Genomic DNA, 72,089 nt, shown 5'->3' with positions numbered 1-72,089 from the left:
GAGCTGAGCGAATTTGCCGGGAGCTTCCAAATAGTGACGGCTCGTATACACACACTTCCTTGATAAGCTACACATACCAAAAGCATACTGGCCGTTAAAAGCATTCCAAATTTAGAACTGCTGTATTCCTTGGTTACTTCCCTTGCTCTGGGCATAAGAAACCAGGAAGATGCTCTGTTCCTGAGAAATTGAAGGAAGAGGCCATTTCCGGACCAAAGGGCCCTGGAGAGGGAGAGGGAGAGGGGGAGGGAGAGGGAGAGGGAGAGGGAGAGGGGGAGGGAGAGGGAGAGGGAGAGGGAGAGGGAGAGGGAGAGGGAGAGGGAGAGGGAGAGGGAGTAGGACCAACTTCAACCCAAAGTAGTACACTGTTTACTGAGCTACAGTTCAATTTTAGAAAAGCCCTCTCTTAAGGTAAATTTTGCAAAGGCGAAAGAAATATAGTGTCAGTTTGAAGGGCGCCTGGAGAAAAAGGAATCTGATTTTAGAATTTGGGATATGAGCATTCTGGCTTGCTGGATTGTCACTTTATTTATGCTCATACTTAACTCAACTGTAGCTTCTGGGTATTTCTTATGTCATTACATACCAGTAGAGCAGCCAGGAGAATAGAAAGTGAGACGCTGCTTTGTTTACTTTTGTGCCATTCAGCATTTCATCTGGCAGCCCACAGGAGACCTCTGGCTGTATTCACAATGATGGTGACAGAAGTTTAACTAAATGCAGGAGGATCCCACTGGCTTGCAGTGTAGTAAATCTAAACGCATGAATGGGAAGTCTCTAGGAGGGTTCTTTTTCATGGATGTGAAAGGAAGGCATTGATATTTTATTTTAGGATTGTGCTGGGAACAAGGTTAGGGAGAGAAAACTACAGACAAACGAAGATTCTTTCACTAGAACTTCAGCTAAGTTCCTAACCATTTTCCATCCATCCCGTCAGAAGTTGGAAGACACAGAATCTTAAGCACAGCAAAATGCTACGTGTTCTCGGAGAGAATCCGTCAGAAGTTAGAGCTGTAAGGGGACTTGCTGACTGCATCTAACTTGCTTATTTTGTGAATCACCTGACCTAGAGGAGTAAGTATCTTTCTCAAGGTCACACAGCCAGTGGGTGGCATCTGTGGGCCTAACTCCTTGCCCAGGTGACTTTAACACCACGCTCATGCCCTCCCCTCAACCCCCAGAGTTGAATTCTTTCCAGGAGTCCGGCAGGGGGTCGGGGGATACAGTGCGAGGTTGGAGAGCATATGCTGGCTAGATCGTATGCACGCACCCACCAAGAGATACGTACCAATGGATTACGACCTCAGGGATCATCATGTTTCCAGGGGAACCTGATTTGGGCTCACAAATTGGTTTCTGCAGGAATATATATGGCCTCTCCTTTCAGACAAATTGAGGACTGCAGTCAGGACCAGAAGCCACAGGAACCCTTAATGAATACCGAGGCAGGGGTCCCTGGTCTCTAGAATTTAATAACAACAATTAAAGAAGGTGGGTAGATCTGGAGGCTAACTGGACGTTACTGAATTAAAGAAAGCGACACTATGCATCGTCAATCTGAAGCCAGGCTAAGTGGGAGCGTCCAGATCCACAAGCAATGAGATGGAAATCCCATGGCAGAGAAAGGTTAAGTGTTGATTCTCCATGGAGTTGAAAACCTACAAGGATGAATGGGCACCACAGCACCTCTTTATCTAGTTCGTCCAGGCATAGGCACATGCCCAGAGGTATCTCCTCCACACTACCAGCCCGACACAACCATTCCGAGATTCTCTCCGCTTCAGCTCAGAGGGAATCAAATTCCTATTCTCTCCCACTCCCTGCACTCAACCTTATGGGCTTCTCTCTTCATGTTTGTTTTTGCACGTTGGCCAAATGACATGGCAGGAACCAAGGGGTTTCCATCAGTATCCCGTGACTTTACAAGGACCACTGTGAAAGGGACAGTTGATGACTCAGCATTCTCAGCTTTACCAAATGAGTTCACATGAAGCTACATTATTTTTCTCTTCTTTACGATCTGCTGTTCTCCTATAAAAGTAAATTGAAGTCATTTTCAGTGTCCTATTTTTTTATTTTTATAGCCCCATTCAATGGCACAGTTCTCCCCTCTACCTTCCCGAGAAACATGGTGAATTAAAAGTTTTAAATCGTACATATGATTGAAATCATGTCATTTTAAGGTCGTGGATTCCATAAAACAAATATCACTCTAATTTTTTTTGTGAACCTCATCCTTTAATTTCTTCCCTGAGACGCTGTATCTCTAAAAACCTTCTTACAATGCTACCTAATTTTGTTGATTTATTTATTTCTAAATAAAGTGGCTGGGCAATTCTGATTAGATGTCATTTTCAGGCACAATAAGGACAGCTCTGTGTCCTACCTTCTCTTTTGTGTGCTGACTTGTATATTCAGCCACATAACTTTGGGAATGACTGATCTAGTCTCACCTTCCATCTTATGAGTGCTGAGATACAGCCTGAGTGGTGCTCATAAACCCAATATTTTAGGGCTGACTGACAGGAGGGCTCCTTATTCCATGACTACAATCCCTCATAGAGCCATCTTGGGAATGTATAGTGTGGGTTGTAAGAAGCATGATCCCACGAATCCCAAAACCTCATCATTTTGAGGAAAGTGAGTCAACATCCTGGACCCTATTGATCAGTTGTCAAGACCCTCATAATGTTCAAGAAAGACCTGAGCAGGACTCTGGGTAGCTATGACTCAATATTAATTCATTGCTTGATAATTTCCACTTTTTGTCTATGTTCATTTTCTTCATTGCTATATTATACTTGATTTCATCCTTTATTTCCCACATTGTTATTGTTAATGGAGTAATTGACGAAGTATGCTCTACCAAAGTGATGTGCATTTTTTATAGCTGTCTTCTCTAGGCACAGTAAAAACCTTAAACAGCCTTAAAATTAAATGTAATATATTTACATCAGTACAGTTTTTATTTTAGCATCTGGAAACCATTTAGGTAGTTATTTATTTGAAAACTGCTCTTAGCACGGTAAAAGACCATGTACTGAAGCTTGTCTAGAGTGAGCTACCGAATCAAACCCAGCTAGAGACTGTGATTGAATCCAGCCAGGCTGCTGACCCAGGGGAGAAGACCTGTTCCAACACAAATTGGAACCTTCACCAATCTGTGAAAGACAAGAACCATAATCTCCATTGCCTGAGTTTCAGTTCTAGCTCCAAGCAGCGTTAGCATGTAAATCTGCAACCAGCAAATTTCTGGTTGGTTTTCATGATGACATTTGAATCTCAGTATCCTGGGAGGGAGTAGATACTCCTACTTAGGGAAGCAAAAATGTTGACTTTGCTCCCCAAGGCATATGTAATATGTTTTCTACAAAATTAATCTCAAAGGGTTGGAAAGAGTTGGTTGGCATGAGATGATGGTTGAAAATTTTGAGAAACTGTTAGAAACACACAATGCCAGAGTTCTTACAAGACAAGAAATGCACATGGAAAATATGAGACAGCCTTTAAAAAGGCAGTTGCTCACATTTCAAAATAAAGTTATAGGGTCAAATGTCTCTTAGCATCCAGCCTGGCACACAGCGGTGTTCAGTAAGCAGCAGTTACTTCTCCCCTACCTCTTGCCTCTTCTCCCTCACCTCTTTTTTCTCGTTTTGAACTTCTCTTCCTTTCTTTTACTTTGATTTTTGGGGGGTAGGCTTATTTTTGTGGTAAATTGTCATAATTAACAGAAACAATATTTGGTTTACAACTGTTTGCCCTCTGCTCTATTTTCAGAAATGCCCTGGCCGTATGTGCTGAGGTACATTTTGTAAGCTTTAGCAATCTTTTATGACCCATTACACTCGAAAAGACCCTTTCTAGAAGAGTGGATACAATGTCAGTTTCCACAGTTAAAAAGGGATCCAGAGAACCGAGAAAGGCTTCAGTGACAGGTTTACGGAAACTCCTGAAGAGATGAAATCAAAGAACTAGATGGGACGTTAATCCAGGCCCCATTTTCCCATAGCTGCAGAAACTGAAGTAAAGAAGGGACAGTTTTTCCTCCAACTACTGTATTATCCTTCCTGATTCCATGCCTCTAAGGTGCATACAACTTAAGTGCTGAACCTCTGAATAAATGACTAGTACATATTATAATTCCTAGTGAGGTACCCGGTAGATACTTGATAAAATGTTAGTTCCCTGTAGTGGATAGACTTTAAAGTGACCCCCCAATGATCCCCGTTTCCAGGTATTCATGACTCGTGGAATCTTCTTCCTCCTTCAGTGTGGGCTGGACCTGTGATTGCTTCTAACAGACAGGATTCAGTAAAAGTGATGAGATTCATTTCCATTTGTCGATTGTGTAAGATTTTAACTTGTAGCTTTCTAGAAGACATTCTTCCTTGCTGGCTTTGAGGAAGCAAGCTTCCATGTTCTGATTGTTATGGAAAGGCACACATAACAATTCCTTGTTATGACAAGGAATTGAGGGCACCCCCCTTCCATAGTCATCAAGGAGCCGAGACGCTTAATCCAAGAGCCTTCTAGAAACCAAAACCGGACAACCATAGAGTTCAGTAGCAGGTTCTTATAATTTGAAAACTCAGACGAGACTCCAGCCCTGGAAACACTTTAATCAGTCTTGTGAGAGACTCTAAGTCAGAGGATCCTTTTGTCTATATTCTTGACCCCTTGAGACTATGAGATGATAAATGTGTATTATTTTATGCTAGTAAGTTTTGTAGTCATTTGTTACTCAGCAATAGACAATTAATAAGCACTACCATTTCTTCATTCTTGTTCAATCTATGGGACCAGTTGTGCCTCTGGAGCTCTGTGAAGGTTTCTCAAGCCCCTGCTACTGCATTTCCACCCTCTGCCACCATTCTGTCTCTGGAAGAGACATTCTCTGTACCCCACACTCCACGGTTTCATGTTGTTTTGCCTGTGTCTTCTCCATTGAACCCCAGTCACCAAGCTGGGGTCCTGGAGTTTTTTCTCCTGTTACTCGACCACCCTTAAGAAAACATGATTTTCAGGGACTTCTGTTGTCTTTATTTGCTACAATATATGCCCAACTTTGCTTAAATATAAATCCCAGATCTTGGACCCTGTATGAAAAATGTTACTTAGATCTTCCCTGCCCACATTAGTTAACTTTATATTTCAGGTCCCTGTCTGTGACTAGATCCATTGGTGGCCATGTTTCTAATCCAATATCCCCAGACTATACCTAGATTTTTTTCAGGTGCATCCGAACTCCTGATCTGATCCACAGTGTTATATCACTGCATGAAAATATTATCAGCAGGGTCTGTGATATCACTCAATCAAAGCCTTGGAGGCAAAGCTAAAAGCAGACTTCAGATTTTCTTATCCCTTGCTAAATAATCTTTTAACAATCTTTTGCTGCTTCCCTCAAAAGGAAAGAGACCACAGACCATTTGTCCCCGACAATATAAAGATAATCAATGATAATTTCCAAGTATATTTACAGAGGTTGATGCATTTTTATTTCCACTGGGGATGGAAGAAGAGGAAATGTGCTTAAACTGTATGCCACAGACTGAAATTTATTTATTATGGCAGTGTATTCTTGAGAATGGCTATGAACATACATTCTAGAGTAAATTCCCTTCCACCTAGGATATATTCAGTATTGTGCCTGAAGGAGAAAATGGCCCAAGTGACCTCAAGCATCCAGCACGATGCCTCTTACCTTGTAGGAATTTAACAAACAGTTTAAAGCAAAAAAGGTAAATCTAAACTTGAATTCTAAGATAAATGAGCCATTCACAGAAATGGAAACTACATAAATAAAACCCAAGAGACAGCACAATTGGTATTTGGATATATAATAAAATCTATTATCTCTAAAGTTGGAAAATAGCATTTGAAATCCGACCTTAAGCTGTCTTACTTAAATGGTTTGTGTTGATATATCTACCTAACTCAAAACACAGGGGTACTTCCCCAAATAAGTTAAACATTTGAAAATACAATGTTAAAAGTGAAAAAAATCAGGGTAAAGTTATGTCTACTTCTTCTTGGACAATGATTAGTTTTGACAAGTCTGCCTTGGACAAGATCACAAACATTTTACAATAGCCACACGTATGTGTGAAGTTTGATTTCATCAACCATAATATGGTCACTTTAGATGTTGGACAATCCTAATGTCCATTTCTCAAGTGACCAGAGATATTAATAGCTAATAGATGTTGTGCATTTAACAAGCATTAGGTATTATAATAACAGTTGTCCATGAATTAGCTCATTTAATTCTTATAACACAAAATTACGCAGGAATTATGATTATATCCATGTAACAGAGAAGATACACAAAAATCAGAGAGGTTAAGAATCTTGCCCAAAGTCACATAGTAAGTGATGGAGCCAGGTTATAACCTTGGTGGTCTGATTCCAGACAATGTGTTCCTCACCATGGCAACATACAATCGCAGAGCTAATCTCAAGTTAGTTCACAGCAAAGCAATTCAGCTCACTGATTATAAAACCACTGTTAAGCATCTGTTGAGCACTTACGATCGGATCTTTGGAAGGTAGCAAACAAAATACGGATCTTGTTCTCAGGGGGCTTGCAAGTTACCATCATAACTTGCTTATAGTTTTATTAGCAAAATTACCGGGAGGAACAAAAATCCCATGATTAGATCTAGAGAGTTGAGATTCCCTTTCAGAATTAACTGTTGTGTGGTTCTCTTAATGGACATAGTCAGTACCCTGCACATATCTCCTTGCTGCATAATAGTCCAGGACGTGCCAAACTGTCTTACTGCGAGTACCCATGATTTGTCACCTGAGAGCTTTCTCATGGTCCTCACGTGTGTGGAGCATGGGCAGGAAATGGCAGGAAGTCTGTGCTCCCTGGAGATGCCCTCAGCCAGTGACTACAGAACTGGTGGATGAATATTTCAGCCTCCTCACCCTCCAGATGGACAATCTTCAAGTGGAATCGACAGCGTTTCTTAGAGTTCCCCCAGCAAGGCCAACCCTCTTGCCTAAATTTAATACTCTCTTGATAATATCTAGTTTATGGATTTGTGTCCCTTCCCTGCTTCACTCTCCAATCCTCTTCCAGCACTTCCTGGAATCACCTGCCTAGTAAACTACTTGGATTCAAATCTTCGATTCAGACTCGGCTTCCGGGGGAACCAAAATGTAGGATAATTTGTGAAGTAAGATACTTTCAATAATATGGAAATTCAGTGTCTCCTAGTTCTTAGTGCTCTTGTTGAAAAAACAGTGTATTGCTCTAAGACTGGCAAGTTTGAAAACTTCAGGTTTACGTAAAGTTTGTTCAATTGTTTTATGACAAAGAATGTGAAACGCGATGGGGAATTCTTGATAGAAGAGAAGATTGAAGTATCTTTGGTGTATTTCTCAAGCCTAATACGCCTATTCAGAGGCAGCCTACAGTAGCTGTCAGAGCTGAAGTTTCTGTATCTTAACAGATCAGGTAGTGACTTCAACCTACAGAGAAGAAATTCTTCCTCCAATGCCTTCAAAAGGGATACTGTCTAAAAGGAGCCAAGTAAGAAAAGAACATGAGCAGGACAGTAGGTCAAAGAGTAGAGGAACCTGGTGCCGTGAAAAAGGTTCCAAAAATGGAAGTCAAGAAAATCGGATTCTAATCTTTTTTGTCCTTAGAAAGCTTTATCACTGGGTGAAAGCCGGTCCTTTTCTCATGACCTTATTTTCCTGCAAAATGATGTTTTATCAGATTGATTTCTTTTTTAAAACTATTTTTTGTTTTTGAACAGAGCAATACCCTAGTAGGCTAGTGGTTGCCTGGGGAATGTGGGCAGGAAGGAATGGGTTATGAAGGATCACAAGGAACCTTCTTGATTTGCTCGTCTTCATTGCAGCGAATATTTCCTTGGTGTATACATATGACAAAGTAACAAATTTTGCATTTTGTGTTTTTTTAAGTTGCTTTATTTATTTTGAGAGAGAGAGAGGGCACACAAGTGGAGGAGGGGCAGAGAGAAGGAGAGACAGAAACCCAAGCAGGCTCCGCCCCATCAGCGCAGAGCCCGACGCGGGGCTCAAACTCACAAACCTTGAGATCATGACCTGAACCAAGATCAAGAGTCAGACACTTAACCAACGGCGCCATCCAGGTGCCTCTTTAATTTTGAATTTTAAATAGCATAAACTGTGCAAAGAACTGTATATGTTCACCGGAAGTTGTGCGATGGAGTGTGCAAGGATAAATCCCCTTCGTCTTCATACCCTGGTGTCCCCGGACCCACGCCCAAGAGCTTTACTAGTTTTATGTATTTTTAAATTTTTGAGTTGTTCAAGGTTGGGTTCAGGTTTCTCTTCCTCCACTACACTCTGTTTTTTATCAATCACCTCAATCTTGAGTTCTCTGTTTGTAAATGACTCCCAAGTTCATAAACCCAGACTAGAACTAACTTCTACGTTGCAGACTTACAAGTACAATTTCCTGCTGAGTCTTCCATGTGGATGTCTCATAGACCATGCAAATATATCATGCCTCAAATTGCTTTTACTATTTCTTTATTCACATCCTCCTACCAGACTTCTCCACCTCTCTGTACATGGCCCTGTCAAACACGTTCTCCATTAAAAACCTTTCTGTCATCTCTTAGAAATGCAGATCAAATCACATCTTTCCCTAACTAAAATCTCATGAAGAGCTGCTCATTGTAACCGAAATAAAATCTAACTCCTTATAGTTTGTAAGACGCTATTTAGCAGTTCTCAAACAACGATCTCAAATAATGATCTGTGGGTCCCCTTGGCCCATAGGAGTTACTTCGAAATAAACTATTTTCTTAATGCTACTGAAATGTTATTGGCCCTTTTCGCTCTAACACTTGCGTCGGTGGCGCAGAAGCAACGTTGAGCAAAACTGTTGGCACCTTGTAGGTATCAATGCTGTGGCACCAACTTACACAATAAGTTGCGTTTTTCCCTGTAATATTTAGCAGTTAAAGAAAAATAAAGGGAAAAGCCCGTTTCACATAATTATTATTATTTTTTAATTCACAGCTATTGACCATGTCTTCTTTTTTTTTAAGTTTTTTATTTAATTCCAGTTTACTTACAGTGTTATATCAGTTTCAGGTGTAATATACAGTGTATACAGTGTAATATTGTTTCAGGTGTACAATATGGTGATTCAAAACTTCCATACGTCACCTAGGTCTCATCACAAGTGCACTCCTTAATCCCCATCACCAATTTAACCCATCTGCCCACCCCCCTCCCTTCTGGTAACCATCAGTTTGTTCTCTATAGCTAAGAGTCTGTTTCTTGGTTTGCTTCTCTCTCTCTCTTTTTTTCCCCTCTGCCCATTTTTTTTCTTTCTTAAATTCCACATATGAGTGAAATCATATGGCGTTTGTCTTTCTCGGACTGACTTATTTCACTTAGCATAATACTCTCTAGCCCTATCCATGTCATTGCAAATGACAAGATTTCATGCTTTTTTATAGCTGAGTAATATTCCATTACATATATATGCCAAATTTTCTTTATCCATTCACCAAGTATGCCTTCTTAATGTCTGTGTAATATCTATATAATGAGATGGGAGGTACACATAAAACATTTGGGCAATTGTTCGAGCCGCGAACTGAACTAGTCACATTTTTCATGGAACACAATTTTTATTTGAAAAAAACAGCGACAGATTATGCTTATTTCAATTTGGATGAGTCTGTTACTTCAAGGGAAACAAGTGACCACACTTGTTGCCAATGTTAAACTCAAACTTTCCAACAAACATCAAAATTTTGGAAAACTCTTACCCACCGCTGTGAGCTTGACAGCTTCTCAATACTTAAAAACTCTTCTGATGGCGTCAGGAATGGTTTTAATGAATGTAGTTTTCTTTGATAACCTATCATGAAATGTGTCAACATTTGAAAAATGTGCATTACTCAGTGAACCAGTATTTTCCCAATGACCAACACATGATGTAAAAAAAAATAAGTCATGCTGGGTAAATGCAAAGGGCAAGGCAGGCCAATATATTTAATGTAAATGAGCATGAAAAATGCATCGATATGGTGTTGGTTATTCCACTTGGCAACTACCCTCAAGAAGGTATCGCTTGTCAAGTTTTGGTGTAGTATCCAACAGGAGTATCCACAATTCATTGAAAATCTATTACAATAGTTCTTCATTTTCCAACTACAAATCTGTATGAAGCTGGATTTTCCTCACATACTTCAACCAAAACAATTTGAGTGCCGTAACCCATGTAAGAATATAACTGTTTTCTATTAGCTAGACATCAAAGAGATTTTCAAAAATATAGAACAACATCATTCTTCCCTTTCATTTATTTTTATTTCAGAAATTAGTTATTTTTCGTAAAACGATTGTCTTTACGTTGCCGTGTGTATTATTTGTGTGTATAGACTCACCAAGACAACCCGTAAATCTTTGGAAACACAAATGAACTACAGAACCAAAACGTGAATGAAGAGAAAGGAGATCTTGGTAACCCTAGAGGGGAGCCCTAGAGGAACAGAAACTAGAATAGAGCTCATATGCTGTCCAGCTGGAGATAGTTGGACACCACAAGACTGAGAAAAAGGCTGTCAGATGTCAGAAAACCAGACTAAAGGAAGATTGAAGGTAATCATCCAGGAGAAAGGTTTGGGCCTTAGAGATATATAGTTGTGTTCTGGTGTCTGCTCAGCTACTGACCATCTCCAGGCTCTAAAAGAGCCAATAATCCTTCCTAGGCTTCACTACTACCACTAGTCTGCCAATTTCCAAAGCCTTTTCTAATCCAGAACTAAGTTATATTATTGTATGACCCCATGTCGAGGTTTTGCCTAGAGCTGATCATGGGCCCAGGCTTTTTTCAATAAAGGGGAAACAATTAATTAAACAATAAAAATATAACTACTTTTATTAGTTTCTTATTATGGCTATAGCAAATTACCACACACTCAGTGCCTTAAAAAAATAAAGAGAAAAAAAAAAGTATTCTTATTTAAAGCTCTAGAAATCAGAAGTCTGAAATAGGTCTCATTGGGCTAAAATAAAGGGTTGCATTTCTTACTGACTTCAGAGAAGAATTTGTTTTCTTTACCAGCTTCCAGAAACCACCTACCTACCTTGGCTTATGGTCCCCTTCTTCCACCTTCAAAGCCAGCAATGTAGCATATGCTTCTCTATGATTCTCTCTGATTCTGACCCTCGTGCCTTCCGTTTTACTTACCAGGACCCTTGTGATTACCTTGGGGCTCCACTTGGATAAACCAGTGTAATCTCCCCATCTTAAGAATTCTCGACTTAATCACAAAATCCATTTTACCATTTAAGATAACATGTTCACAGGTTGCAGAGATTAGGATATGGGTGTCTTTGGGGAGCCATGGTTCTGCACAGAACTAAAGTAAAGAACGTACTTTCCCCTGGTATCAAGGTGGAAGCTGGAATGTATGCTGTTTCCTCTTGAGAGCTTTCCCATTTATCAGTTGCTATGTAACAAATGATCCCCAAATCACAACCATTATTTACTTGTTTACATATTTGCAAATCGGGCAAGACTTGGCAGAGACCCTTGATCTCTGTTCCATGCAGCACTGAGTGCAGCAGCTCAAGTAGGGGCTGAAGAATCTATTTCCAGCAAGGCTCACTCACGTGGTAGGCACATGGGTTCTGGCTCTCCACTGGAGTTTGGCCAGAAGGCCCCCATTTCTCTTCATGTGGGCCTTTCCATGGACTGCTTGGTTCGCTTCATTCAACGGTGGGTGGGTCTCAAGAGACCTGAGAAAACCAATGCCATCTTACATAATCTAGACTTAGGAATCACCAAGTTCTGTTTCTGCCGTAATTACAAGGTCACCTTTATGGAAGGAGAGGGAACATGGCTCCCACATCTCTTTAAGAGGAGTGATAGAGTCACAATGAGAGAAAAACATATGGCATGGTGATAATGCTGCAGCCAATCTTTTGAAAATAAATTTATCATTAGGGTAGTCTAGAATCTTAATTCAAACTGTTTGTTTTTTTGGAAATACACATATAACCCAAAACTACAGAACTACACAACTACAAAACAAGCAATTCAAAGAGGTTTGCCTTGACTACTCTAAGTACCCCAAATCTTTTCTTTTGTTATTAAATTTGCCCAGTGGAAACTTGACAAATTCTCATGCCAGTAATCAGAAGTGACATCAAATATCCTCTACTCAAAGAAAATCGTGTTTATATTTCCTTCTGTTTAACTATGTTGGCATTTTATCCTTCCTGGTAAATGTCTTCCTATATAAATTATAGGATAAGTAAGTGCAGAAGCTTTTATGTGCAACTCCAGACTCATAACATCACTGGTTGTGTCAAAACACGTAAGTGGCCAATAAAAAATTCAATCTGTCATCTAGATATTATGTCTATCAGCATGCCAAACATCTGGATTTGGGGGACGTACTTGGTGAGGAAAGGGATTTTTATTTCACCTGAATGTTTAACTTTGCTTATGCACCGTAATTGAGTGGATTATGAAACTGAACAATTTCCAGGTCTCAGCAAATCCATCTTATTTTTAAACCTGTTTTACCTGCTTACTTTTAGTTAGCAGGTATCTATTCCGAATCAATCAAAATTAGGTTTCTCGTCTTTCAGTTTCCTCCTACATCTGTGGAAGGAAAACCGAATGATTCTCTGCTCTCCTTCCCATCCCACGGATGGTTATATTGGATGGAATAGCCATGCTTTTTCTTTATGGTATCTCAAGATATCCATTCTTCCTGTCTTCCTTCTTGATTTTCCTACTTCTATCCTCCTTCTCTCCATCAAATATGTTACTGAGCACTTACCACGTGGAGGTTTGTTTTCCCACATCTAATAGCATGCTGGAAATGGCCTGTCCTCAAGTTGTTTATGTTATAGTAGAGAAATCGTGGAATAGAGATAGGAGAAGGACAAGGTTCCAGAGTAATGCAGGTGGCAGAGTGGTTTTATCTCCTTACAATAGGAGAGAAGGTCAGAGAAGGCTTTGCAGAGCAAGTGATGTCTCTAATGAGCCTTGAAGGGACCAGTAGGGTTGAGTTGGAAAAAGGATAGTGGATGACGTTTATTCCAGGCAGTGACCCAGGGTACAACGGAACTCAGAGCAGGAGGGTGTGAGAAAGACCCCCATCAGCTTAACAGAACAGTGGGGTGGGGGATATCAGGCTTTGGGGATGAGTCCAATAAAGGCTAAAAAGATACATTGAAAAAAGATACTCTGTGCTTTATTCTCTTGGCAAGTAGCGCTAGCATTTTGCAGAAGAGTGACAAAGTCAGCTTGGCGTTTTATGAAGTTGTCTTTGGGGGCCATGTAAAGGCCACCTGACGAAAAAGAGGAGATGAGAAGCAGGAGGAAGGGCACTTGGGTGTCAGTAAGATTCACGCGAAAACATGACTGCTGTAGCATTTTAATTTAATTTCAAGCCAGTTACCCAATGTCTTCATTTGTATAAACCATATTAAATGTGTGTCCATAAGTCCACAACAGAACACTTAATTTGCCCCAGAAATTTATACATTTTGCAGTTAAACACCACCCTGCCATTCTTTGAGATGCAGCTTTATAAAGGCAGGCCTTTCCCCGGGGTTATTTTAACTCACATTATTTTTGTGACATGTATGCATTTACGAAAAGAAAAAGACTATTTAAATTTGCCCAGAGACAGTTTCACTACACAGGAGAAGGAGTCTGTTAATTCTAATTGGAGAGTATTTGTAGGTTTGCCTGGTGAGGCCTATTTAAACCAGATAGACTTCTGACCGTGGGCAATGACAAGTCTGCATTTTAAATTCATTTTTTAAACAGTAACATTCTGCAAATGTTTACTGAGTTCCAACTATGTGCCAGGCACCAAGACTGCAGAAGAGCAGCTTATGCAGGGTCCTGTGGTAGGAAAGCAGATGCTGCAATCCATTCAGGCTGCTGTAACAGAATACCGTAGATGGGGTGGCTTAAAGAATTGTAGTTTATTTCTCGCAGTTCTGGAGGCTGGAAGACCATGATCAAGGGACTGGTAGATTTCATTTCCTGGTAAGAGCCTGCTCCCTGGCTCACAGACAGCTGTCTTCTCGCGGGGGAGGGGCAGAGAGGGAGACACAGAATCCAAAGCAGGCTCCCGGCTCTGGGATCTCAGCCCACAACCCCACGCAGGGCTCGAACCCACGGGCCACGAGATCATGACCTGCGCTGAAGTCGGACGCTCAACCCACGGAGCCACCCAGGCGCCCCAAAGACCTCTGTGATTTAGAATGAACTATATATGAGACTGTCTCTACCGGATGAAACTCCATGCATGTAGTCTCCTTTCGTTCCCTCCATCCCTAAGGAAATTGTAAACATTTCAAGTTCAAAACAAAGCAACACAGCTCAGTGGAAGGCCCGCCAGACCTGGGATTGGGGAGACATGGCTAGGGTAACGTCAATTTCCTCATTGGTGAAATGGGGAGCAATCTCCCCTAGCCTGTGGGCTTGTTGTAAAGATAAAATAAAGCACCTGGCACCTAGCAGGGCCAGGGGTTGACTGTTAGATCACCGGCCCTGGTGTCCTTTTGAATCATCTGAATGATCTGTCAGGGTGGGCGGCATCCTGCAGTAGAGCCCGGGGGCCCGGCTCCCCCATGCTCTCCAGCGGGGCTTGTGGGGCTTACTCCCACCCATGGCCGCCCGCCTTTCCTGCCCTGGAGCTGTTTACAGGTGTCACTTCTCAATTTTTCTCTCCCTTCACCTGTTGGCATTTGCACATTCCTGCACCGCAGTATACAGAAGATACAGTAATAGTTGCCATCTAAGTAAGAAAAAAAAAGATGAAATCGAACCCAAATCCAGCTCTGACAACACTAGATACGGCCCTTATTTCAACGTGTGGCCCTTTGTAGGCTGGTGGGCTATGTTCAGCTTTTGGAGGCTCTGATTTCTGCTCTTGGATGAACTCATGCATCATTTTTTCATCTACCTGTCGAGGTAATGGTTCTCTCCCCGGCGATGCTAAACTTTGACCTCAGGCTTTCTAGGCTTCTAAGCACCCTTGCTGATGTCTGAGTGGCACCAGGCCCTGTGGCTTGGATGTTGAAATGCTCATTTTGGACTTGCTGACCAACCGCTACAATAACATTCTGGCCTCACACCTAGTATTCATCGTGACATTTCTTCATTCTGTTCTGAAATGTAGGTCCAGAAAGTCTTTCTGTCTTTTTCTTTCTCTTCAGTCTCCAGCGTTACCTTTAATCTCTGCGTGCTCCAGGGGACAGCTGGCCTTTACACCAGGTTTATGGGTAAGAAAGAATTACTTCCAGATCGGGTGTTATTTGAAAGGCAGGTACGCACGCACACACACACACACATACACAAAAACCAAAGTTTATTTTCCTTAACTTTTTATTTATTGTTTTCCTTATTTATGACTTTGTGTACTTAGGTGCTTACTGAGCAATTTCTTGCCTCCTCTATCAGACTCATTTCTCTTCTCCCAAGTGTGGTGCAATATACCTTACATTTACTTGACAGCAGAAGTTTTTTATTTGGTACTTTTAAATATTCTAGAATCTCCACAGTCCATTATTTACGGATTATGCTTTCAAGAAGGGGGTTGAAAACAGACGTTGGTGCTGTAATATCTGTCTATTTTCTGAGAAAGTCAATGGAAGGGTAGTACTTTTTTTTTTAACATTTATTTATCTTTGAGAGAGAGACAGACAGACAGAGTGTGATCAGGGGAGGGGCAGAGAGAGAGGGAGACACAGAATCTGAAGCAGGCTCGTCTCTGAGCTGTCACACAGAGCCCGATGCGGGGCTCGAACTCACAAACCTTGAGATCAAGACCTGATGCCTAACCGACTGAGCCACCCAGGCGCCCCAGAAGAGTAGTATTCTTGAAAGATAATCTAGGTAATTCTTGCCAGATCTGATGGATGTAAACAGTACAATGGTGGAACTTGCATGCCATGATTATTCAAAAAATCCTGCTTGGCATTTTCAGTGAAAAGAGTTCCTTTCCTATCATACTTTTACAAAATCAGAGTGATATCTGTCTGGCATCTACCACATTAATGGAAATGTTTGCCAAGTAAATTATCTTCTCTTTAACTCTCTACAACCTTGTTTTTTTTTTCCAAAAAGAGCTCTTTTTGTACCACTTTTAAATAAACCTACAATCCAATGGGTAGAGCTAACATATATATAAGCAAAATGTAGTATTTAACATTGGAGTCACTAATTTTATGGAAATACACATTGTGTTTAGAACATCAACTTTTTTGGGCCTTCCTTAACACTAATTTAACATTTTCAAATATTTGAAATATTATAACTAATATATTTTAAAAAGGAAAAAATACATTTGGAAAGAAGGGAGGAAAAGAGCATAGGAAAAAGGGGAGAAGAGCAAGCAAGAAAGAAGAAAAGAAAATTTACTCAGTGCAGGATAGGAGAGTTACAAATATAGAAAGGTGGATTAGGATATACCTTGTGATATATAGTTATATATTTATGTATATTACGCAAATATATGCTTAAATATTTATATATTAAGCTTATATAAATATATGCTTATATGTTTATATATATTATACTTATAAATATGTGCTTATATTTATAAGTATAAATATATGCTTATGTTTATATATATTATACTTATATAAATATATGCTTATATTTATATATATATATATACATATTATATATATATATATATATATATATAAATGCAGATATATATGAAAATAAAGACGCAAATTTGTGCATTTTTCCAACTCTGTCTGCTGAGAATGCCTGGAAGAAATGTCATACCAGAACACGATCCACAAAAAGATACCAGGACTCTTTTGAGAAAAGCGCATTTAGGAACTGCGGGAAATGGGCCTGGAACTTACTTTTGACCCAGAAGGAAGAAAGTCTTCAAAGAATGAAGAAGATAAATAAATATACACGTGTGCGCGTGCACACGCACACACACACACACACACGCACACACACGAGACAGCTTGAGGGCACATCCAGATCTTGGATAATTTGCACATAAAAATAAATGATGATATGAAGTGTATTATAAACCATTGATTAAAATAGGAATCCATGAGTCCATAATAACATAATTAAATAAATGAACAAATGAACCTATAAATGGAAGAGATGGAACCCTTTTCCTACAGCAGAATATTCCAGTTCACCATTAGGGAAGGGGATGATGAAGCCAGAACTAATCTCCATTAGAATGGTAAAACCAATGGACAAAAGTTTAAGAAGACACCTGGGTACCTTAATCAAAGGTTCAGAGTTAATATCAGCAACAAACCGGCATTACGAGGATACAACATTGTTTCTATGGTGTTCCTGCCTTTTTGATGCATGATTTGAATTTAACCATGAAGAACAACAGACAAATCCAAATTGAGGGATATTTTGTAAACTAATTGGTTTTCACTATTTAAAAATATCACGGCCAAGGAGGACAAAAAGGGCTGATGGATTATTTGTTCTCTGGAAATAACCACTGAAATATTTAACGATGAAGGGGAAGGGAAATGATATCTTCAACTTATTTTCAAATGGTCTACATGCATACACACACACACACACACACACACACACACACACAGAGAAGGAAAGAAGATAAAGTGAAAGAGAACATGGCAAGATGAGGGGGTTAAGTTTATTGTAAATAATGGGTAAATATGGGTATATGGGTCTATAGAAATTCCTTTTACTATTCCTGTAACTTGTCTGTGAGTCTGAAATTATATAAAAATAAAGAGATATTTTTAAAAGTTCTAGATGAAAAAGAAAAAAAAAATCACCCAACACGAAGACATTCCTTCTCTTAAAAAATATCAGCAGCCCGGTTAGAACTAAGAAGTGATATTCCAGATGTGTTAAGCAGTAAGTTCAATGTCTGGCTGCAAAAATATTTAACTTCTAGTGTGTAATAGCCCCCAACTGAGGTTGAGACAAGTTGCTTTTACCAAACACGCTGACATTTCTAAACTCAAGAATTTGTATGTTTGAGACAAACCAGCCTCATATATAATTTCTTTTATTTATGAGACCTGTTCAAGTCTAGGTAGTCTATAATATCAAGACTACTCTACTGGTAAATGCTTGGCATTGTTTAGATTTAATCAAGGTCTTTCTGTCTCAGATCCTTCACACAATATTCCCTTTGGAAAAGTAATACTGTGCAGAGCAAAACTGCTATGCTCTGATGCCTAACAGAAGGAGATCAGGGGCATTTGTTTTTTTGGAGAATGTCCTCATCATTGTCACAAGTTGAGACAAGTCATGTGATGTGCCTACTACATTCCTTAAGGTCCACAAATATCAGATTGAAGATATAGCAGTCCAAATTAGAATGTGGCACTTTCAGACGTAAGTGACAAAAATGAGAGGCATATATCAGGCCAAAGCAAGAAGAAAATGTACAGCCATCCATTTGAGCAGTGGAGACAAAAGCTGTGGAATGTGTAACACATTGGCAGTTTTTCCTAGTTTGGAGGAATAAAAAGCAACTTGTGTTGTTAGGAGAGCCTTGATACTTACTACTAAGTTTAGCTCAAGAGATACAGTTTTGCATTCATCTTTCTTCATTTTTTTATACCAGTGCATGGATTTTCACTGCAGTCACATAAAACATATTGGGAGTTCAGTTTCTATGGAATAAAATTCCTAAAACTTAGAAATATTCTACATATTCTTAGGGTATTATCAACATTGATAATTCTGGAAGTGTGTAGTGCTTTGCTGTTTGCAACACTTTTGCAAACTTCATGTGTTACTTTGTATCTAGTTTGTGTGTGTGTGTGTGTGTGTGTGTGTGTGCTAGACATTGTGAGATTAGTCCTGTTGTATATGGTTGTGGTTTGTTTTCCTTTTGAATGAATGTGATACAATTTATGTACCTATTCTGCTGCATTTCGGATGTTTCTACTTTGAGGCTTTTCTGCCTGCCCTTGGGTGAACATATGAAGGTATTTCTTAAGTAGCTGGTGTTGACGCAAACAAATCTTTTAGAATGTCTAAAAAACAAAAACAAAAACAAAAAAAAAAAGAAAGAGGAAGGAAGAGAGTTTTACTGTAGTTCAAGTTAGGACAGCTGCTCTGGGTGTATAATTTTCATAAGGAAGAGAACACTCTAGTAAGGAAACACTTGACGTAGTGTTACATTTTTTACATGAAAAGTTACAAATTATTAGACAACATTTCAGAAAGTTGCAGCCCTTAAGTTTCTAGTATATGCAGAGCTGTTTGACTTTAATATTATGGGAACCAGGGAAGTTTCTTCCTTTTTCCTAGTGTGTGTGTGTGTGTGTGTGTGTGTGTGTGTTCCAAATGCTCTTCTTTTGGTTATTTTCATTAATGAAGCCGATGTACAACGTGTGCTTGGGGCAGAAATTGAGCCCATGTTTTGACATTCTGCCGGGTCATTTTGACCTTGGTAAATGTTGAAGTATAGCTTCCCTCCGAGCCCGGGAACGGGACCCACACACATTAAAACTTGAAACTGTTCTTGGGGTGCCTGGGTGGCTCCGTTGGTTGAGCAACTGACTTCGGCTCAGGTCATGATCTTGCTGAGTTCACGGGTTGGAGCCCCGTGTCTGGTTCTGTGCTGACAGCTCAGAGCCTGGAGCCTGTTTTGGATTCTGTGTGTGTGTGTGTGTTTCTCTCTGCCCTTCCCCGCTTGTGTGCTCGCTCTCTCTCTCTCTCAAATAAATAAACATTGAAAAAGAATTATTTGTTTAAAAGTATCAGAGAGCCACTGAAACAACAGAAACCAGAAAGGCTAAGATTCCAGAGGGGGGAGAAGGCAGAAAATGCGAGTGTATCATGCGTGGCTGCTTTTGTTCCCAGAGGAACTGAAGGTTCTTGGTGTGGACAAGAGGTTGAGGATCCAGGATCTGTCCTGGGAAGAGAACTGGGAAATGACAAACAAGGAAGACCTTCTGTGGTTCTCTAAAGATGGAAAGACAAAAGTGGGGACTGGAAGGGCGGCCAACACACGGTCACGTTCTCCCTCAACGCATTTGCTAAATTCTGGAGTCGTGTGAGATGGGTCCCAGTCACCTGATCCGGAGGGCTCTGTGCCAAACACGCAGGCAGCCAGAGGTTGGCTGAGCCTTAACTTTGCAAAAATGGCCTCAAATGGCTTCTTGACTGAAGAGAAATAATAAGCCTGCACCTTTGCTGACTAGTAGAGGGGAAGGGTGGCTGATTCCAAAGATAGTAATCTCATATGAAATAGCAAATACTTTCATAAGCAATTGTTCTGTTCGAATTCTTACTTTTATCTATTTTGTCCATCTTTTTTGTAATTTCCTTGAAAATATGAATAGTTATTTAATGTCCTGTCTGCTACCTCGAACATCTGCACCACCCGAGCCTGTTTTATTGTCCTTGTTCCCCTTAGTTTCAGTCACATTATCCTATCTCTTGATTGGCCTGGACATTTTTTTTTTTTTTTATTGAATATTGAACACAGATCTCTGACCTCCTGAAATTTGCATTTCGCCATCTATTTTATTGAAGTGGTTAATTTAAATCAATTTCAGGTCTAGGTCTGAGCACCCGGCATCCAGTTCATTTGTGACTCCGTTGCCTTTTGGTTTGGGGGTGCTATTTATTGTTATTTATTGTGATTTCCATTGAATGGCAAGTATTGTTTATGGCGAGTATGATAGAGTCTGCATGATGCTTTCCCTGCGGTGAGGAGTGACCCCATCCTGCAGCTAGGTAAGGGGAGTTTCCCTCAATCCGACCAGAAAATGTGGGACCCAACCGAGGTTTGGAGTCTAGTCAAGTCTTGGTCTACTTTTCACCTCCAGTTCCTGGAGGAGAGCTTGCCAACAGTCCCGACTGAAAGACTGGAGTGCTTTCTAGAACCTCTTTTCCTTGGCAGTCCTAAATTCCAGTTTTTGTTTACCCAAATGCTGTGAGATTGCCAAAAACTCCCTTCTCCTCTTCAGCTGCTTTTTACTTAGCTTCTTAACCTCTGACACCGCTCAATAAGGAATTGGCAAGTGCTGAATGGGGTGTACGAAGAATGTCAGGCTCATTTCTCTATGCTTCTTTATCTTCCGTGATCTTGTTTCCTCAAACACTTGACACCTCATTGGCCTGAACTCCAGTTTTTGTCTTCCGGCCCTGTGATATTTTCAAAAGCTCCACTGCCCTCTCTGCCTCCTGGCAGCCATCTTCTGCCTGGCTTCAAAATCACTTCCATCGAAGATGAACAAATGCCCCAAAAGGAAAAAGAAGGATGTGTACATTCAGCTCGTCTTAATGGCTATCATTTCTTCCTGCGATCTTAGCGCCCAAATCCTAGGCACGTTTCCAATGTCTCCACACAGATTTGATTTACCTATCCTACCTGACTTTTCCAGTTATCCTTGGTGCTATATGGGTTTGTTATAAGCTTGCCAGTCATGGCCAGAAACACAAGTCCCTTCACATTTGTGTTTTATTAATCCTAAGTTAAATATCTTACCTGCGTTTTACAAATGAGGTAAGATTTTATTTATGTGTTTCTTTCTTTATTTCAAAGTTTATGTATTTATTTATTGAGAGAGTGAGAGACAGCATGAGCAGGAGAGAGGCAGAGAGAGAGAGGGGAGAGAGAGGATCCTAAGCAGGCTCAGCACTGTCAGAGCAGAGCCTGACATGGGTCTTGAACTCACAAAGCGTGAGGTCAAGACCTGAGCCGAAACCAAGAGTCAGACCCTTAACCAACTCAGCCACGCAGGTGCCCTAAATGAGGTAGAAATTTTAATGAATACATGTGGTTTACCCCTAGTTAGCAAATGGTAGATCTTGAATCCTGAGTTCCGATTCCAAGTTCAGGGCTCTATGCTCCATCATAGTGGCCCTTATTCTCTTAACTAAACTAACATCCGATCAGTTGATGAGTATATTGTCTAAGATGGTCATAACACCTAGTTTTTTGTATGCTAATGAAATACACACATATGTATGTTATTTTTCTTTTTTTCAACTGGACCATAACTCTTCTGGTCTGACACTCAACTGAAGTAAGTGATCATATTACTAATTCATTCTCCATATATTTCATAGATTGAAACTTCATGTCAATTAAAACTTCTTCAAAACCAACGCAAACACATTCGTAACAACCTGACTTTTAGAAGTATATGCATTTTGTAGATTCTAATAAGTCTTAACATGTAATTTTAGGTTATTTTTCAGTAATATAATAAAAAATAATGATTGATCACCTGAATGAACTATCATTGCTTCCCCCATACTTATATACAACATGTTCTATAGAAGACATATATCATCCTCATTTTATAAAGGAGAGAGCCAAAGCTTAGACATCTGTTAAAAATGTGCTTAAGAGTAGGGGCGCCTGGTTGGCTCAGGCGGTTGAGTGTCTGACTTGGGCTCAGGTCATGATCTCGCAGTTTGTGAGTTTGAGCCCCGCGTCGGGCTCTGTGCTGATGGCTCAGAGCCGGGAGCCTGCTTCAGATTCTGTGTCTCCCTCTCTCTCTGCCCCTCCCCTGCTCATACTCTGTCTCTCTCTGTCTCTCAAAAATGAATAAACATTAAAATTTTTTTTTTTTAATTTGCTTAAGAGCAGATATTTGTGAATACGATCAGGTTTAGGTCTGAACCACACAGCCTAATCTGGAGCGCACATCACTAAATACATGTAACTCTATCTCCACACCCAGGGTAGAATACTCTTACTTCTTTCTTTGAAATTTTAATGTCTATTGATTGCCTACTTTTATCGATGGTGAAAGAAAGTGTTTATACAGCTGAGCGAATTGAGTGTGTATGTATTATAGTTGCCCTGGTAGATATACAAAAGTGACAGAAACTTCCAGTTTAGTTGGTAAGTGAGAACGCCAGCCTAAGAAATGCCCGCTGCAAAGTGTCACTAAGAGCTGACTGACACAGATAAGAGACTTACGAATTTGGACAGTGGGAGGGCTGTGAGCCTATTCTTGGCAATAACTGCCCGGAGGAGGACAGCTCTGGGAGCTCATCTTGAAGGTCAGGGTCTAGAGCAGGGAAGACAAGAGCAAAGCAACTCGGGCAAAGGAACTTCAGAGGCCCAAATGTCCATGGCGTCTAGTCATTAATGCATGGGCATCAAAAGTCTTTTTACTGGGGGTACCTGGGTGGCTCAGTCGGTTGAACATCTGACTCTTGACTTTGGCTCAGGTCATGATCTCAGAGGCCTGGGATCAAATCCCACATCGGGCTCCATGCTGAGTGTGGACCCTGCTTAAGATTCTCTCTCTCTGGGGCGCCTGGGTGGCTCAGTTGGTTAAGCGGCCGACTTTGGCTCAGGTCATGATCTCGCGGTCTGTGAGTTCGAGCCCCGCGTCGGGCTCTGTGCTGACAGCTCAGAGCCTGGAGCCTGTTTCAATTCTGTGTCTCCCTCTCTCTGACCCTCCCCGGTTCATGCTCTGTCTCTCTCTGTGTCAAAAATAAATAAACGTTAAAAAAAAAAAAAAGATTCTCTCTCTCTCTCTCTCTCTCTCTCTCTCTCTCTCCCCCTCTGCCCCTTTCCCCCACTCGTGCTCTCTTTTTCTTGCTCTCTCTAAAATCCAGATGGAAGAGTCTTCTTGTTGTTCTCCTTTATGAACTTAATATCTTTGAAAAAATTTAACATTTTATTATATGTACCTTTTAAAGAGAAAAACTAGGCAGAGCTGTTCCTGCAGTATAATTGGAATAGGATAACCGATGCAATATTCTGCCCACTGACATTGTCCCCTTGCTGGTGTTTGTATCCATCGACTTGTTCGAGTTCTCAGTAGCTCTAACAAATGCAGTTATCTTTGAAATGGGTGTGGTTCAAGATATTGTCATATGTTAACGGTTTACTTATTTATTTATTTTATTTTTTCAGAACTTACTTAAATGACTTGCTCCGTTTTTTCCCCTTTTTTTAAAATGTTTATTCTTGAGAGAGAGCATGCACACCAGTGGCGGAGGGGCAGAGAGAGGGGGACAGAGGATCCAGAGCAGGCTCCATGCTGACAGCAGAGAGCCTGATGCGGGGTTCGAACTCATGGGCTGTGAGATCATGACCTGAGCCAACACAGGACGCATAACTGACTGAGCCACCCAGACGCCCCGATTAACAGTTTATTTTGAGCTAAGTAATGTAGTCACTCCTTACTTTGTCTGAAAGTGGAAGTTGTGTACTGGGTTAGTGATTGGTTCAGCACAATAGGACTTGGTCAGTGACTGCCAACTCCTACATTTTTTTGCCCCCCCTTCTAATTCAGGGCCAGCCAGGGAAAGCCAAATATACTTCCCAAACCGATCATTAAAAGCCCTGCTTTTAGAGAGGCTGCCTCCAGATTCCTCCTGCTAACAACCTTCAATAAGAGCATACTAGCATCTTCCTTTTTTTTTTACCCTAAAACTTACCATATTCCCCTTACCGCATCACCCCACAAGTAATGGTGGCTGACTCCTCAGCTGTAGCACAGTCTGAATAAATAGAATCTATCTGTTCTAATTTGGAGACGGGAGGTGGTCTCAGTTTATTTCCATACATGCTACTGGAGGGCAAATAAAATTTTGTTTAATTAAAAAAAAATTTAATGTTGATTTATTTTGAGAGACATTCAGACAGACAGAGTGCGAGTGGGGGAGGGGCAGAGAGAGAGAGAGACAGAGAGAGACAGAGAATCTGAAGCAGGCTCCAGGCTCTGAGCCATCAGCACAGGGGCTTGAACTCATGAGCTGTGAGATCATGACTTGAGCCCAAGTTGGACGCTCAACCTACTGAGCCACCCAGGAGCCCCATTTTTTTTAATGTTTTATTTATTTTTGAGAGACAGAGAGAGAGAGAGAGAGAGAGATTGAGTGGGGGAAGTGCAGAGAGAGAGAGGGATCCCACAGAATCCTAAGCAGGCTCCAGGCTCTGAGCTGTCAGCACAGAGTCCGACATGGGGCCGGAACCCACAAACCGTAAGATCGTGACCTGAGCCAAAGTCAGCCGCTCAACAGACTGAGCAACCTAGGCGCCCTGCAAACAAAATGTTTATTGAGACTTTCAGGTCTCAAGTACTCGGTCCTCTGCGAGGGTGTTGAAAGACTAGAAATAGTCCCTGGCCTTGTGAATGGGACTGACAGTCTAGTAGGAGAGACAGAATAACACCTCCTCCCCACAAAAGTTAAAATAAAATAGATGCATAAAATGATAAAATGACATAAGATAGTCACAAACTGTGCTCATGAAACAAAGGGGCTGTTTTGAAGGAGAGGGGAGTAACTTCTCAAGTTGATATGGACAAATCTCCCTAAAGATGCAGAATGAGGGAGACTGGCCTAGAATAGAATTTGTGAGGCAGAGGTAGGGATGAGCTAGGACAGACTGTGTGGAGTGCTCTGGGCGTGAGGGAACATTCTGAAGCAAGTATTCTTCCATTTTACAGGTGGGAAAAGTGAGGCTCAGAGTGAAAGAATGGTCCAGAGTTTCACAGCCTGGGACTGGCAGTGAGAGAGAGTGTCTATCTCAGTTTCTCCTACATCCCTGCCCTCCAGGGCTTCTAGGACAGCTGGCCTAGGTGTAGGTTATTTGAATGAAGGAGTAAGGAGAGGGGGGAAAGCATTAATGGAAGGCAGAGTCTGAATTTGCAGCATAGAAAGGATTTTTGAGTTGGACACGTCGGGAAAGAAGATAAACTTAAAAAAAAAAAGTGAGGGGCGCCTGGGTGGCTCAGTTGGTTAAGTGTTGAACTTTGGCTCAGGTCATGATCTCCCAATTTATGGGTTCGAGCCCCATGTGGGCTCTGTGCTGTCAGCACAGACCCTGGAGCCTGTTTCGGATTCTGTGTCTCCCTCTCTCACTCTGCCCCTCTGCCACTCCTCTCTCTCTCTCTCTCTCTCTCTCTCTCTCTCTCTCTGTCTCTCTCTCTCAAAAATAAATAATAAACATTAAAAAAAAGTGTTGGCAGGATCCATTAAGGGAGCAAACAAAAACTTTTGAGAGGATTGGTAGATTCCGTGGCAGATGTAGCCTCCAGGGTCCCTCACTGCAGACAGTCCTTCCACTCTATTTAGGGAGCTGGCTGTTTTTGGTTTTCCTTAGTTTGTTTCTGGAATTTGAGCCTGTATCATTTATTTAACCTTCCTCTTCTCCCCTCTCTACCGCCTAAACAAGAAGAAAAAGAAAAAGACACATGATACAAGTTCCCTCTCTCTTGTTTTACCTTGGTGTCATGTCTGGGACAAATCCACGCTCGGAGAATGGCTTGGTTGTCCGTTAAGGGCCTGGTGCTGCCTGCTGGTCCCCCAGGTAGCCCTTTCCATCAGTCCGATGCTTCCACGTCACCTGTGACTCAGAAACCCAGGTCCCCAAACACCTCCTTGGCTGAGAGTCCACACTAGGAATATAGCGCTCAGTCCACGCTGAAAGTGACCGTGGTGCTCATCAAAACGTGCTGTGTCTGCCAGGATCTTCCGGTGCCGCTCTGATTGTTGTGTTGCTGTCATTTTATGATTTCTTAGGGATTCGGTGACTCACTGATCTCAAGGTTTTTGTGACCGTCGTGTCTCCTGAAAATTATAGATACTTAGTGGGACCTGTTTAAGCATCGCCGCGAAGCTTCAGGAGGAAGCATGCCGCCCTTTGTCTGTTTGGAAGGGCTGAGCATCAACCGTCACCAGAGCTCCCAGAAGTGGCCCCTGATGCAACCGAGGAGTTTGGGAGACAAGCTGGAGGGTCCCATCACTCCACACGTAAAGAATACACACAAGAGCAACGTTTCTCCGATGTGTTGTCACATGGGTGAGACTCTGGAGATGTCAGACTCAGGCTCTGGAGATGTGAGTGTGGGTGGAGAGAGAAGGTGGGACTTGAGGCTGAAAAGAACACAGCTTTCCTCTGGGTGGAACACCACAGCTTTCATGTGGTCATCCTACCTTGTGTTACGTGAAGGGAAGCAGAAATGAAATTATGGTGGGACTGATGATTATATTTCCTGTGTACAGTTCCGTTTATGAGCTGTTCATCTCTAGCCAAGTCCCATCGCATTAGGTAATGATACTATTGCCTCCCTCCAGAAGGTAGAGTTTAAGAAAATAATCTCCAAGTACTTTGAAATATTAATTCTGCAAAGAATTTGCTCCGATGGGTGTGCAACAATGCAAATGCTTCTTGGCATTCCTCACTGGGAATCAGAAGAGGTGAGAAAAGCTTGGTCCATTTAGATTTCAGAGTTAATGCAACTCCTGGGAGTATTAAAACCCGAGGCATAGCTTCAGACCTGGAATTGCCGGCCTCCATAATTTCTTTGTCTTGGATGAAAGCCTGCAAAATCAGAGGATTCCTCCCATTTTATAAGCTGGGAAATCCAAGTCCTAAGGGTTAAACATTTTGACCAAGTTCAAAAAATTAAATGGCATCTTTTTATATATGCAACAAAATTGGACAAAATCTATAGCTTGATTATGGTGCCTTGTAAACTTTTTAGTTTTTCCTCTAAGAACTGTGGAACCAGTAGTTCTATCGGCTTCCTGCCTTACCTTGGAAATCACAATGACAGTCACATTTCCAAGGAAAACAGGTTTCAGTGGCACATCCCTTACTCCAGACTTTAAATCTCAAGTGCTTTCTACATTTAACTACCGAGTCCTATTGTGTAAAGCTGGAGGAGACATATATTTTTACCTGCACAGACTCTCCTCTTTCTTTTGTGGTAACAAAAGGCCTCCCTTTTCCTTTTACAAGTCCCCCCCTCCATTTCCCAGTGGGACTCACCGTTCTCACAGATGATTAATAACTGTTCCAGGCCCCGTGACAGAGTTAGTGGGTCAAGGTAGGCATGTGATACGACCAAGATAAGGCCAATCAAAGTATTTTGGAAGAATCATTTTGGATGCTCAAATAAGGGAGATGTTCTCTCCTCTGACATGAGAGCTCAGGGGTATTTGAGTCTATTTCTTTTTTTTTCACCACATGGAGGGATCCTACTTGACAATAAAGCCAACTCACAGGAAGTGGGATAATGGAAAGAAAGAGACAGAGAGGATGGAGAGAAGGAGGAAGGTGATGAAGAGGAGAAGAGGGAGACGTCCTCATGACACTGTGTATTTTACAATCCAGCCAGTTGAAACCACTTTATATATCTATGTATCTATCAATCATATATTTATTTAATTTTTAGGATAATTTGAGTTGGGCTTGTTAATGTAAATAAATGTGTCCTGAGTCACATAACAGACAAATATATGGGTCAATTCTCAGAATATCATATCTTAAATAGCATGTGTTGAATGTATATGATTCATATAACGTGATGTTATATATGTTCTGTAATAGTAAACACTATGACACCTATCATTTATATAGTAGACACTCAATAAAGATGTGTTGAATGAATGAATAGAGCCTAGAGGGTGCAGATGATTGTTATAAATTTCTTCAAAGTCCAGGAACGGAGCTAAGAAAGGTCCCCCTGTGAAATAGAAACTACTAAAAACCAGCTCACAATGTGTACAATACAATGCAATGTCGAATCGCTAATATCACACACCCGAAACTAATATTACACTGTATGTTAACTAATGAATTTGAATAAAAACTCAAGAAAAATAAATCACATAGGTAAGAAATAAAAAAATACAAGGCTCACCAAGATATGTTTTGAAAGTATAGTTGATCTATTTTTAATTTTTTAAGGAACCTCCACACTGTTTTCCAGAGCGGCTGCACCAGTTTGCATTCCCACCAACAGTGCAAGAGGGTTCCCGTTTCTCCACATCCTCGCCAGCATCTATAGTCTCCTGATTTGTTCATTTTAGCCACTCTAACCGGCATGCGGTGATATCTCAGTGTGGTTTTGATTTGTATTTCCCGGATGAGGAGTGATGCTGAGCATCTTTTCATGTGCCTGTTGGCCATCTGGATGTCTTCTTTAGAGAAGTGTCTATTCATGCCTTCTGCCCATTTCTTCACTGGATTATATGTTTTTCGGGTGTGGAGTTTGGTGAGTTCTTTATAGATTTTGGATACTAGCCCTTTGTCTGATATGTCATTTGCAAATATCTTTTCCCATTCCGCCGGTTGCCTTTTAGTTTTGTTGATTGTTTCCTTTGCAGTGCAGAAGCTTTTTATCTTCATGAGGTCCCAATGGTTCATTTTTGCTTTCAATTTCCTTGCCTCTGGAGATGTGTTAAGTAAGAAATTGCTGCGGCTGAGGTCAGAGAGGTTTTTTCCTGCTTTCTCCTCTAGGATTTTGATGGTTTCCTGTCTCACATTCAGATCCTTTATCCATTTTGAGTTTATTTTTGTGAATGGTGTAAGAAAGCAGCCTAGTTTCATTCTTCTGCATGGTGCCGTCCAGTTCTCCCAGCACCATTTGTTAAAGACACTGTCTTTTTTCCATTGGATACCCTATGACCCAGCAATAGCACTGCTAGGAATTTACCCAAGGGATACAGGAGTGCTGATGCATAGGGGCACTTGTACCCCAATGTTCATAGCAGCACTGTCAACAATAGCCAAATTATGGAAAGAGCCTAAATGTCCATCAGCTGACAAATGGATAAAGAAATTGTGGTTTATATACACAATGGAATACTACTTGGCAGTGAGAAAGAATGAAATATGGCCTTTTGTAGCAACATGGATGGAACTGGAGAGTGTTATGCTAAGTGAAATAAGTCATACAGAGAAAGACAAGTACCATATGTTTTCACTCTTATGTGGATCCTGAGAAACTTAACAGAAGACCATGGGGGAAGGGAAGGGAAAAAAAGGTTAGAGAAGGAGGGACCCAAACCAGAGGAGAGTCTTGAAAACTGAGAATAAACTGAGGGTTGATGGGGGGTGGGAGGGAGGGGAAGGTGGGTGATGGGCATCGAGGAAGGCCCCCTTTGGGCTGAGCACTGGGTGTTGTATGGAAACCAATATGACAATAAACTTCATATTAAAAATATAATTTTCAAACCCAATAACAGCAATGATTTTACAAATTAAAAAAAAAAAAAACTCAAGTATAGTTGATTCGACGAGGTCATCTACTGAATCCAATTAAACAGATAGGATATTTTGCAAAAACTCTTAGCAGCTCTACTGGACTATAACATGACGAAGAAAGCTCCTGTCTTACAACAAAAGAGCAATGAGCTAAATGAAGTTGAGTCAGCAGTAGGAAGTGCTAATGTGTTTCCATTCTACTTGGCTAAGGTTGGAAAGACCAATCCAGCCAGTGTTCTCAGGAATACAGGTGTGTGTCCAAATCCTTTAACTCTAATTCTGTACTTTCAAGCAATCTTTGGCAGATATATGAGTTTAATTAGGGCCAGCTTCATGGGCATGCGACCCGTGCAGTTATACAAGGTCTTTGCTCTTAGAAGAGCCTGGCGCTTCGTTTAATGCCCTGCCATTGCTGTCTTGAAATTCTTAATCATTCTGAGCAAAGGGGTCCTATATTTTCATTTTGTAATGGGCCCTCCCCGTTATGTAGCCAGTCCTGAGTCTAATTTGTGGTTATGTTTCTCATTCAAAATTAATAAAATGGGATTTTGCATTATCAATCAATCTTCAGTGGATCTGCTTGATTAAAGGCAGTTTTCCACCAAACATGAAAAGTCACAGTAAGGTTTTTAGAGTCAAATTTCTGAATCTTCCGAACTCAGAATCAGAACCCAGAATGAATGTGGCAATATTATGGACAGTTACTACTTAAAAAAGCCCTAAGAAGGTAAATCTTTAGTATCTATTTAGCCTCAAAGTATAAATACATGTGTACCAGTTCATGATGAGTAGAGAGATAAAAATGATCCCTTCAAAAAGGCACAGCTAGAGCAAATAGATATGTTGTCTTCCATAGCTTTACATCAGTTAGTTATTGGGAGATTTGCAAATAGAGCCTATTTCTCACGCTGTTAGATTATATCGAGATTACTTCCAATCACACGCACACAAACTGTCCTAGGGAGATACTTCAGGAAATGTAACGTTTATACAGAATATTGTTGTGATTTTCTTCTACAAAATGAACTCACTGATTGAGAATCTGTATCAGAAAAACACTTTGACTCAACACCGATTAGGTTTTTACTGGCTAGCTTCTCCATAGTTTTATTCCGTACCAAAAGAAAATCAGCACGTTATTAGTTCAAGATGAGAACCTGACAACCAACTATAATCTCAACTGCTGAAATGCATTTTTAAAGATGTTTATGCATTATTCAGTAACCTACCTTGAATCAAACATGTAAAAGCCCAAGAAACAAAAAATATATAATATATAACCAATATTATCACCAGATGGTAGACTTTATTTGTTATCCTAATTCCATTTTACATTTAGAAAATAAATATCAGCATGAATATTTAATACATTTGCTATAACAGAGGCAAAAGGCCAATATTATTATTGTAGGAATGTGAGGCTCAGAACCATTTAACTTTAATGGTACTGTTGTTTTTATATTGCTGCACCATCTATTTTCATTGGAATAAGCTAAAACGTTAGTAGATTGTTGCCAAAAGAGTCTAAGAAGCAGCTCTGTATCTTTTCTAAAAGAGTGTGCTTAAGGTCAACATATTTGTTTAAAAACTAGATCTCCACTTTTTATGCCTTGTTTGATGATCATGCCTTCTGCTCATTCTTTACAAGAGATTAATGAGTTCACGTATGAAAATACTTTACCCTGAGAGTTTTAAAGTAGAATACAAGCTTAAAACGAATATGCAACACAAGATTTACCTCGGATCACCTTCTAAGAGTTCATTTATTTGGCCTTATAATGTCTAAATTATTGGTGAAAATTCATTGAGTCTCAAAGTGTGAAAAGGAAGGGGGTATCAATGTATTTCACAGAGCTCTGGAAATGTGTGTTTTTGTAAAAAGATGCACGGATGCTTCAAGTGTGTTTGTTTGCCGGCGTTCTTATTTGCATTTGAAAGGAGAATTTATGCTGTGAGATGCCCGGCTCTTTTGGGGTGCCCCTAGGAAAAGATGGTTTCTGTGGAGGGTGAAGCAGTTTTAGCCATAGATTTCTAGCTCACTGGCTCCATGGCGAAGACTTTTGTTACCACGGGGTTACATTTGGGGAATCAAAAGAAACCTCAGAAATGGTATAGATTTCCCAGTTTGTTTTACCGGTTTTAATTGTAGGGTTTCAAGGGCATCAATTTCACTTGCTTGTTTTATGTGCTTCTGTTTAACCAAACATAATCATCCATTAATTCATGCAATATACAATCATTGAGTTCTTGTCCCAGAGGATGCCAGGGCTAATGGGAAGACATAACGGCACTGTTGACCAGGGTGGGAAAATCCAAAAACCATTCTGGAGAAATACGGCTTCAACAAGCTGTTGGAAACTCATGCCCACCAGAAGCACGAGTATGACATTATGTTCTACAGCACATCCGAGGACAAAATAGAATAAGTTAGTGTTCTCATTTGTCATGTGAGAACTTAAATACTTATCTCCGAGAGTTATTATAAAGATAATAAAGTCATCTATAAAAAAACAAAGCAGGCACATCAATCTAATAAATAAAGCATAGAATTACTTGTGATTACATGCATAGAATACATATGCATATACAACAATATATATACCATATGTACTATATATAATATCATATATAGTATTATATAACATATACACATTTATACACACCAATCAACAGAAAGTAAAATATTGGGCAATTTCTGAATAGCAGCATACTACAAGCTACATGTGCTTTGGAGACCTCATAATTGAAGCTCATAAAAATTTCATTCCTGCTGGGCCAATACATGCTCTTGAGAACACAATGAATTTCATGAGAGCAGAGCAACGAGTAGGTTTTCAAAACTGAGGGAACCAAGCGTTGTTTGGATTTAACCTTCGGTCCATTCTCACTCGGCCTCGTAAATAGAAGAAAGCATTTTTTGTGTTTGTTTCACTTGCTAATGTCCCGAGCATGGTAAATCTTCTGTAGCACACTCAGAAAGACACTTAAATTCATCACATAATAGGGATACTAACAGAAACTTTATGCAGAAACACAGGCACCCTGAGCCAGGCCATAATATTAGCAACTGTAAATCATTCAAAGAATAGAGGAGCTGGAACGTATTTTTCCCCAGCTTGATTGGGGTTTAATTGACAAATAAAATTGTAAGCTATTTAAAGTGTGCAGTGTGACGATTTGAGATAGATACATACATATATATATATATATATATATATATATATATATATGTATATTTACATATGCAGACTTTTTTTTTTATTTTTTTAATGTTTTTTATTTATTTTTGAGACAGAGAGAGACAGAACATGAGCAGGGGAGGAGCAGAGAGAGGGGGAGACACAGAATCTGAAGGGGGCTCCAGGCTCTGAGCTGTCAGCACAGAGCCCCACGCGGGCTCGAACTCACGGACTGTGAGATCATGACCTGAGCTGAAGTCGGACGCTTAAACGAGTGAGCCACCCAGGCACCCCTACATACACACACATTGTAAAAGGATTCCCACCATCAAGTTAGTTAATATATCTATCACCTCACATATATACCTTTTTTTTTTTTTTTTTGGTAAGAACATTTAAGTTCTAGTTTAGGCAAATTTCAATTATATAATACCATGCTATCAATATAGTCACATTGTTATGCATTAGATCCTCAGACTTTATTCATCTTATTACTAAAAGGTTGTACCTTTTTAACATGCCCTCTCTGTTCCCTCGACCCCTCCCCCCCCATCCTGACAACTAACTTTGTGTGTGTGTGTGTGTGTGTGTTCCACAAATAAGTGATACCATGCCATATTAGTCTTTCACTGTTTGGCTTATTTCGTTTAGAGTTAATACCCTCCACGTTCATCCACATTGTTGCAAATCACAGAATTTCCTTCTCTTTTCAGGCTGATGATACTCCGTTATATACATACGCACACATCACGTTTTCCCCACCCACGCAACCATCCACAGACAACTAGGTTGTTTCCATTTCTTGGCTGCTGTGAATGACCGTGCTATGCCAATGGAACCACAGGCATCTCTTCGAGATAATGTCGTCCCCTTTGCATATATACCCAGAGATGGTAGTGCTGGGTCTTACTGTAGTTTTCTACTTTTCAATTCTTGAGAAAGCTCTGTAGTATTTTCCATAGTGGCTGCACGAGTGTAGCTACCCACCAACGGTTTACAAGGGTTCCATTCCTCTACATCCTCTTTTGTCTTCCTGATAGGAGCAATCCTAACAGGTGTGAAGTAATAGCTCATCGTGGTTTTAATTTGCATTTCCCTGATGATTTGCGATGTTGAGCACCTTTTTACATACGTGTTGTCCATGCGTGTATCTCCTTTGGAAAAATGTCTATTCATCTCCTTTGTCCATTTTTTAATTGAGTGGGTTGGATTTTCTTGCTATCGAAATGTATGTATGTGGTTTTTTTTCTAATTTTTTAAATATTTATTTATTTTTGAGGCGGAGACAGAGGGCGAGTGGGGGAGGGGCAGAGAGAGAGAGAGGGAGACAGAATCGGAAGCAGGCTCCAGGCTCCGAGCTGTCAGCCCAGAGCCTGACCTGGGCTCCAACCCAGGATCCTTGAGATCATGACCTGAGCTGACGTCGGACGATTAACCAACTGAGCCACCCAGGCTCCCCGAATTATATGAGCTTTTTAAAATATATTTCAGATATTAACCTCTTATCGGATATGTGATTTGCAAATATTTTCTCCCATTCCATAGGTTGCCTTTTTTGTTGTTGTTGTCTTGTTCGCTGTGCAGAAGTTCCTCAGTTTGATGTAGTCCGAATTGTTTATTTTTGCTTTTGTTACTTGTGCTTTTGTTGTCATACCCAAAAAGTCATTGCGAAAACCAATGTCAAGAAGCTTATTCCTTATGTTTTCCTCTAAGAGTTTTATGATTTCAGGTCTTCTGTTCAAATCTTTAGTCTGCTTTGAGTTTATTTTTGTCTATGGAGTAAGATAGGGGTCCAGTTTCATTCTTTTGCATGTGGTTGTCCAGTTTTCTCAACACTGTTTATGAAATTGAAGAGATTGTCCTTTCCCCATTATACATTCTTGACTCCTTTGTCACAGATGAATTGACCATATACGTATGGATTTATTTCAGGGTTCTCCATTCTGTTCCACTGTTCCTATGTCTGTTTTTATGTCAGTACCTGTTTTTGATTACTGTTTTGATTACGATAGCTTTCTAATATAGTTTGAAATCAGAAAGTGTGATGTCTCTAATTTTATTCATTTTTCTCAGGATTGCGTTGAATATTTGGGATCTTTTGTGGTTCCATACAAATTCTATTTATGTGAAAAAGGCCATTGGAATTTTAACAGAAATTGCATTGAATCTGCAGATTGTTTTTAGTAGTATGAATATTAATTCTTCCAATTATTGGAATTATTCCAATATTCCCTGAACACAGAATATCTTACTGTTTATTTTTCTCCTCTCCAGTTTCTTCCATCAATGCATTACAACTTTTAGTGTAGAGATCTTTTGCTTCCTTGGTTAAACTTATTCTAAGTATTTTTTTTTTTTTTGGTGCTATAATAAATGGGAACTCTTTCTTAATTTCCTTTTCTTAATTCTCTTTCTTTCTGAATTTCTCTTTGATATTCATTGTTGGTACATAGAAACACAACTGACTTTAGTACACTATATCCTGCAACGTTACTGAAACCGTTTATTAGTTCTAGCAGCTTTTTGGTGGAGCCTATAGGATATTCTATATAATAACATCATATTTCTATATACAACATCATATCTTCTAAAAATGAGACAGTGTTACTTCTTCCTTTTGAATGTGGATGTCTTTTATTTCTTTTTTCTTGCTTTAGCTGGGACTTCCAGTACTATGCCGGATAAAAGTGGTGAGCGAGCTTCCTTATCCTGTTCTTGAACTTAGAGGAAAAGCTTTCAGCATTTAACCACTGAGTATGATGTTAGCCATGGGCTTTTTATATATGGCCTTTGTTATGTTTTGGTATGTTTTCTCTATACCCAGTGTGTTGAGAGCTTTTATTGTGAAAGGATGCTAAATTTTGTCAAATGCTTTATCTGCATCTATTAAAATAATCACATGATTTTTAACTTTCATTTTGTTAATGTGCTCTATCACATGGATTTGCAGATATTGGGATGGACTTACATCCCTGGAAAAAGTTCCATTTGATCATGGCGTCTATCTTTTGAATGTACTGTTGAATTCGGTTTGCTAGTATTTCGTTGAGGACTTTTGCATGTGTGTTCATCAAATAAGCTTGCAAGTGTTCCTGCCTCTTCTATTCTGGGGAAGGATTTTGAGAAGGATTGTTATTAAATCTTTAAATTTCTGTGAGAATTCACTGGTGAAGCTATTTGGTCCTGGACTTTTCTTTGTTGGGAAGTTTTTGATTAATGATTCAATCTTCTTACTAATAATTCCACTCTTCCATTCAGGTTTTTTTTTTTATTATTATTTCTTCACAATTCAGTCTTGATAGGATGTATGTTTCTAGGAAATCATTTCTAGGTGGTCAAACTTGTTAGTGAAAAATTGGTCATAGTTACTAGTCTATCATGATCCTCTGTATTTCTGTGGTATCAGTTGTTAATGTCTCTTCTTTCATTTCTAATTTGATTTGTATCCTTTATTTTTCTTAGTAAATCTAGTTAAAGATTTATCAATTATGTGTATCTTTTTAAAAAATAAGTCTTCTGGAATGCTTCAGTGGCTCAGTCAGTTAAGCGATGACTTCTTCTCAGGTCATGATCTCACGGCTCATGAGCTAAAGCCACACATCGGCCTCAGTGCTGACAGCTCAGAGCCTGGAAACTGCTTCAGATTCTGTGTCTCCCTCTCTCTCTCTGCATCCCTCCCCCACTCTCTCTCTTAAAAATAAAATAAACATTAAAAAATTAAAAAAAATGTCTTCCATTTTACTGATCTTTTTAATTGTATTTTTAGTCTACATTTCTTTTATTTCTACTCAGACACTTATTTATTGTTTCCTTCCTTCTGTTTCCTTCTTTGATCTTAGTGTGTTCTTTCCCTAGTACTTTGAGATGTAAAGGTAGGTTTCTTATTTGAGTTTTTTTTTTTTTCTTAATGTAGGCATTTATTGCTATACACGTCCTTTTAGAATGATTTTTCAGCATCCCATAAGCTTTGGTATGCTGTGTTTTCATTTTCATTTATCTCAAGATTTTTTTTTATTTCTTTTTTATTTCTCTTTTCTTCTTTGACCTATTGGTTGTGCAGAAACACGTTGTTTAATTTCTAGGTATTTGTGACTTTCCCAGTTTTCTACTTGTAATTGATTTCTGTTTTTATACTGCTATGATTGGAAAAGACTCTTCATTTGATTTCCATCTTATTATATTTATTAAGTCATGTGTTTTGGCCTAACATATAGTTTATCCTAACAATATTCCACGTACACTTGACAAGAGTGTATATTTTGTTGCTGTTGGTCAGAATTTTCTCTTTGTCTTTTAAGTCCATCTGGTATAATGTGTAGTTTAAGTCCTATGTTTCATTATTGATTTCCTGTCTGGATGATCTATCTGTTGTTGAAAGTGGATTATTGAAGATCCCTACCATTATTGTATTGCTGTCTATTTCTTGCTTTAGATTTGTTAATATTTGCTTTATGTACTTAGGTACTCCTATGTTGAAAGCATAAATAGTTACAATTGTTATATCCTGTTGATGTTTGATCCTTCTATTGTTATATAATGACCCTCTTTGTCTCTTGTCACAGTCCTTGGCTAAAATCTTGTTTGTTTGTTTGTTTGCTCTTTTTGTTTTTTTGTTTTTATGCCTATAGATACCTCTGCTTTCATATGTTTTCCATTTTCATGGAATATCTTTTTCCATCCCTTCTCTTTCAGTCTTTCTATGCCCTTAAAGCTGAGGTGAGTTTCTTATAAGCAACATGTAGTTGGGCCTTGGTTTTTGATCCATTTAGCCACTCTATGTACTTGGGAGAATTTAGTCCATTTACATTTAAGGTAATTATTGACAGGCAACTTACTGTTGCTATTTTGTTAATTGTTCTCTGGTTGTTTTGCAATTCTTTTATTCTTTTATTATTCTCTTCCTCTTTTCCTTTGTGATGTGATGATTTTCTATACTTGTATTCTTTGATTTTATTATCTCACTTTATTTTACCTTTTGTGTATCTACTATAGACTTTTACCCTGCTGTTACAATGAGGCTTACATAAAGTATTTATATTTAATATTTATAACAGTCTATTGTAAGCTAATAAAAACTTCAAATGCATAGCAAAGCTACCTCACCCCCATATTCTATGCTTTTGATGTCACAACTTACATCTTTTACATGTATGTCTGCTAATTACTGTCATTACGGTCACTTTAAATACTTTTGTCTTTTCGGGTGCCCTGAGTGGCTCAGTTGGTTAAGCATTTGACTTAAGCTCAGGTCATGATCTCACGGTTCATGAGTTCCAGCCCCACATTGGGCTCTGTGCTGACAGCTCAGAGTCTGGAGCCTGCTTCAGATTCTGTCTTTTCCTCTCTTTCTGCCCCTCCCTTGCTCTCTCTCTCTCTCTCTCAAAAATAAACATTAAAAAAATTAAAAACACACAAACAAAACGAAACAAAAAAAAACTTCCTGTCTTTTAACTTTCACACTAGGGTTATAAGTGATTCACTGCCAATTAGAACAGTATTCTGAATTTAAATATATATTTATGTTTACCTGTTGGTTTTAAACTTTAATGTGTTTTCATATTACTAATCAGTGTCTTTTTTCTTTCAGCTGGAAGGCATTTTTTAAAACATTTTTGTAAGGCCAGTCTAGTGGTGATGAGCAACTTCAGCTTTTGTCTGTCTAGAAAACTCTTCATCTCCTTCAATTCTTAAGAACACTTTTGCCATATGGAGCATGCTTGCTTGGTAGTTCTTTCTTTCAATACTTTGAATATGTCATGCTAAATATTTTCTGCTGAAAATATGCTGGTAGCCTTATGGGCATTCCTTTGCATACAACAAGTTGTTTTTCTCTTACTACTTTTAAGATTCTCTTCTTGTCTTTAACTTTTGATAATTTAATTGTAGTGTTTCTCAGGGCTTTTGGATCTGGATTCCTGTTCCTTTCCCCAAGGTAGAGAAGTTTTCAGTCATTATTTCTTTGGATAAGCTTTCTTTTTCTTTTCCTTTCTCTTTTCTCCTTCTGGGACCTGTATAATATATCTATATCTATATTTATATCTGTATCTATATCTACATGTATCTATATATACATATCTATTATATATATTCATATTTCATAGGTCCACTTGATGGTATCCCATATATATATATATATACACACATATCCTATACATATATACATATAATATTCATAATCATATTCACATTTTATATTCATATTCATATTTCATAAGTCATTTCATATACATATTACATATGCATATGCATATACACGCATCCCATATATGTTTACATACAATATTCATATTCATATGTCATAGGTCCATTTGATGGTATCCCATAGGTCCTCTAAGCTATCTTCACTGTATTTCATTTTTTCCCATTTTTATTCTTCTGATTGAATGAATTCCATTGCCCTCTCTGAGTCCACTGATCCCTACTTCCATTAATTTAGTCTGCCTTTGAGCCCTGCTAGTGAATTTTTCATTTCAGTTATTGTATTCTTCAACTTCATGATTTCTGTTTGATACTTTTTAATATTTTCAATTTGTTGAAATTCTCGCTTCGCTTATCCATTGCTCTCCTGACCTACATGAGCAGTTTTATGACCGCTATTTTGGACTCTCTATCGGATGAAATATTTATCTCTGTTTGATTAAGATTAATTTCTGGGTATTTATCTTGTTCTTTTGTTTCAAACATATTCCTCTGTTTCTTCATTTTCCTTGACTCTCTGTATTGGTCTCTGTACATTAGAAAAACAGATAACTCTTCCATTCTTGACCGAGTGGACTTCTGTAGAAAAGTAAGCCTATTGATCAGTAAAGCCTGAGATGCTAACTGTCTCTCAAACTTTTGTATTGTCCAAGCCTCCTTCTGTGTCCTCAGTGGCTCCCAGAACTTGAGATTGTGCCGAGATCCATCAGTGTCCCAAAGAGGAAGATTGCAATTAGTATCTAGCAAGCTGATTAAAAACTAGAATCCCAGGCAGCTGCTGGGAAAGTATGTGGTTAAGGCCCTTCCAGGGAGAAAGTGAGAGAGAGACATTTTTGCTTGCTTCCTCTGTGTTGGGTCCAGGTCTCTGGTCACGGTGGTGGAGGGAGGGGTAATTTTGTGCCATCAAAAGCTGTTTCTTTGTTTGCTACAAGTTCTGTGGTACATGTGAATGCAAGCCTGTTGGCTGTTAGAGTTAGATGATGTGAGGACCCATTCCTAGGATGAAAACTAAGATACTTATTTGTATTTAAATGATCAGAATGATACTATTTTCCCAGGGATGGAAAATAAATATTGCAACCTTAGCATGACAAAAATAGATTATTTTCTGTTGAACATAATCTAAAGCTAATGGATTCTTTATATTTCGGAATTATAAGGATTATAAAAAATAAAACACAGTTGATTTTAGTAGTTCATCATTATCATCTAAAGTTTATCATTATATTTGGGGAGGCTGAAATGCTCTTAATCATATAAAAAATTGATCAATAACTTCTTTATACTAAATGAACACGTGACACATCAGGGTAGAATTTGAATGAGAAATTAATTATGCTATAAATGATTGCTTTTATAAGAGAATCTTACGGGACTCTTCAAAAGAGAAAACTAACTCATTCTTCCTAAAGAAACACTCAAGGGGCAAACATATATGTTATCTCCTAGGTGATACTGACTCATTGGATAATTGGGTCTCGTCATAATAAGAGAGAGTAATTCCCCCAGGGCAATGATGCACTTAAACAAAATAGGTCAGAGGTATGAATAACAGAAGAGGCAGTTAGAAAAATTCAGAGTCAGCTCAGAGATTGTTTGAAAACAATTCCTGTCGCCGGAGACAGTTTTGTTTTCATTAGCGGCCAAATATTCCCAAACAAATGAAGGGAGAACGAAGTCAGATAAATGTATGAAGACTTACACGAGGGTACCGGAACTTTGTCCACATGCTACTGAGCGCATCAGCAGAACAGCATAATGCAGTCCGAATGTGTGGGCTAATGGCTAATTTGTATTGTCTTCTAGGTTTAAGAACAGCTAATTTTTCTTCCGTAAACCAAGTTTGCACTCGGCAGCACTCTAGGGCAATCGTATTTGTATTTTGCTAATCACAGTTTCGACATAATGCTATTTGCTCCTTGATGATCCACTAAGGCCACTCTCAGTCTTATCCCGAAACATGTCCTCAATGCTGACACGTATGCACAACTATTGAAGACTGCTAAGAAGTAGTTCTGTGCTGTAGACATTGCCACGGGGAACCAAACATAGAGATGTCATTTCATTTACGTCTTCCTGCTCTTTCCTCTCTTGCGTCTACTTTATTGGATATTGATTCCATTCGGAAAGGCTTCTATCTCCTGTCTCTTGTTTGGAGGTATTAGGAGCTGATAGAGGGTCATATACAGGCTCCGAATTTATACGGATGTTCTAAAACGTCAAGCTTTTTAAAACAAAGATCGTTCATGCTCTTCCTGCCAGTTTGCTTAACTCATTTCGCCCTCTCCCTTGTTCTCTGGCCCTGAGAGTCAAACTGATGCTCCCCTTCTATTCCCTCGTGGGAAGAGTTTGATGTAAATGAGAAAGTTGGTAGAGAAATACAGACTCAGGTAATAGGGGCCTAATTATCGGCCTTTGCCACATTTTAGGAAAGACAAAAGGTCAAAGCTATAGAGGTATCATTCTGAATGCGGAGGTATTGATAAGCATGTTCTAGCTTGCAGGTTAAGTCTTTCGTTGTTTATCATTTCTCTTCCCTTCCCTCTCTCCCAGTTTACAAAATAGAATCATTGTAAAAGTACCTTTGGAACTGTTTATATGACTACCTGCCACATTAAACAAAATTCTGACCCCCCCAATGTGAGACCAGATTTACTGGTTTGGCTTAAATAAAAATGCAATAAAATTGTATCATCTATGGCTAACTAATAGGGACCTCTCATTCTGTGCTCTGGTGAACATTAGGTTAGCAGGTAGTTAATGATTACTACTCATTTCCTAGAACTGTGTTGTCTACCGTTGCATTTTGAGTCAAAGAGCTGTAGAAATACGAATAATGGTGATAAAATTGTGATCGCGTTCGACCAAAACGCTGAGATACAAACAATTAAAAAAATTATTGAAGCTCTGTTAATATTTACTATTTTAGGTCAAAAGTTCAAGGACATCAGTAAGAGTGAACTGATACTCACTTACATGAAAAACATGAACAGAAGGGTTAGTTAAGGATGAATTTAATGTAAGCCAACAGCAATATTGCAATGCATTAATAGTTTTGACGAACTAGGAAAAGCTTTGAATGGGGAGACAGAGTTTGAGCCCAGGCTCTGCCTCTCCTTCATTGGTCATCTGACCCCGGACAAGTCCTCGATGCTTAGATTTTCACATCAACACAATGAGGGATTTGAATTAAATACCCTAAGTTTACACTAAAAACTGATGTAGGTTATAAAGGCAAGATGAGCAAGAAGAAGAAATAAAAAGTTGATTGATTTAATGGAAGGAGAGATTTGTACTGAGAAGTCAATGTGATAACCTTGGATATAAGATTATGTGAAGCCTTGTTGATGTTAGAGTAAATCAGATAGTTATTAAAGAATCAAAAAATCATAAGTAAGGTAATAATCATGGTGTAAGTGTTGGTATAAGGGAATGTGACATATGAATTTAGAGAAAAATTAAATAAGATAACAACAATTAGAAGGATTTTTTTGCAGTAAATTCAATGGTGATATTCTGTACTATTGTAACTGCAACAATAGGAACAAACATGCATTTATTTCTTACTTTCTGGCTAACACTATATTAAGTATTATATAAGCACTGTGTCATTTAACATGCCATATAAGAGACGTCTCCATGGAAAAAATTAAATCAGCAGGTCATGCTGGATAATACAAAAGTAATGTTAAAACTAGCCAATCGTGATAAAAAAAAGGTGTTTTTATTGTTAGTGTTTATTTATGTTTGAGAAAGAAAGACACAGCCCAAGTGGGAGAGGGTCAGAGAGAGAAGGAGACACAGAATCGGAAGCAGGCTCCAGGCTCTGAGCTGTCTTCACAGAGCCCAATGCGGGGCTCGAACTAGACAAACCACGAGATCATGGCCTGAGCCGAAGTTGGATGCTTAATGGACTGAGCTACCCAGGCACCCCGTGATAAAAAATTTTGAGTTTGAATTCTGCCACATGATGATGCCATTGAATTCAGAAAGCCAGTCAGTGTCAGGGGAAAGATTTGGTGATAACTTTTGGCCATGTTGAATTTGAAAGAATTTCCCTAAGGAAATATAAAATATACATTTCTAAGCTATGCTGTGTAGACCTAGGCATTCAGGCCCTAAAAGCAGATGATATTTACAAATGAGGAAATGTACACAGTGGAACAGGATCAAAGGGCTTGGATTTCAGGAGATAATCATAGATTGGTGAAGTGGAACCAAAGAAAGAAAAAAAGGAGAATGGAGGAGAATGGTCACAAATGCTAAGAGAAGGGAGAATTTCAAGAAAATTGAGGGGAATTGGAGGGGAACATCGGCAGTGAAAACTGCCATATAGCTCAAGGTGTGTTTCAGGTCTGGAGCAAACAGGTATATTTGGCTAGAAGGACTAAACTGAAGCTCCTGGGGTGCCTGAGTGGCTCAGTCCATTGGGCATCCAACTCTTGACTTTGGCTCAGGTCATGATCTCACGGTTCCTGAGTTCAAGCCCAGCATCAGGCTCTGCGCTGATAAGGTAGAGCCTGCTTGGGATTCTCTCTTTCTCTCTCTCTAAATATAAACTTTAAATAAATAAATAAATAAATAAATAAATAAATAGAAACCCCTTCAACATCCACCAAGATACTGACAGTGGACGACACTGAACTTCGTTAGTAAGTGAGTTAGGGCTGGGTCTTTATGATATTCAACAAAAACTGATAAAATAGCTCTAGAAGTTGGATCTCAAAACCTATCGGAGAAGAAATGAAACCTACTTCTGTTAAAGATAATTAGAACTATGGAACAGACCCTGGTAACTCCCAGTGCAACTCCTATTCCCCACACTACCCTCCCCTGCCTCTCATTCACCCTGACAGAGCCCTGAAATTATTCAGGTTCCCATTCTCCTCTGCTCAAAATTTGGTTTCATTAGGCAGTTGGCTCCATTGGCAGCCCCAGGGGAACTTGTCTAACATACTCATCATGATCCTGTTTTCTTTGGCTAGTCACTGTTCCAGGCGTGGATATCTGATACCAACTTAGCCAGGGAGAAATAAAGAGAAGTTGGCTAGGGGCCTTCTAGGAAAAGTTTTCCTGACTGATTTTAATACCTGCCCTCTGACCCCCCCCACACATACAAGAAAAGAAACCTGACCTTTCCTTCGTAGATCTGGATGGGATGCCTGGAAGTCCTGCAGCCAGCTTGTAACCAAGAGGGAAGTAACTTTGAGGACAAGAGATGGAACAGAGAAAGGAGGGAACCTGAGTCCTCGAGGATATTATTGAGATGTTTGCCACGCCATGCTGCATTTCTAGGATTTTCCTTTACTTAAACTATTGGAATTTTCTGTTGCTTGTAGCTGAATGTAATCTATAATGAAAATGTGAATATTACTTCTGGCATTTTCCTCCCTCCCTCTTAGTTTTCTCTTGTTATCTTTTATTCAGCTTTTTGTATTTTCTTCCAGTGAAAGTCTTTTACAGAAAATATAACTACTCTAGAAAAGTCCCAATTCTAACTCCTAATTTTGTAATTATTGTCACAATTGAATTCTTTGCTGACTAGATTGGGTGGTATAGTGGTGAGGGGAGGTAAAGAGAGTGCGTGAATACAAGAAGAGTCTATTATTTCCCAATTTTCCTTTCCACAATCACGGCACAGATTTAAAAGGAACTGTGTATAGCATTATTTCAGGGGGATTACAATAAAAACCAAAATCTTTATATAAATTTCTCCAGCCTTTTGTTTTGGGCTCCCATTTTATGACTCTTTTCAGGCATGGCACTTGCATTAACGAGTGCAAGCAAAGCTTCATTGTTCAATATGGCTCTCTAATGAGAAAGAATAAGACTAAGTATTGAGAATGAAAATTGTACATTTTTATGTGGTGGTTTATAGACTATTACTTCTAATTGAAATTTGAAGTTCGCCTTTACAGTTAAGGTGAAAGCAGAAAATCACACATTATGCCCCTCTCTGACATAACAGACTCCAGCCTGGAGTGAGAACTACTCTTTGACAAAGGGTAGCACTTACATATCAAAAGAAACAGAGAGCTGGCATTGTCTTCAAAGGTGAAATTTGAATGAAGTCCAAAGTCTGTAAAGAAGGCATCTGTGGATGGTAAGGACTTATGATTGTTGGAAAGGTTTTGAGATTGCTAAAAATGGAAGTTAAGGGGGAAAAATCTATTAACGTGTCCAGGTGATGGAGATATGCCTGTGTTAGGGACCTAGTTTGCTGGGTTTTTTTTTTTTTTTTTCCCGCCAACCTAAGAATTTGCTGTGTAATCTGGAAGAATGCTGCAGAATAGACTTGGAGAGTTTATTTCAATTGGTTTAACTACATGGGATAAAACTTATGATAATGGAGCTTTCCAAAGCACTAATATACTTGAGTACTCTGAAATCTGCTCTTTCAATAATTACTCCCCATGCATTCCCAATGGGTCCAATATTGCCCTCAAGGGGCTGAAAATCCGTCCTTGAGAGAGGAGTGGAAAAATCTCAGTCCATGAAGAGTTATACAGTATGTCTGTGAAATTAAAATTTCACAGGGGAGAGAATAATTAGGAGAAAATAATCTACAAAAGCGGGAGGGAGTTAATAATGAATTTAAAAATGTTAGTCTACAAAAGGGATTTATTTACTCTGTAAAGAAAAAAGAAAAAAATACACTCTGTCATTAGGAGGTCCATCTGAAGCTTCCAGAATTACTTCAGTGACACAAGATCCACGATATAAAGGCTGCTTCGGCAGAACCTTGAAACAGTGCGTCAAAAATGTAAATCTTGTTACGATTTTTGAAAGTGGATATGAATGGAAACTTTTACCATTGGTTCAGAACTGTAGCTAAAGGTTTAAGGTAAAACAACACTCTTAACTACCTTCATAGGTCTATCCTGGGCCTTTGGTCACGTGGCCAGTCATCCCTACTACGTCCTTCTTCCTTTCCTAGAACCACGTAATTAAATGACTCAGGAGAGAGAGGGAATTCTGAGACTGTTTTATGAACAGAGAATTTCCCCCCTGATTGGGGGAACAGCCCTCAAGAGGCAGCACTCAGGAGGATGAGAAATTACTGACACAATCGAGGGAGGCTGGCATCTCCTTTCCTGGTTGGACTTCAGCTTGGACGTCACACTTGCTGTGGGAAGCAGGTGGGAAAGGCAAGGAGAGAAAGAGAGAGAAGAGACAGACAGAAAATTCCTAGGGGAAAAACGTCCTGAACTACCGTCATCTGACCTATGTGTTGCCTGCATTTTCCATCAATCGTTGAGATACTGTGAAAGACAGGCCAAGAGACCCTCATAACAAGAGGCTTACAGTAGTTCCATAGAGGGGGAGGAAGCTAAGGAAATTCCAAAGGAGATCAAAACAGAATATGTCTCCAGTAGATAATTGTGAAGTAGAGAGATCCCGCCCAAGGTGCCTCTTACATTATTCACTTACGTCCCCCCAAGGCAGGTGGAACGTAAGCTATGGTCACGTAGAAAGGCATTGATAGCCACGACCAACGACATCCACTTAATAAAAATAGTTGTGTTCCTTTTAATCTTCTCTACTCCCTTACTAACCCCGAGGAGCTAAAACATAAATAAATAAATAACTGAGTGAAGGAAAAGCAAGGGAAGGGCAAACACAACCTCTTCCCCCTGCAAATCCAGAAGTTCAAAGTGGGTATGCTTCAAATTGAACGTGTTATTCGAGTTTTAAGCTGCCAAGGACTTGACCAACCTCCTTAATGCCTGGACTTTACTACCAGCTCTCAGTGAGACGGAGGGACAGTTTTGACTCTACAGAAAAACTTATAAATTAAACACACAAACGGCAACAACGACAGAACGCTTCATTAGGATTTGTTCTTTTCCTCCATATCTTTGTAGTTCTTCTTCAACATACTCAAAACCTTAGCTTATTATCAAAATATTTTCCTAATGAATTTTCCCCTCGTATTATCAACATGATTCAACCAAGGACCACAGGGCCTCTGTCTCCATATAGCCAGGAGGAGTTATCTTCACTGTTAAGTACTGCTTCCTTGACTTTCCCGGCTGTAAGAATTACTTAGGCACTTTAGATGTTGTTATTAATATAGTTTCTGAGGGTGTTATGGACTGAATTGTGTTTCCTCAAAGTTAATATGTTGAAGTTCTAACCCACAATGTGATTGTATTTGGAGATGGACCTTTAGGGAGGAAAGTAAGGTTAAATGAAATAACAGTGAGGCTCTAATTTGATAGAACCGGTGTCCTTATAGGAAAAGAAAGAGACACCAAAGATCTCTCTTTCTGTACAGGCACTAGGAAGAGGCCACATGGGATACAGCAAGAAGATAGTCTTCTAGAAGCCAGAACAAAAGCCTTCACTAAAAACAGAATAAGCAGGCACCTTGATTTGGGACTTCCAGCCTCTGGAACTGTGAGAAAATAAGTTTCTGTTGTCCAAACTGTGGTGTCTTGTTATGATAGCCTAAGCAAACTAAGACAGGGGGCCTTCCTCTGGAGTTCCTAAGTTCCTAAATCTGAGATGACTCTTAAGAATGTGTGTGTGTGTGTGTGTGTGTGTGTGTGTGTGTGTTAAACAACTGAAATGATTTTTATGATTTTGTGAATTTGGGAGCTACTAAATTATAGGCATTATACTTATGAATATTTCTGCTTACACCTATTTCTTTCTTTTTTGTGGGGATACACAGGGGTTTTTATTACATTTTTATGTGGTTCAGAAATTACATAAGGAAATTTTTTTGAAACTGTCTAGATAATGAAGGAGGGATATACAGATAAATTTTAGCACATACAGTGGCTTGAAGCTATTTTATGTAATCATTCACTCTACTATCTAGTATAGAGAAGGTGGTCAGTTTAATAACATAAAACAAAACAAAACAGACAATCGCCCTGATGCCCCTCTTGCTCGTCACAGTACTAATTTCACCCCAGCTCTTTGCCTGATCATCCAGGTTTTTACATATACACAGTCTTACGCTTTTTCAATGAGTATTTATTATTAGGTAAGCCATGATTCAGGGTCCCAGGGTGGGGACCACCATGCACCCAGGTCCCCCCTCACCACCTTTGGAGGAGGATGCAGGACAGAGGAGAGGTGGGTGAAGCCAGTTCAGATCTTCCCAGGAAACATACCACCTGTCTACCAGGCTGACACCCAGGATATGGGGCAGAGAGATTTATACGCACGCTGGTACTGTTCACGCATGGAAACGTCCACCCCTTTAGCAATCATTGACTTCTCACAGCGGTGAAAGTCCACTGCTAGAAACTACTAGTTCTGCTAGCAGTTCTTTGTCTGGTACTTGTTGGGGAAGTAGCTGTCAAAAGGGGAAGTCTTGTAGTTCTTGATTTTGATCTTGACATCTTTCACCATCACGTTGACTCCTAAGGACACCCCTGAAGCAGCTCGCAGCTCAATGTGACCCTCAGCAAAGACTTGCTTGTATCTATCTCTTTCGGAATTCTCCTTCCTCCACTCTTCACCAACCTTCTCCATTTCAACAAATGTTTATTGATCCATTACCATTCTAGGTGGTAAGAATATAGAAATGAAGTTTTAAAAAAGAGAGGATAACTCCCTTCCACAAGTTGATATTCTAATGGAGATGGAGATAATATTATTTATTAGTTAATATGCAGTAGTGATAAATACTATAAAGAAAGTTAAAAAAAAAAAAGGTAAAGTATTAGAAAGTGAGGTAAAGTGGAAGGGTGGCTCTTCCTATAAGGAAGTCAAGTAAAGCATCTGTGAGAAAATAACAACCAGGCCAAGATTTAGATGCAGTAAGAAAGCCATGCAGAAATGTTTGAGGAAGCACATTCCAGGCTCTGGGAAAAGCAAGTGCAAAATATTGTGACATCTGTTAGGGACATCTCAAGGGCCAAGATGGCTGACCAGGGACTGAGGAGGAGGGGGCTGGAAGGTAACCTCAGAGAAGTGGGAAAGGGCCAGATCAGGTACTACAAGGCCAAGATAAGGAGGTCGGATGGTGTTGAGCAGGAACCAGTTTTGATCTGATTTATTTCCATGTGGAAAAACCACTGGAGTGAGAGGAAATATTGCAAAGCCAGTTAGAAGGCTATTGATATGCATAGCCTGGGTTAACTCCTAAACACAGAATTTCAATGAATTTTAGTATGATGTAACCAGTAGGTATAACCGGGTCCAAAAAAATCAGGGAACCAGAGGCCATTACCTAGAGAGTCTTATATTTTTTCCAGTCCGATTACAATCCAATGCATAGACTTTTAACATTCCTTTTCCTTTAGTAGAGGACCCTAACTTTGTGGCCTTTCTTCAAACAGGAAGGTAGTTAAGTCTTCCAACACTGCCTCCTGCCTCCGCTATCACGGAAACATGCAAACAACTGATTTGATGTTCACAATGTGTTTTACTAATAATGAGAGCAGGTATATGAAACACATTCCCGTATGATTTACGTAGCGTCCTTCACCATTTTCTAGTTACCTGTTTAGGTGGGGTTAGAAACACCTTCATTTGCATACAATGGAATTTCACCTTTAAAAAATGTACCTATCTACCAGCAGAACTTATCAGTGACCTCAAACCCAGATTTTCCAAATATCTGCTCTTAAAGTGTTCATATCCTTTGCTCAGAACGAAATTATTTGATGAAAGTGTCATTGTGCTTCAGATCGAGGTTTTAAAGTGATTTGATTATAGCCATAGAATTTTGGGTTTTCTGTATCATATTGACAAATCCAAACCGTACTTCTGAATTTAACGTTCTCTAAGGAGGTGTTAAGAGCATACTGGCTGCTCTTTCTTTGGCAAAAGCTTCCAACTAGGTAGCAATGCTTCCAATGTTATTTTTGAACTATTCTGTTTTTGACCCTAATCCTTTTCTTTGCTGTGGTTATGGCCCTGAGTCCCTAAATGATCGGCTCTCCTGCAGCTTCAAAAAGCTAATTCACACCACCATGCACATTAGGAAGGTGGTGTATATAATATTCCACTAAGGGAGACCCGGTGAACATTAAGCCCCCACCAGTAACTGGTCATGAGTCAGGCTACCACTGACGCTACTCATTTTTCTTCACTGACAAGTTTTCATTATGTGGCTTTCCCAGAACAATTTAGAAATTGATCTGCAGCTGATGGAGGCTGGGATGAATCGGGCCCGTAAGTGAACCCAAAACATCAGAGCAAAGTCAAAACCAATGCCAAGACTCCAACACCTGGTACAAGGTGAGGAACACCCCCCTCCCAACTTCCCCCTTCTCCCTTCCCCCACCTCTTCTTCCATAGGCAGCACACACAGATCTCAGACCCTTAAACAGACTTCTCACTCTGGGGACATCTCTATGGCCTGGAGGAGAAGCCGAAGACTTTTCTTTCATCTTCTGTTTACTTATCTTCTGCCTAAATAGGTCAGAGGTTCACATTCTTGAAAAAACAATTCCCTAGTTATGTGTCTACAGATATTAAAGAAAGGGCCTTTTGTTTTCTACAAGTTGTGTAAATCTGTTTGAAAATCTAGGGTGTTGATCTAAACTTGCTCCATGCAATTCTGGCATGCTTGGGGACAGTGGGATTACCTGACAGAGTATGCAAGGGTGAGGTTATGCAACCCCGGGGATACTTTGGGAATGAGATGCTCCTTTTTTTTTTAAGTTTATTTATTTATCTTGAGAAAGAGAGAGACAGAGACAGAGACAGAGACAGAGAGAGCACAGAGGCGGGACAGAGAGACAGAATCTCAAGCAGAGCCTGACGTGGGGCTCAAACTCACAAACCGTGAGATCATGACCTGAGCTGAGATCAAGAGTCAGATGCTTAATGGGCTGAGCCACCCAAGCTCCCCGGAATGTGATGCTCTTAAGACTATCCCAGGAGACTGAAAGAGTCTAGGGACATCCTCTGGTTCCAAGAAGAGTTAAGAGTGATAAATTTGACTTGAGCTGATAGAGTTTAGCCAGTAAGTATTTGTGATGGTGGTGGTGGTGGTGCTGGTAGTGGTGTGTGTGTGTGTGTGTGTGTGTGTGTGTGTATGAGGGAGGAATAAGTGGATGTGTGTTATGGGATGAATGTAGCTGTAATAGGCAAAGGGACCACCTGAGAAAGGACTGAGACTTCAAAAATAAACCTAGATCTATCCTACAAATTGGAATGTAGTTAAGCCAAAAGAAATAGTCCCTTTTCCCCACTCCATCCACGTTTTATGAATTATACCCACCCGATTCCCCTGAAACCAGTGATGACGTCCCAGTCTGTTTCTTCCCCTAAGAACAGTCATGAGAACAGCGATCACTTCAACAGCTATTGTGAGCAAGGCAAAATGCCAGAGGCTTTGTGATGTCATAGATTGACTACAACTGCTAAACTTGGACCCAGAAGTCACATTCTTACATTGTGAGATAAATCCAATTAATTGACAGGGAATTTCACTCTAAACTTTCTTGAGGGAAGGGGGTCATCTTCTCACACACTAAAAGTATCTTGGAAGAGCTTCAGGATAACCTTTTACCAATGAGCAAATCAATAGGACCCATCCTTCAGAACCATCTACTGAGGGTGGCCCCACCTCTCAGGTAGTTGCTCAGCCGTGTCTCTGTTGTGACAAGCCTTGTGCCCACACACATCCAAACTCCACACTCCTCTAGACACATGAGTGCAGGAGGCTGGTAGTGTGTAGGCAATAACCGAGAACCATCTGAGAGAGGAAATATCTTGGTATGAGGTCACCTACTTTATAAATGCCATTTGAGGCTTATGCTTGTATCACCATATCCTTTTCATAAACCCTTTTGTGGTTTAATAATGAACTCTTGGTTTATTACTTTCTGTTACAGAGTCCAAAGGCAAATTTCCATATCTGGCTCCAGCAGAGTGATGGGTACACAACTGGTAATCATTCTGGGACTTACCTTTATAGCAATTATGTTAAGGAACTGAGGGCTGAATGGTTTCCACGATCAGCGGAAAATATAACAGACCAAGAAATTAATAAAAAATAAATAAATTAGCTAAAGGGTGCATCTTCCTTGAGTTATTCTATGAAATATCCAGTTACAATATTTTAATTTAAATAGTAAAATATATTTGAAGCTTAAGACCAATTACATTTTTTCCCTTTCACTTAAAAATCATGTTGGTAGTTGGCTAACTGTGTCATAGGACAAAAATGGCCTAGAGTACCTTCTCAGTGTGAGACTTGTAAGCATCTCCAGAATCCTCTGTTTGGAATGATCAAAAGGGAGGTGGAAGGTGAGTTGGAAAGAGCTTCTGTGACAGTGGTGTGAACCCAAACCCACCAACAAAGTTTCATCTTCAACAACACTTTCTGTGACTAGTTTCAGCCCAAGTCTGCTTCCTTCTCCAGGCTAGAGTTTGGATATGGGCAAATAAGATGTCTCTAGAACAGGGCGGCTCCCTATAGACCTAGTTTTAGCCTGTACGGGTTACTTGAGGAAAGGTGGCTTTAGCAGGAGGGAACGCTACCCAATAAAGATTTCTTGAGAGAATGAGTAAATAAATGAATGAACCCACTGCTGTTTGCCCACAAAGAAGCAATCTTTTATAAATGTAGAAGCTAATTCTTAAAATTTAAATTCCAGTCAGTTAACATGGAGTGTAATATTAGTTTCAGGTGTACAATTTAGTGATTCAACACTTCGGTACAATATCCGGTGATCATCAGAACAAGTGCACTTTCAATCTGAAGGAGAGGATATCCACATAACTCGGTTACATTAAAGAGTTATAACCGCCTACAGTTATTGGGAGTATGTCCCTTGATAGACTTGGAGGCAAAGATAACCTCAACCTGGTCATCTGTTACTCTGGAAGACTGATGTTAGTCACGTGATGCCAAGTCGTCTGTGATAGTCCGTACTAACAACCTCGAGTAAGTTGTCTTTTCAAAGCTTTTTTTAACTTCCATCTAGTTAATCTGCAATGACACTACAAATGACCAAAGATGAAAAACAAACATTTTGATGTCATCAATAAAAATGATAAATCTCATCTCGCTTTTGATCAATTTCTGGTCAATTCAGGGTAATGGAAATGGAAATGATGCCCTGTTAGAATATAAAATTATGAAACTTTTGCTTAGTAGGGAAACTAACTATTATTTCTCCTTATTACTGGCTAAGCTGGTCAGTTTAGGTACCGATGTTTGTCTCTTCATGGAAGAGGGTATGGCTGGTTACATAGTTGAGATAAATAACACAGCATGCTTGCTAAAACCACCTCAACTCCTACCATATATCCATGTGTAACACATACGTGTAGATCAAAACGTTTATAAACGTTTATATCACTGGTTTCAGGGGAAACCTTTGTGAATGACAAAGGTAAAAGCTGTAGAGGAAATTATGGACAACTCCCACCATCTTGCTTGGGACATTATCCTTTAACTGAAAAGGAAAACAAGACAGTTCGGTTGAACACATTGTCCAAATTAGTCATCAAGTAAGATGATGGGCATTAAAGCATTTTGAAAATATGCAAAAGTTTAAAAAAATGTAATATGGTATTATAATTATTAGTTATTTTCTACTGGATGTTGAGCCCTTTGAGACTGGCTTAATTGCATAGTATTTGAGATCAGATGTCTTGCTGGATTGTGTTTCTAAATGATTGTCCATTTTTATACTTAGAGTTAATATAATTATGCGTGCAGTAATGTAAACATCAAACTATGGGTTCTGTGTCTACACAAGAGCACTGATACCACTGAAGTATGAGAAACATTTCTAGTTGTTTGTTGTTCTTAATATTTATTTCTACCTTTGCATAACAAGAAGCAAACTTCTTAAACTGAAAATAAATCTCTGAACGTGTCGCCTATAAGGAAAGTTCAATGTCCGTTTCATTGCCTTTCAGCCAAATTTATGTTGTCGGTAATCATAGTCTAAACTTCCACATTTTCCTCAGTTTATAACACTTCAAAAAATCTTAAAACTATTGGTTCGCTCATTCTCACTACAATATTTCTCAGGTCTTCAACAATTATACATTAACAGGGATTAGACTAGATTAGTTCAATTAAATCAATAAATAAACTCAATTTCAGGACTTTATGTTTGAACAGAACTTCGTCCACTCCTTCCTGTGGTCACTTCTTCCATTGCACTTGTTGCTTAAACTGTGTGAGTGGACCCTCCCTGAACACCTGCAGGGCCTGGGCTAAGACTACAACTAGACACTCACACATTAGACACATTTTATCTTTTTTTTAATTATTATTATGAAATTTATTGTAACACTGGTTTCCATACAACACCCAGTGCTCATCCCAACAGGTGCCCTCCTCAATGCCCATCCCCCGCTTTCCCTTCCCTCCCACCCCCCATCAACCCTCAGTTTGTTCTCAGTTTTTTAAGAGTCTCTTATGTTTTGGCTCCCTCCCTCTCTAACCTTTTTTTTTTCCTTCCCCTCCCCCATGGTCTTCTGTTAAGTTTCTTAGGATCCACATAGAAGTGAAAACATATGCAGTCTGTCCTTCTCTGTATGACTTATGTCACTTAGCATAACACTCTCCAGTTCCATCCATGTTGCTACAAAAGGCCGTATTTCATTCTTTCTCATGGCCACGTAGTATTCCATTGGAGACACATTTTGGCACCTGGATGGCTCAGTTGGTTAAGCGTCCGACTTCAGTCCAGGTCATGATCCCATACTTCGTGGGTTTGAGCCTCTTGTCAGGTTCTGTGCTGACAGCTCGGAGACTGGAGCCTGCTTCAGATTGTGTGTCTCCTTCTCGCTCTGCCCCTCCCCTGCTGGCACTCTGTCTCTCTCTCTCCCCCAAATAAACAAATATTTAAAAGAATAAACTAGAGGCACCTGGGTGGCTCAGTCGGTTAAGCATCCAACTTTGGCTCAGGTCATGATCTCACAGCTCATGAGTTCGAGCCCCGCATCAGGCTCTGTGCTGACAGCTCAGAGCCTGGAGCCTGCTTCAGATTCTGTGTCTCCTCGCTCTGCCCCTCCCCTGCTTGCACTCTGTCTCTCTCTCTCCCCCCCAAATAAATAAATATTTAAAAGAATAAACTAGAGGCACCTGGGTGGCTCAGTCGGTTAAGCATCCAACTTTGGCTCAGGTTGTGATCTCACAGCTTGTGAGTTCGAGCCCCGCATCAGGCTCTGTGCTGACAGTTCGGAGCCTGGAGCCTGCTTCAGATTCTGTGCCTCGCTCTCTCTCTGCCCCTCCTCTGCTCATGCTCTATCTCCTTCTCTCTCTCTCTTAAAAATAAAGAAACATTAAAAAATAAACCAACATTATAATGTAATAGATGATTAAATAAAATGTGTTAGGCACCTATCTTAACCAAGATACTTTCATAATGACAAATTTAAAAATATGTCTGTGCTACTGTTTTTACATATCTAAAAAATAAAATATCATTTCAACTTATTCTCAGTAATAAAAAAGGTTAAGAGTACAAGGTAACTGTAATCAAAATATACCTTAATCAAAATATATTAAAGTACATCATATATTTTATTGAGTATAGTTTCATCAAAAATATAAATTAAGGTAAATATGAATTAACATAAAGGGGTGTCTGGATGGCTCAGTGGGGTAAGTGTCTGACTTTTGGTTTGGGCTCAGGTCATGATCTCACAGTTCGTGGGTTCGAGCCCTGCATCGGGCTCTGTGCTGACAGTGTAGAGCCTGCTTGGGATTCTGTCTTTCTCTCCCCCTCTCTCTGCCCCTCCTTCACTCTCTCTCTCTTAAAATAAATAAACTAAATTAAAAAAAAAAAACTAAAAGTAAGTTCTGAACTTTAAAAAGTAAATAATTTTATTATACATCCCGATTTTTTTCTCTAAAATATTGAAAATATCTATCAAAATTAAGGGATAATAAATGAATTGTAGTTAACTTGGGCACGATTTTTAAATGAGTGGGTTTCAACAAAACTCACTTTTAGTTTTTGAAAGAGTTAAATCTTTCAGTATTTTCCTAAATAGGAAGCCATTCGTTACTCTGTCATTCAATGTCCACCCGGTTGCCAATGTAAAGAATGTATATCATGCTGCATTTATGGTTTGTCCCAACCTGAACATGAACGCATTTAAGAATAATTGAATTGCTGAATATTGCAAAAGATTTCTCGGACACTGGGTTCCACTGTTGTAAATATTGTGCTGAATTCACGTGTTCCTGCAAAGCCAAGGATGGGAGTACGGACGAGCGAGAAAACAGGCACTCAGCACCACCTCCAAAGGACACGGCGTGATGGGAGAAGCTCCTGCATTCCTGCTCTCCGAGGGGATTTAACAAGTTAATGAATTTTTCTCCTCTCTTCTCTTGCCAAAGTACTCCCACTGCTCAGACAGTCCCCGTGCCCCAAAGCCTTGCCCGCTTCCTGTGTCAGCAGCCCCCTGGCGACCCACAGGCCTCACTGCCTTTGGAAGCAACTGCGGATTATTTTGAAGTGAGAGGGACAAGCATTTCCCTGGGGTCTGAGGACACCGAGTCACAAGAGCAGATGTTTAGGTTACAGGTTGCACCGCCCAAGGGCGAAGTTCACAACCGCCAGCGAGAGGGGCGCCTGAGTGGCTCAGTGGGTTGAGCGTCCGACCTGGGCTCAGGTCATGATCTCAGGGTCTGCGGTTCGGGCCCCTCATCGGGCTCTTGTGCCGGCAGCTCAGAGCCCGGAGCCTGCGTGCTTTGTGTTTTGTGTCTCCCTCTCTCTCTGCCCCTCCCCTGCTCATACTCTGTCTCTGTCTCTGTCACTCTCTCCAAAAATAAACAAACATTAAAAAATTAAAGTGATAGGGGCGCCTGGGTGGCTCGGTCGGTTAAGCGTCCGACTTTGGCTCAGGTCATGATCTCGCGGTCCGTGAGTTCGAGCCCCGCGTCGGGGTCTGTGCTGACAGCTCAGAGCCTGGAGCCTGTTTCGGATTCTGTGTCTCCCTCTCTCTCTGCTCCTCCCCTGTTCATGCTCTGTCTCTGTCTGTCTCAAAAAAATAAATAAACGTTAAAAAAAAATTAAAAAATAATTAAAGTGATAAAAGCTCCCTGTGTCTTTGATAAAGTTCGATTTCTCATGTCTGTGATATCTGGGCCCATGAAAACACGCGGGCAAGACCGGAGCCCAAGCCTGCCTGGGTGGAAGGGGTATGGGACGTGAACTCGGAACGATTGACAACCTTGGTGTAAAGCTTGAAGATGAAGCCAGCACAGCAGGAGGGACAGTGAACTGATGGCGAGGAACTGATCCATGGTGAAAACATCTGAATTCTACATTCCGTCACACCTGAGGCCAGGTATACATCCGGAATTTTCATTTGGTGAGACCGTATCTCGTGTTTCTTTTAAGTCAGTTTTAGGTGGGATTCTGTCATTTGCAACAGAAAGAGCCACACCTAATATAGCAGGAAGCCATTCTCTTTCCAGTACACTAATCACCAGGAAGTGTCTTGCCAGCTTTGGCTTCATTTAGTAGAATGTGGATAGGAATTCTGGAGAACCTGCTGGATGTCTGCTTCGGATTCAAACCTTGGATCGTGTCTGGGTGGCCCCCCTTTTCACCAACACCACGCAACCACCCATCCCGACTTTCCCCTTCTGGTTTCAATTGGACTTTCTCTAGATGCCAAAGACCTCTTTGAACAGCTAATAGCGACCCAGACAAGAAGATCATGAAGAGGTTTGAATATGCAAAGAAAGCCTTGAAAGCGCTTTTCATAAGAGCATCATAACTACACCTCTGACGTGTTCATGTATGACATGTGGATCTGGTTAAAAGGGGTAAATACCTAATTTCATAGCCCACTGTTGAAGAGAGGGTTGCATTTCTTCAATCTAAACAACCACCCATTAATGCTTAATTGCCATGATTTGAAAATCTTTTCTAATCTTATTTTTCTTTCCGTCTCCAGCCGAGCGATTTTTTTCTTCCATGTATTTAATCATTAACATAGCATCAGTGTTGTTTGTAAGGTAATACCACCAAGAAAACTGCCTGTGCACTAATGGCTTAGTTGGAGGCTGCACGTTCCCAACGATTATGCATTCATTTAAAGCTTTCATTGCACAGTAGCAAAGTCGACTTGAAGTAAATCATAAACTTCACTGTAGTGAGTGTATCACATATCAAGATTTTTATAAGTACATGTTGACTTTTTGGTAGAGGCCCAAGTCCCTAATCAGTCTTCCAAGAAAGAAAAAAAAAAAAGGAAAGAAAAACTCACAGAAATACAGTGGGTGGAATCATGCCCTACACTAATAATCTATTTCGAAGAATACCTTCTTTCAGACTACACAAAAATATAGTGCTTACATTTTTACAAACCCACAGTTTATGTAGAAATTATTTTATGTTTAGATATCACTCGCTAGTAACTGGTATTGAGCCAGCCTGCAAGCTACATAAACACCAGATTTTACACATTACATAGCTCACACAACATTTTGCTCTAAGCTAGTTAGTTAGTTGTAAATCTACATGCAGTTTATAGTCTAACCCCACCCAGATAGTTCGGCTGCTCTCACGATCTTGGTTTTTTTGTTGTTTGGGGATTTTTTTTTTTTGTATTGTGTCGCACTGTTTTGTTTTGTGTGTATATGTGCGTGTGTCTGCGTGTGTGTGTCTGTGTCTGTGTGTGCCGGTTAAGAAAAGCAGCAGGGGGATTTATATATACACACCAAAAGAAATCAAATCATACATGTGCACTTTTGTAAACTAGAAATTCCTGTTTCTGTTACTGTAAATCACTACCAGATGTCAAATAGCAAAATGTTCATTACTCCCCCAAATAATAGAGTTGATTAATGAGGCACATTTACATTATGGAATCTTGGTCTCTGTCACAACCGGACAGGGTTTAAGAAGTTTCTGCTTTTTTTTTTTTTTTTTTTTAAATCACACAGATGGAGAAATAACTTTAACTATTACGCTTCAAAGACAAAGTAAATATTAGGCATCTTGGGGCAGGGTTTGGTCATCTAAGGGGTAATAACTTCCAAATGAAACGAGGCTTTCTTCTTAAAGAACAGAAATGGTAGCCATGTCACAAGACAGAAAGATAGATATGTTTCTGGTCTATCTGTGGCTTATAACTGTTTTGTATAGGGAATATATTCTAGGGAAATTTCAGTGTGATGCATAAACTTTTTTAAATTTTTTTTTTAAATTCTTTTTTTTAAATTTATTTTTGAGAGAGAGAGAGAGAGAGAAAGCAGGGAAGGGGCAGATAGAGAGAGACACACAGAATCAGAAGCAGGCTCCAGGCTCTGAACCTTCAGCACAGAGCCCGGTGCGGGGCTCAAACGCGTGAACTGCGAGATCATGACCTAAGTCGAAGTCAGACGCTTAACCGACTGAGCCACCCAGGTGCCCCAGTATGATGCTTAAACTTCTAAAGGCAGCCTAATCGCTCTAGTCCAGTTCCCTGAACAATCAAATCTTGGGCTCATAACTCTGCGATGATAGTATTCGTGCAGAAGTACTAAAGAGAACCCCCGTTTCTGCTGAATAGGGAGTCTTCATTTGAAAAGGAGCTTCTACTTTTAGTGAAGTTAGCAGATTGTAAACAAAAGTGGTTACCGATCTGTATGCAACGCTCTCAAAGTGACACTTGTTACATTCTGACCCCCATGTTGCACCATCGTGTGGGTTCTCAGGCATGGCAGACATTTGCAAAAGGTACTATTGACCGTGTTTCTCCCCACTTACTGTATGTGTGTGCTATTGCATGGAGGCAAAGGATGTTAACAAATAACACAAACTTGACACTGGCAGTTAATCAGAACTTTTTTGTCGACCAGGCTGACCTGGAATGACTCCTAAGCATCTGGAAACCGGCCTTTTGTCTGTGATACTTGGTTCAGACAATTTGGAACCAGTGTAGGTCTGTTCGCCTATAGGAACACATGCACCGGCATACATCTATGCAATCCACTTCTCAATCAGGCGTTTATTCACTCTTATGCAGACAAGTGGTGTGTGTGTACGTATATGTGTGTGCGTGCGTGTGTGTGTGTGTGCATGCCATTCCATTTCTTAGGAGGCAACCTCTGGTAAGCATCAAGAACATCAACTTTGGAAGCAGTTACATACAAGTGTGAACCCTAGATCTATGACCCATTAGCAGTGTGCTTTGGTCGAGTAACCTAAATTCTCTGAACCCCAGTTCCTCCTATGTAAAATGGGAATATTAATGAGAACATCAGAGAGTTTTCTGAAGAATTAAATGAGATACGGTGGATGAAATATTTAGCTTTGTGTTCCACACAGTGTAAGTGCCACACCTCCAGCCCTAATTAATAGCAATTAAGAGCTTTTTAACCAAAAGACCTTTCTACATCCTGACAAACACTGCTCAAACTCCCTGGTTCTCCCTTTACTACTCCAGCTGTAGTTACATGGAGCAAACCCAGGACTCAGACGCAATGAGAGATATTAATATTAATATTAATATTAATATAAACATGAAATATAATCAGCGTTCTCTGACATAATTTGAAAATCCAGGACCCAGAATTGAAATAATGCCACACTATCAGTTACGAAGAATCACAGAGCTGGAAGGGAGTCCTGGATTATGGGAAGACAACTTCATTTTTTAAAAAAAATTTTTAATGTTTATTTTTGAGAGAGAGGTGGGGGGGAGGCATGGGCGGGGGAGGGGCAGAAAGCGAGAGGGAGACAGAGAATCCGAATCAGTCTCCAGGCTCTGAGATGTCAGCACAGAGCCAACACGGGTCTTGAGCCCAACACGGGTCTTGAACCCATGAACTGTGAAGTCATGACCTGAGCCGAAGACAGACGCTTAACCAACTGAGCCACCCAGATGTCCCAAGACACCTTCATTTTAATGCTGAGAAAACTAAACCCTGGAGAGAAGATTTCAGTTTCCTTCCACATCTCTCCAGAGGTGGTACTGGGAACAGAATCTGGGTCCAGTGGTAGCCCCAGTCCCTGCTGACCTCTGTCCTTAGCGTATGTTCTGCCGCTTCTCTTGGGGGGAAGACTGGAGCCAAATACCAACTTTTCTGAACATACCAAACTGAGGAAAATGTGACAGACAGAACCCGAGCCAGCTCTTGTCATTGAAAGCCAAGAATCACAGAGCGTTACCTAATCAGCTGGGTTATAAGGCTTTGTGAGAATACAAACGTGATAATGGATGTGCAAGCAACCCTTAAGAGAAAAAATCTTATGTCATAACGAGGATTAATATTATGCATTTCTCGGGGCGCCTGGGTGGCTCAGTCGGTTGAGCGTCCGACTTCAGCTCAGGTCACGATCTCACGTTCCGTGAGTTCGAGCCCCGCGTCAGGCTCTGGGCTGATGGCTCAGAGCCTGGAGCCTGCTTCCAGTTCTGTGTCTCCCTCTCTCTCTGCCCCTCCCCCGTTCATGCTCTGTCCCTCTCTGTCTCAAAATAAATAAACGTTAAAAAAAAAATTAAAAAAAAATATTATGCATTTCTCTTATTATCGATTGCATGCTTGTCAAGTTTAATCAGATAACAATTTGCTGAAAATACCTGGTGTTGCAAGACTTCCATTCTATGGTAGGAGAAAATTCCAGTATGAAGAGGAGAGAGAGAGCTGAGAGAAGCCATGTCTTGAGAACTCTTAACACAACATGAATTACTGCCCCTCATCTTATTAGCAATTTCTGGCGTAAAGTCTCCCAGCATCTGGAGAAGACCAGGTTTAACCTTTGTTATTAGTGAAATAACTAAAGCCCAGGGTGATAGAGTGACCATCTCAGAACACATACTGGGTCTAGGTAAAAGTCACTTAAATCTAATGTTGATGAAGAACTCTTCCCAGTTGGGGGAAAAAAAACATATTAGCAACTGAATATTGGAAACTGAAGGCAATTTAGAAAAAAAGGGAGGTTAGCTTGGCATGACTAGGCACTTTTAGCTGTCTAGAATACACTTAGGACTTTTAACTGAAATTCACCTTTGATTTTAAAAGAGGAGTTTTTAGTTCTATCTCTCCCTCTAGAGAGACATACCCTTTGTGACACTTATGCCTAGTGTTCATTCCGTCTACCCTTCGTCTAACTTCTAAAAGTCTTCTCTAAGGAATATAGTCTTCCATTCAACACCCTGGAGTTCTTAAATAAGAGACGGTGAGTTGTATTTGAAGAACCTGTAGGTTTTCCCAATGGGAGGATAAAAGGTACTCCAGTTTCCAGGCATAGTTCAAGGATGCCAAGGAGATCTTCCCTTTTTGACTAAATAAATAAAAGACAGATGATAGGTAGATGATAGATAGATAGATAGATAGATAGATAATAGATAGATCTAAAATCTCTGAGTAATCTGACAATGGCTTCAGCAGGCTTCCAAATTTTAGAGGCTGGCATCTCACATAGACTCTTAGGAGTCAACTCTGAGTAATTTATTCAGTGTGGACAATGGGACCACAGAAGAAGGGCAGTGGTTATGTATGTATGGAATGTAATTAGACTCAGGAATGTAGCCTGATAGAAGGGCAAGGATGAGGGCAAACTGGCATCTCGTATCGTCCTGTGGCATTTGGGATTTCCTGGACTCCCCCTTGGAGCTCATTTTCTTTTTTTTTAAACTTTTTAAATTAATGTTTATTTATTTTTGAGAGAGAGAGAGAGAGGACTCAACTGGCCCTCCTGGGATGCAGCTTTGAGCATCCAAATGCTTCAGATGTTGGAACATCGGCATTTTGCCAATCTCTCCATCTATCCACCCACCTCTCTCCCCCAAACTGTTCTTTGCACTAATTGAGGCACCCAGTTGCTAGAATGTTTTGTTTTGCTTTGTTTTTAATAGTCATTTGCTACTGTGGCATTCTATAATGGGAGAGTTAGAAGCTAGATGCTGCCAGTTGAATGAATTATTCTGTCCTAATATGGCCAGGTCAACATGTGTGAAATGGAAAGACAAAGGGGCATGCGTGCAGGCCATTTTTGCCATCGTTACAATGAATATTGATCACCACACATCAGTGCAGCTGGAACAATTACTGGTAATCATGGAAATGGCCAAAATAAATTGATTGACTGTTGTTTCATCCAGTTTCCCAGCTGTGTAGCCAGCTGCATTGCCACAGTCTAGGATAAATCCCGTTTATCGGGTCCTAAGGTTTTTTGATCATGAGACCACTTGTGAAAGTTTATTAAATGGGTACTTGAGGATTCCACCGCAGTTAAGAGTACCTTTGAGGATGTCTAACTCATGGAAAAAGCAACTGTTCATCCACCGGGATCCCAGCCAAAGACATTGCCCCTCTATGATATGTATCAAGCCAAAGTATTTTTAAAACAACTGAAAAATAAAGTAAGCATTTGAATTTTGGCATTGTTGATTTCCCAACGTGTGGTCAGGTGGGATTTACAAATAAATAAATTTTAATAATAATAATAATATATTTGAATGTATTTATTCATAGTAAGTTTATACCTGTTAGTTTCTAAATGGACTCAACACAGTCACACACACACACACACACACACACACACACACGTATTAAGAAAAACAGATGCCACAATTTTTCACGTTTAACTGATATTATATATGACATGTGGGTGGCTGAACAGTATTTAAAGTCATGTGAACTGCTAGATGAGACTCTTACCATTGACAAGTTCTGTTATTTATTAAAGAAGTTTTGTTAGTTTAACATTGGTTCCGCATGAACAATAGTTTTGTATTTTCTGAGTCATCTTTTTTGCTTGCATGAAAATAGGACACCCTTAGCCCAATGGCAACCGACTCTGACCTCTCTTATGCTTTCCATCTGCACTACATTCATCAAACAATAGAGTTTGGAATCTGCAGCCTTTTTATGCAATTTGAGTAAGAGAGGGGAGGGAGTGAAGCACTAATAAGCCTCCCCTAGGAGGACCCAAATGACTTCTAGCACCATCCCAGGGATTTGGGTCAGTGAAAGACCAAAGCTATACTGACAACTTAGCTTTGGACAAGGGCAAGCTTTGGTTTGAAAATGGCTCTGCGCCTGCTCTTCTCACCCTGTGGAATTCTGAATCTCTGAGGTTGTTATAGTTTGAAATAGATGCCTCATATTTCCCCCACACAGACTGGAATGTTCAGGTTGTCCCCCAGACAGGCTGGGGGAAAGCATCTGAGTTTTGGAATAAACTCTGCTTGAGTGGTCTTCCAAGATGGGAGAATGGGAATGATGACCTATTATCAGAACTGCTTAAGTAGGTTCTTGGTGAATATTTTCCTCACCAAAAATTGTGAAAATTCATGGAACACGTGGCCTAATAACAGGAAGGGATATTGGCAGTCAGAACCGCCCTAGAAGGCAGGACTTTTCTTGACAATCCAAAACATATGGCCCCAATAGTGATAATCCAAATTGATTTCCAAATGGTGCCATGATGATTGCAAAACACTTGCAATTATGACACCTGAAAAGGTTAGATAAAAAAAAATTATTTGGGGCAGAAATAGTTTATAATACTATGTTTTAAAATTGAAGTTTCAGAATTTATTTATGTATGGCCTTTTTAAAACACTTGGACTTAGATGTGCAAAACATGAATATTTACATTCCTTTTTTGGTGAAATGTAATTGTGGCTTTCTATAATTCCTATTTTTCAATGAGTTAACATTCAAGTGTGCTCTTTGTTATGAAGGATGGAAAGAATTTATTTTGACATATGATGACTTTCCTTCAGCTAATTCCACCATTAGTCCTTCATCATTAGTGCTAATGAGTAGAAATAATGTGAGGATAATCCAAAAATAGTAGATAATCCAAAAGGCATGTGTACTTGACTTAAAAATATTTTGTATTTATTTTTGGATATGGGTATGTCTGACATTATTGCCATTCTCACTATTGCAAATCATATAATTAAGTCATATTACAAAGTAGCTTAGAATGAGTAATATAACATTTCAAAACCTATTTTACTTGGAATTTAATGGATCATCACACATCTAGACAATGCTAGTACTATTCCAAGATATGTCAGTGGACAATTTTGCCACCAACCCATCTCTTACTTAAAGCTCCATTTTCCTTTTCCATTACTGTGGACCTTTGTTGTTTACTGAAACCCTAAATCTCCGATTCTCTAATGGCTCACTCAGCTCTGCTCTGACTTGCTAGTTATACCCAACTAATTAATGAATACCCCATGTCAGACACAATTTTATTTGAAAGAGGAAGGGACATGAAAATAAACAAAACACAGTTTGAAAATCCAAAAGCCTTATACTTGAAAGAGCCACAATTTGGAATTAGAACTCCTGAGTCAAAGTCTTAGTTTGGGTGGCCACTCAATCTGTGATGTTGCTCAGATCAACTTGCTTCTTCGGATCACAGGTTCCTCATCAATACGATGAGTGGGTTGAAACACGTTGGGGCTTTCTCAAGGGTCCACATTCCCACAGGATTGTCTCAGTGTGCAAAATGTCTTTGATAGATGAGGATGAGGATGTTGAGGGTCAATACCAGACTTTTAGTCTTTTCTCCCCAGTTCAGAAAAAGCAATGAAATATTTATGTGTCGATACATCGATTGTATTGATATTCCACATAACATTGGGTCTAGGGGAGAAAAGAAAATTTGAAAACTAGACAACTCTTTTCAGTTCTAACACACTTAAATCACAATCAGGCTAACTGGAACACCCATGAAATCCTTGAGAGTGTTTACAAAGCCGTCTAGAGTAAGTTAAACGCCTCATAGCAATTTTGGTTGGAGACCTAAGGTAGAGTAATATCAAACTTTATGGACAAATTAGGGTTGGGGGAGTTTGGTTAAACTGGACACTTTGAAAATTCCTACAAATAGATAATAAATAGATGGATAAGTAGACATGAGGGATAATTTTTATATTCCAAATTTTAAAAATAACAATAAGATAGTATCAGTGGCATTCTTTACATTTTAAATGGGTATTTAATGTAACACAACTGATTTTCACAGGTCTTTGTCTTGGGTATTATTACCGAGGAAAAGAGGCTCTCAAACTCCCCCTCTTCCAGAACATGGGTTTCCATGCTTTCTGAGACAGCCAAGTTTGATAATAAAATTGTATCACTATTGACTATATTTGAATGCTTCGCTCTCTTTCAAAGGATTTTTTTCTGTCCCTTTGAAAAGCACACGAAATGTAAACTGAACAGATATGTTTTGAATATCCGTTTCCACCTCCTTATATATTTGCCAGAGATCATTTTAGCCCTTTCTAAAGAGATTCATTTCCATCTTTTTACTAGCATATTTCAAAAATAGAGTAAGAAATGGCTCAAGGGTTAAGAGACAGCTTCATTTTTGGTCCCAAATCCTTCTGTCTCTCTTCATCATCCCAGAATGATCACAAGGTCTTCTGATAGAATATGAGAGCAAAAATAAAGCTGTTTGGCAATCACTTGACTCAATGTGTTTGAATCTCCCGGTAACCAAATGTTTTACAGATGCTTGGTGCATATATATATATATATATATATGATATATATATGCTTGGTGCATATATATATATATATATGATGTGTGTGTATCTTGAGAAGAAGAATAAGAGAGAATGAAAAACAAGTCAAAGCTGGAAGAGGAAATTCACTGGGGAATAAGGGCAGAATGCTTCCTTCTCTCTTGCTACCTTCTTTTATTTCTCTGCACTCTTTTATAGAGGACGTGAGCTCTTTCTCTCAGTTCTTTCTAGCAATAGCTCCCTTGGAGTTGTTTCTGGCAAAAAACCGAAGCGTGCTTGCCTTCCCATAGAAATCACTGGTTGAGCAGGAGTGGAAATGTAAAAACCAGGGTTGTGTTCTTCTCATTACGCACACACACACACACACACACACACACACAACCTCACAGAAATATCTTTCTCTATTAGTTACGAATGAGTCTTTCCTTCATTAACAGACCTCCTTGAGGCTTCCAGCCTTGCTAACATATGTCCATTTAGGGATCACCAATCTCTCTTACTTCTTGGCCTGAACAAAAGGGGTCTCCTTTACCTTGATCACCTGCCACGTGTCTCTCCCTAGTCTTGTGTGGTTTCAACAAAGGTATACCTTCCCTAAGGAAGTTTTCTCTTCTGCCTCACAACCTCTTTACTCTGCCCCCAGTTAAAGTCATGATACATACTGTTGTGGTTATATGGTAGGGGATATAATATTTCACAATTCACACACTCAGACAACAAAACTCTAATTTCAAAACAGATCCCTACAACTCACTTGAATTTCTTGCTCAGGTCTCTCTGCCCTCCTAAGTACAGAAAATGACATTTGTTTTTTTTTTTTCACTTCTAGGTAAAGTTAGTCAACATAGTTATTATTTTGTTATTCGGGGTTCTAATCTCAGCCAGTGATCTTACTCAGCTCAGGTCTGTGTCCCTCCCCAGCTCTAGAGATTGTCTCAGTCTGGAGGGGGATTGGTGATAATAGACCAATTAGAAGAGCTAACTCTTCATAGGCCCTATTAAAAGCTTTTACATACTTGTTTAGTCCCCACAGCAGCCCTCTGAGGTAGTACCGTTCTTTGCACAGCTAATAGTGGAGGCTGATCCTGGATTTGAACCTGACTACTCTAGATCCAGAGCTCTTATAGACTGCTGTAAGGTCTCCATGAAATATGAGTTTCAAACCAACTGGACCAGAATTTCTCCTTCCTGAGAAGCATGGGAGGTGATCAATCAATCAATACTGAATGAATAGAAAGAAAGCAAATTTGAGAAAAAGAGGGCAGAAGGAAGAGGAGAAAGTAAACAAAGAGCCAGCAACCTGCTGTGAGAAGGACACTGGACATGCCCTTCCCCTTCCCCAATGTCCATCATCAAGCTGGCCATATGGTGGCTATCCGGTGGCTATCTATTGGGGCAATCTGCAGACTCAGGGAAGGACTGTCAAACATCACCTGCATGTTTTTGCTTGCTGGAAAGATGTGGGGGTATAAATCAATGCATGCTCCACTTCTGCATTTTTTAAAGGAATTACTTTGTCATCAAGTTCATAAATTCTCAGGTCTTGAGAGGTTGGCATAGATAAAAGCAGAAGCAGAGTGGGGTGGGACTGACCCAGAGGACTGCCTGCTGGAGATTTTCTGACTCAAATCTGGGAAAGTGTGAGGGGCCGTTAGAAGAGCAACCAGATAGAGAGTCAGCTGGAGAATTCAGGGTAGCTGCTGACTGCAGCGCACGGTGGAGAATACTGGAAAGCGAAGGCGTTTCTACTTGCTGGCCGCTTTGACATTAACTTGCGTGTGACCTTGAGCAACTTTCTCGGTGTCCATTTTTTTCCCCACCTAAAATGGAGGCCATGTTTTGAGTAATCGCTTGGGTCTTTACCAGGCTCTATGCTCTGAGCTTGCAATGTCCTGCTTTGTATTTCTACGTGCCTCCCTTTCTCGCCCTTTGCTGGTTATAGTTCAGAGCTATTGCTGAATGTTTTCCCCATTCTCTTCCAGAAAACCGTACTGCCTACCAGGTGGGGATGGGGAGTGGAGGGAGGGTTTGACTTCCATGTTATCGGAATTTGCTCCTCCCCAGTGAATTCCAGGCTTTCCTAGGAAGAACGTTTTCCACACTCTCCATTATTCTGTGTTCTTAGGGATTCTCTTTAAAAGCTATTTTCAGGCCTGAATGCACAGTAGATAATTCCAAGATCTCAAAAAATTGGCAACTGTAAAAAATATTCTGGTTGTTTCTATTGCGTTGATATTTCAATTAATAAAAACACGCCAAACAGTTGAAGTAGGACGTTCTTTTTTTTCTGTTTCACATTGAGATGTACTCAAATAAATTTTTTAGAAGTTGAAGAAAAAAATGTTGTATACAAAGAAGATAATAGTTCTCTTTTGTTCCTTGACTTTTTAAGATACTGCATCAAATGATCTCTCGTGATTAATCACTGAAAATATTTGTGACACTGGAGTTTCTTCTACGCATCTTATTATCAGTGAGTATTTAGATTTCTACTAAATCATCAAGTGAAAGATTTGGGGAAAAAAAAAGCAGAAGTCACCGCCTAACATTGAGACTGTTAAAATGTCTTAGTTGTGGATTTTTGCCCTCAACAATAATCAATAATAATTATGAACAAACCCAGGAACCTGTGTTAGCCTACATGACAGACTTTTCATGATATTTGGGGCGCTAAGCCACATTTCCTTTATTCCTTTTGACTTCCAGATTGCAGTCAGCTCTTTCTGGTAAGAAATTACAATCAAAAACCAATTTCTTCTGCTTCCACGTTCTGAGTCTAACGCATCCTCTGGTATGGCGGTCAACAACCCATTGACAAGGTCTCAGTCAGATGAAATGGTAAGCTAGGGTCAATATTCACTTCCAGATCTCTCTTTCTACTACGTGTTTTGAAATCTTATATCCCGTCTCTCTCACAGGGGATGGTGCCTACTCCCCAGTGGAGAAAAGTATTGTGCTAATATATACGTTGAAATTCCATGAAGATAGATACTTGATTGATAGAAATGTCTAAAGTAAAATCTAAATTTTATTTCATGTTGTAAGCACTCAATTGTGGCAGGGATGGCCAGTGGCCTCTTTGGTCAATAATTTGCAAAGATGGTTCCAGTGATTCCTTCCCAAAATTTCCCATTTTCTTAAATTTAGGTTTAGCTTGTGATTTGCACTGCCCAGCAGAACGTGGCAGGAATGATATGTGACTTTGGAACCCAGACCTCAACAGACCTGGTGGTTTTCTCTCTTGCTTTCTTGGCATCCGGCAACCATGCGGTAAAGGAGCCCAATCAACTGCCCTGAGAAAGTTCTTGGCTTGGCCAAGAACTGGAGTCAATTGCCAAGCACATGAGTGAGCCTGTCTCGGACTGTCCGTGCTCCTGTGCCTTTTGTTCCTCTCCTTCTGGCCAGCAGTATTTATTATAATTGACCAGTCACCGCCTCACTATGTATATGAGCTGCGTGAATCGCAACCAGTTTGTCTTTTTAGTTCACAAGTCTTTGGATTAAGAGCAACCAAACCTGAAGAGCTATCCCCAGGAGCTTCATGTGAAGCCAGATTTGGGGCAGTTAGCAAAATTGTGGACTTCATGCCTGATGCCATAATGATACGAGATTATGAGGAGTGGGGTCTTGAGAAAGGGTGAATATGTTTTGTATGTGGAAGACATATGACATATTGTGACTAGAGAAAAGAGTGTGGTAGATAGTCTAATGGCCAAAAAGCCTTCCCATCACCATCTGCACACCCATTTCAATGGAAATAGAGACATTTTCTCCACTCCTTGAAAGGCTGTATCCCTACCTGTTTCCCTCCCCCTCACCTCCTCTCTGTCTCTCTTTTTCTCTCCCGGGGTCATTCATGTTGAGGAAAGTGAACTGTCAAGTTGTGAGAATCTTACAAGGCATGATGAGAATTGAGGCCCCAAGTCCATCTGAAGCCTGACAACGAACCACATTAGGGATCACACTTTCCCAGATTTGAGTCAGAAAATCTTGATCTTGATTTTCAGCCTCATTTGAGTCTTCGACTGAATACAGCCTCAAAAGACAGCTTGATTGCAACGTCATCAGATACCTTGAACCAGAGGCACCTAATTAAGCACCAGTTTGGTTTCCTGGCCCACAGATACTGTGTGTTAATGTTTCTTGTTTTAAGCTGCTAAACTTGGGGATAATTTGTTATGCAGCAACAGATAACTAATACATAGATATTATAATTTGTATACCCATTCATTCGGCAGATACTAAATTGAGCATTTGTTATGAGCTACTATGAAGAAAAATACAGATTCTGCTCTTTTTCATAACCTGTCCTCAAATCCAAGAACGGACATTTTTGGCATGAAAAACACCTTCACTAGGATTCTGTTGGAAGGCAAGAAAGTGGATTTCCTCTTGAGTGGAGGGGGCCAGCAATTATAAGAACTCTTACTAATTTCTCTGTTTAGTAACTCGATGATGGCTAGTTTAATAGAGTAGCTTGTGGTATTACCTACACATTTGTGCTGAATGAATTTTAATGAAACTCTCAGAGCTTGGCAGGAATGGATTGGCACAGAGAGCCAGACTGACTGTGGCTGGAGAAACACGGTCCTCCATACATACTTCAACAACTACAACCAAGTGGAATAAATAAGACAGATGCATATATAACCATAAAATAAAATGCACTAGGGAGACTGTAGGAGAGAGAGAGATCCTTCTGCCAGGGGATATAAGTACCATTTTTTAAAAGAATTTTGCTATTAATGGTATTGGGTTGCATGTTACTCACTCTCAGTGCTAAGCAGGGAGTAATAACGAAGCAGTGAACTTTGACTGCACATATGTGAGATCAGCTGTGTAGAGAGATGACTTTCCTCCTCTTGCCACCTTAATGAGATTTTTGGCAATGGTGGCTCCGCATGCAATTGGATTTTCGCTAAAGATTAAAATTTGATTTTTTCAAATAAAATCGCTTTTAAAAATCATTATAGGATATAGAATCAAAATGAAAAGGCATTGTTCACACAGAAGGTTGTCTGCAATTAAAGACAGTAGGAATTGCCAAAACTCTTGGACAAGATCATAGAATGTTCAAAGCTAGGAGAAGTTAATATCATCTGTTCCTGAGTATTGAAAGCTTAAAGGAGCTAACATCTGTCAGTATCTTCTGGCTTGACTTTAAAAAAAAATTTTTTTTTACATTTATTTATTTTTGATAGAGAGAGAGCACAAGTGGGCGAGGGGCAGAGAGAGAAGGAGACGCGGAATCCAAAGCAGGCTCCAGGCTCCGAGCTGTCAGCACAGAGCCCGACACGGGGCTTGAACTCATGAACTGCAAGATCATGACCTGAGCCGAAGTTGGACGCTTAACAGACTGAGCCACCCAGGT

The 72,089-nt window shown here is 39.9% G+C and overlaps 2 long non-coding RNA genes across 2 annotated transcripts; one reads left to right on the top strand and one right to left on the bottom strand.

The window, feature by feature from the left end:
* The first annotated feature begins 21,873 nt into the window (after nucleotides 1–21,873).
* On the top strand, nucleotides 21,874–52,287 carry LOC122228305. The gene is made up of 4 exons (XR_006206513.1): nucleotides 21,874–22,023; nucleotides 47,619–47,740; nucleotides 50,425–50,542; nucleotides 52,147–52,287. It is a non-coding gene; the product is annotated as an uncharacterized LOC122228305 (long non-coding RNA).
* On the bottom strand, nucleotides 48,313–51,636 carry LOC122228304. Its single transcript, XR_006206512.1, has 3 exons — nucleotides 51,531–51,636; nucleotides 50,589–50,716; nucleotides 48,313–48,860 (listed from the first exon to the last, which is right to left on the bottom strand). It is a non-coding gene; the product is annotated as an uncharacterized LOC122228304 (long non-coding RNA).
* Nucleotides 52,288–72,089: the final 19,802 nt, after the last annotated feature.

Source organism: Panthera leo, chromosome C1, assembly GCF_018350215.1.
Source record: "Panthera leo isolate Ple1 chromosome C1, P.leo_Ple1_pat1.1, whole genome shotgun sequence".
Taxonomy (NCBI): domain Eukaryota; kingdom Metazoa; phylum Chordata; class Mammalia; order Carnivora; family Felidae; genus Panthera; species Panthera leo.
Note: the sequence above shows the minus strand (reverse complement) of the source record. Positions and strands in the feature narration are given on the sequence as shown.